We start from the raw sequence: 62487 nt of genomic DNA on the forward strand, positions 1-62487 counted from the left end.
GAAACACGATACCAAGAATCTCTTCCACAGCTCTCCTCTGAACTTCACCTTCGTCCAAATGATACACGTACTTCACACCTCTGCAACACGTTTCCTCGTCGTTCATCGCCTCGATTTCGCGATCGATGCCCGTCGAATACCGTCGATTGCATCCCGACAGGAGGAAAAGCGAAGTTGCCCAGCCGCGAAGCCTGCAATTTGCGAAACGTACGGAAGGGTTGAAGCACGATAATATCACGTAGTCACGATGATACCTTCGACAATCTCCGCACACGTATCTTACGTTGACCGCTATACACCTTTGATGCCTCTTTGTCCCTGTTATACGAAGCTAATTAATTTTCGTTCGATAAATCGAGTTTATCAACGGCCATGAATATTCCAATCGAACTCGTAAACTCGTGTTTTAAGTAATTAGGGGAAACTTTCTCCAAAGAAAACGTTTTATGCTTGGAGCAGAGATTATGCCCCCTCTCTTTTTTTTATCTCGGGATTATTTTAAGATCTTTGCTCGAACGATCCGAGGAGGAGATCGCGATGAAAACGTTGTAACGTAAGAAAAGCGGAAAATGGTAACTTGGAACTGCGCAGCATCGAGTCGATTACAACAGAGTTGGCTACAGTGTCGTGGCTTAAATGTCAGCTCCGCGACGTCTATTACCCCATCCACAATGCGAGCATCGCTAATTTATCTGTCGTTGCCGTGCCGAGTAAGTGTCCCGCAGGTTAGGTGTTGGTTAATCCCTGTGCCACCATTACCCTGTCAGATACGTGACGAAGGAAATGTGATGGCGGCCGCCTCCGATAGATTCTGACTTTCTATCGGGCCGCTAAAAAATCAGCCAGCCGGCTGATGAATCATTTCGCGGTGAATTATTTGCGCGACTTTCGCGAGCTCGCAATTAAGTCCGCCGGTAACAATGAGCCGTGGATAAATAGACAGCTGATCGCTAATTGAATCCTTTCTTTTTCGTCTCATAGAAATTTTCATCGCGGTTCGTTCCTTGGGTTTGAAGCGTCGTTGTTCGGTGAGAATCAATTTGTAACGCGTTATGCTTATTAATAACAATAATAATGCTTATTATATGGATGATTCGAAGCTTTAGAAAATTTATTGCATTACGGTTTTCCGTTATTTTTATAACTCAATAGCATTTGTTTCTATAAACGAAAAGATTCTTCTTCCATGCAAATTCATTAAATCGAAACGATAAAATCCCCAGAAGCAAAACCAAAGTGATTGTATTCTTACTTACACTCGTGGCAGTGATCGTTCACTCTAATTACCACTTCATCCTAAGCAATCCTACAGTGCCCATTAAGAGATCCCCTCGTCTTAGAGAGTCGATAATTAAACGCTAAAACCCAGACCACTCTGACCCACGATTTAACATGGAAGAAGGAGGTTCACGACATCGCATCGTATCGAAAGGAATCTTAGCAGAGAATCACAGCGAAAATCATGATTATTCAGGCATGATCCCCCTCTGATGCGATCGCTCGGTGACAGAAGCTTCTTGCTTTTCCCTTTTCCTCTTAGAACTGCTGTGATCTCTAGGAAAGGGTCGCGGAAACCCCCGTGGCGATCATTTTCGTTTCTTCTCACTCTTCTCTTTCCTCGTCCACGTCCTTTTCTCTGCCCGTCTGTTTCCCTATGCAGATTAATGGAGGGTATAAGACTTTAATTGCCGACATCATCGAGGGAAGCCGGCTGCGAGGAATCATCGTAACGAGCCGGTCGAGTATCGGAATTTCACCCACCATTCGTATCCTCTCGTAACCGTGTACAAGACTGGAGGACAAGGTATAAAACGTTTTTCCCGGCTAATTAATTACCACACACCGGCCATCTTAGAGAAGACTCTTAGAGAAAAGTCGCGTCAAACGTGAACGATCAACGTGACTAAGCGAAACTCTGCTCCTCCGACCAACTATCGAACTATAATACATTATTGTGTTGCGTCTCATCGAATACTACGTTGAATACTTTTCTCGTCTATGCATATATATTACGAGTCTGCATCCGCTATACGCGTGAAGTAACATCAAAGAGATTGTATGGTTTAAAACGAGTCGATAATCGAGAACGACAAAATTGCACTGGAGGATTCAGATTTCAGAAAGTCGAGTATACAAATTTATCGACTGTATGCACGTGTATTTGACCGAATCCTCGCTGAATAAGGGCGAACAACTAGCAGGACTGTAAGCGAAAAATCTAATCGGAAAAATTATTAAATACGCGTGTAGCGGGCTGATTCTTGACCAATCGTGTCTAAATTCTGCCTTCGTAAAATTTTTCTTGATAATTTACTTATAACAATTTATAGAAAGTTGTTTCTCTAGAATTTCTTTAAACTGAACATTCTAGATAAGTTAACGCGTATTGCCTCTAATATTCTAAATAATATTCAAATATTGTACAATTCTTGTAATAACCAGTGAATAGTTTCTGAACGTTTAAGAATCCTCATTCCGTTCTCTTTATCCACCAAGACGCCAAGCGTTCTTTTATACCTTCCACAGCACACGTATCGAAGATCAGATCGTAGGATCGCCCTGACACTAGGTCCAAGGTTACACTGGAGATATCCAGATGCGATATCTAAATTGGTCATCGATACAGACCGATCCACCGGGTCACCACCGTTCTTTTCACAGCTCTACCTTTTCATCGCGCTGCTTTTATTAAATTAGCGATGGCTATCGCCTACTCGTCACGGTCCAACGAATCGTCCTTTCGACCCGTTATCCCTCCTGAACATCTCGCGTGTGCAACCACGTTTAATTGTTTTTAACGAAAGATCCGAAGCGATCGGTTTAAAATCCTCGAGGTTTCCTCCACCGATCGCCAGCTTCTCTTGTATTTGATCCGCGCGTCGCGTCGCGTCGTGTCGCGGAATCTGAGAGAGAAGACTCGATGGCATCCCTGGTATCTCAGACACGCGTGGCATGCCGATAATTACCGATCGTAACCGCGGACACTGTTGTCAACGCGATTGAAGAACCGACACTATATCGTTTTTACAAGAACCGCGTGTTCGCGAAGTTTGTACGATAAAAGGGAAAAATAGTTGTTAGCGAAGAAATATCAGAGATACAAGAATGAACTGGAAAAAAAAACCATGGAATCATTTTCTAAGCGGTACTTACATATGTATGTAAAAATTCCTAATTTCAATTTCGTGAATTTATGTCATTTATGTCAAATAACAATAGTTATCAGCAGGTTCGATACCCCAGGTTGAAGAAGCGTATCATGTAGAAAAGATTCTCGGTATTCCTGTGGCTGATATGGGCGGGAGAATGCACGCAACTTCCCTTTCTAATTACGACATCATCGTCTCTAAATGCGCTGGTCTTAGAAAAAAAGATCAATTTAACTCGAATCCAAGACTATTATTATCCAACGGAATATTAATACAATAGCCAACAGCACGGGATTTCTTTAGCAACCATGCATCGATATCAAATTTATTCTATCCATCCACCCTCGACTAGAACGTTGAGCTTGTTGATTCGAAAAAATCAATCGTGAGTCGAATAAAATTAATAATGATAATAAGTATCAATTATCGTGCAATATGATGAATGTATTCTTAGAAAACAGGTCGATATAACATCGGTATACAATAGAATATTAATACAATAGTCAATAGGAATTTCTTCTGCCATTCGGCATCTACAAATTGACTGTAAATGGGATAAACCTCGCAACATCGATTGACGTCGCTGGCAAATTAATAATTAGAATGTAATAAAAATTTCTAAATACGCTAATTTCGACGTAATTTCGATTCAAAATTATTAATATATAGAATAGCGTACAATAAAATATTTATATAACACAAAATCTCTTTTTTTTTATCAAATATCCATCGATCGATTGTTCGTACATATCGATCGTGAATGAAACGAACTTCGCAGCCTGCGGATTAATGCCAAATTACTGCTGCTCGAAAAAAAGAAACCGATCTAAGAGTATTTTCGTTCAACCGTATACGATACAATAGCCAACAGCGTGGAATCTTTTGCCTATCCGATAGTCATCCATCGATTTTCGATTTATACTATCCATCCACCCTCGTCGAGAGGCGCGCGAGCAAATCGACCGTGAATGGGACAAAATTCACAGCGTCGATTAACGCGTAAATTAATGAATAACCGGTTGCCGTAGACACGAGAATGGCGGGTACGGATATTTCTTTTCAATAGCTGGGAATTCCATGACGTATCTGGCGAAGCACATCCGCCGTCGAAAGGGATAGAAAAAGATGAAGAAGGTGGAGGCTCGATTCTACTTCAAATACGAACCACGCCCATCCACCTCTACCCCTTTTTCTTTCTCTTACACAGGGTACCCGACCTCTGACCTCCAAGGGTAACTCGTGCTGTACGCGCTCACGCGTTCAAGATGCACGCAAGCGGTGGTACCACGCCGTTTCTCGGCGTGCAAAGAGGGAGAAAGAAGAAGATGGAATAAAGGAAGTAGGAAGAGAACGAAGGACAGAGAAGGAGAACGAATGCACAACGAGGAGAACCGTGGAAGAAAAGAGTTATAGGAGAGGAAGAAGAGCGAAGAAGGGATGTAAGAGGAAAACGAAGAGAACGAGAAAGGGACGGAACGATAAAACCGCGGGAACATAGAGTATACAGAAAGGAGAAGAGAGGTAATTGAAGAATAGCGGATTTGAGCGTATATTATAGGCGGACGGGGGAGCCTCGATTTTTTTTGTCATCGTAAATAAGTTACGCAGGAATCCCATAAGCCGTTAATGCGAGTGAACGTCCTCCCGGTGAAACTCATACGCCGTTCCAGGATGAACGTACGATGGCCGTTGTTGATGCGTGCGGAATAGGATGGTGTTGGACGTGGTGCAAATTCATTAGCGTTCATCCTGATCGAATTAATATCCTAGCAACGAGATTTAATATCTTATCGATAGACACGGAATCGCGAAAGCTCTTGAATGTTCAAGTGTAGAAACCTTTTATGGGTGTGATACGTCCGTTAGATGAAAGATTTTGAAATTCCACCAGCGTTAGCATCAGCGTTACGATATCATCATGATCGTATTGGTAAAGTTTAAAACAAATTTGATAATGTATATAGAAATTATAAGATACGTAAAACATTAATATGAATAGCCATCTCAAGCCTGTTAAGGATGGAACATGAATTAACTCGTCGCTCGATTGTCAGTTTGTTGAACGCATCAATCATTTCGTGTTGCAATTCAAATCTACGATATCTGTATACGTAAGAATTAAATTCATTCTAACTGCAATTGATTTATCTTTCTCAATTTCTAATTTCACAATTAGATAGAAGCTTTCGGACTAGGAAACAGCTCGGTTAACAAGTTAACACAAATGAAATTCTATCATAAATGAAATCTTATCTGCAGACGGGGATAGGACTTGAAGAATCTGATCTTTAAGAGATTTCTCCGCATCCGTACGAAACATAGAGGAGGAGAGGTGGTCTGGCTGAGAGATCCCGTTTGCTGTATGAGCTGTGACGTTATTTAACCTTCTCTGATCGTATTCGACAATAGAAGCTAGCCGTGTCAGAGATTATAAGAGACTGAAAAGCATATAAAGCTGCGGGTCGAAGTCCTTTCACATTTCGCAATGATTGAAAACTGGCGTAGGATAGGTCGCGCAAGGCGGCATTATTATGAATTTCCTTCGTGTCCGATAAAGCCAGAAAACCCTATCGATCTTCCTAGCTCGACCGGGACGGCGAGTTTTGTAACGAGATAAATGTCCTGGCCGCCACGATTGGGTGAGGATCGAACGGATCTCCCTACGGGAAATCAGCGTGACCCCGCGGGGTCAACCTGTGCGTTCAGAGATGAGACGCCGTAAAAGAAACGTACACGTGCTTACATCGCAACAGGAAATGCGAGAAATTTCGTACCGAAACATTTCTTCCATTTGATAGACATCTTCGATTCGAAGTGCTAAAGTTACAGATAGAAATTTCAATAACCCGTCGTTGATACTTTCACCCCTCCTATTTTTCGATGAAAAATCTCGATGAGCTCGTTTAAGAACCTTTCACATTCCTTCGACTGTGCAAAATTAGGAAATCAATGATTAGGTTTAACACGAAGGATTCAGTATGGAGATAAGTACGCGCATTAGAATCTTGGTTATTAAAAATCATGACTCAAACTGTTTAGGTAATTGGATCAAATTTTCATGCGAAAGGAGGTCATTCACAAAAGCTTTCGAATAAAAATGTACCAATTTCTTTCTATTTCCGTTCTTGTTTCTCGATCTTCCTTACAAGGGATCGTCTTTGAACGTTCCACTAATCGATGTTCCGAACAATTAATAAGTAACAAATCTTTAAAATTTTTTGCTGCTTCTGATTCAACTACAATGGCTACTTTCTTATCAGTTTTTACATTTCATTTTCATAGTCGTATCGAAGTAGGTACTACTAAACGATACAAAGTTTCATGTACCTGAACCTAATTAATTAGTATGTAAATTGTATAATAAATACAGTGAACCGTGCAATACGTACCTACGTATCAAAAACGCTTGTACTAGTATGATATATCGAAAGTATTAATAACGAACAAAAATAAAATCGAAGAAAAGAACCTAAGGGATCACGAAAGAATAAACGCGTCAGTGAAGAGTGACAGAGTTTCGCAGAAAAAGATACGAGGGGAGTACGAATCTCGGTGTAAGAAGCGTGGCTACGTTTATTACGGGTAAATCGTCGAGACCCTCGGAAGTACAGCCGTTAATCTCGGCACGTCCGACGTGGCCGTCGATGGGGCCATAGTCCGTGCACCATCTTGTCCCTTTCTTTCTCTCTCTGCCCGTGTCCAACGCCTTCCACTTCGCCGTGGACGTTCTTTCCCTTCTCGCGCGGTTTGCGTGGCGCTCGAGCACGGCGAAAATTAGCTTATTAAAATAACAATTATGGAGTCCCGTCCAGCCATTGTAGCTTGTGTCAGGGGTTAAGCGCCAGTCGTTGTAACTTAACGGGGAGGCGCGAGATGCAGATACCGGGACGGATAGGCTGTTCTACTCGATGGTTACGTTACGAGTGCTCTTCGTGGATATCTCGAACGTTTGGTGAATCTCGTTAGATCCTAGAAAATTCGTTCGGCGAGAAAATGACTTTAAAAGATTCGAATTTTAATTAGAAATTTTAGTTTTAAGAAATTCAGTCTTCTTAATATTATTTTAGCGTATAATCGTTTAGACTTTTTAATTTAAATATCGGACGAATGTAATTCTAGCTATAATAACGATATTGGAAACGGAAATGTATCGGAGCAAACATGGAAATTAATCCTTTTCAAAAAGGAAAAGAACGATCTTAGCCTTTGTCAACTAGAAATATCGATTTCATCGGTAGTTAATCATCCGCGAAATGGTACGACCAACAAACGTATGTTAGATAATTATAGAATCTGCAAAGTATTAATCATTGTTATGTTTATTTGCGATCATCGCAGTAACACGTCGTCGATTAGTTAAATATCTTTATGAATGTTGAAAGATTCTCTAGGAACATCCACGCGAATATAATACATTCTGTGCTTCGAGATAAATAAATGTATTAATAGAACATTAAATATGTACAGATATGTTGAGGAATATTCTCAAGCCGCTAATGAAAATTTTCTGTTGACTGTTGTAAGCTAACAAACGCCCACGAAGCATGATGTGTTAACAATTCGTTACAATAGCATTCATTGAACGATATACCGAACACTAGTGATTACTAATTGAAGAGGATATATCTGAGATAGTTCTTGGCTCGTGAAAGACAGGGTTGAGAAATCGGAGAAGAATTCTATTAGAAGTGGTTAGATGCGAAACGATGAAATATGCAGGCAACACGGTGGTTCTACAAAGGCTCGATCAATCACTGGTTGTCAATCGGAGAAATGAATGTTTGCTCGTACCCTCTGGTAATCATTCGGAGAGACACTGTTTCTTCGGTTATTAATTGTCACATCGGACGAAGAAAGAATCGCTGGGTATTAGGAAAGAGACCTCTTGTAAAGAAGTTATTAAGTTAATCTCCTGGTACAAGCTTTTAGCGATCGCGGTTCATCGAAAGGTCAGAGAACGCTATTTAACTCTGTCAGCGGTAATGTTGAGCCTAGGATATACCCCCTCGAAATGTGTCGACCACGAACCTAACCACGTCGACCACGTTTACTTAATGAGTACAAAAACGTAACTGGGATATCGTTAGACATCGCGTTGCGTTAATGGACTTTCTCGAGAACCGACCTAAGGTATTTAGAACAATAATGTCAAAATCAATTATTAGAATTGATAATTAACCTATTGACCGAGTCTGCTTCGCGTCTACTACGAAAGAAATTTCTCGCATCTTCGGGGAAATACTGTTTATGATTGGAAACACGTCTGCGAATGTGCATCCCCGTTCATTAGTGTTAGAGTACCTGTTAATCCCACGCAAAACGTAACAGAAGCGATTAATCAGTCGAACTTTGTATTCGTACAAGATAGCGATTTGAAAATTGCCAAAAATTTCATCAATGATGGAGTGAGAAAAATACAGTGGATTAGGTAAAATGTAACTGTCTTACTTCTAATTAACGACACTCTTAAATATTTGGAATTATTAAATTTTTAAACTTGAAACGAAATAATAATCTCAAGGGTTTTCACACGTTCCTAATAATTCTTTAGATTTATCCGATTTTGCGTAAATTTTCTAATAGGTACTTAGGTACCTGTGAACGATAGTACAAATGACAAATTTGTAGACGTAATCGCGTCATTCAATAACAAAAAAAAAAACGTACCAACATTTCTTCCGCTGGTCCTCCTTTTAGTTACGAACAGTAAGGTCTAGGTAAAACCTATAACGCCAACGCAGCGTTCGACATCCCAGAGACATGAATGCCCGCACAGGAACGACACGAGCGTTCCCATCTTTAGCACGTCGACCAAGCAAACGTGTTTCCGTGGTTAAAGAGGAATTTTCGCGCGGTGTATTATTCAAAGATGGTTTCGCGAGGAGGCACTCTTTAAAGGAGGTCGAAAGGTGTTAAAGGGCGCTAAGGAGGGCGTGTCAGCGTCCATTAAAAAACTTGGAGAATGCATCGGCTGGTGTTAAGCGGCAACGCAGCCATTCAACGGCGTAACCCTTGCTAATTTTCCGACATAAAGCTACCGGCGCGAAGGTTTAACATTGGAATAAATAAGTATATCCTGACAGTGGTGACCGTTTACGCGAAGGTGCGAAGTGGGGCTCGAATAACGTACGCCGCGCTACGACGCAAACTAACACGCGACCGACAACGCGCGCATATATAAATGATAATTCATTTTACGCCCGTTAGCACCTGGATGTATGAGCACCCTGTTCTCATCACGCGAAACCAACCCCTGAATCGCTACCTATCATTCTTCCCGCATCAGTCAAATAGAAGACGTTGTCGTTAAGCGCGATTCTCGAAGCGATTATATCTTGTTCGTTGAGTTAAAAAGGATCTGTTTGAAGAAGTAGTTTTTAGGTTGTACACGAAATGAAGTAATTCGTTGCTATGTATAGCTTCTAATCCCCAAAATATGTATATATATCAAAAAATGTAGTTTTTAACCCTTAATTATTGAACCGTGAGATATATAGCATCAACCCTTAATTTTTCCAAGAACTACTTGTCATATAAATTTCGCAGAAAATCTGCGTTTTTATTTATATACTTTGAACAAGAACCCTAAAAGAGTTTCTCTCCTCCGTGTTCCTTAAGTCTTATTTTTGACACGAACACACTGTACCTCGGGGTTTGCTGTTCGATTTCATGCACAAGAGCCCGAGAAGACCCACCGTATAAATTTCATTCATTTTTTCGTACGTCGCGAGCGATTCGGGCTCATTAAGTCGCGCACGCGACCGAGAATAAACGTCCGGGCGGGCGTGAAGCGAATTAATATAAATACGCGAGCGTAATTGGACCATCACATCCGGGCTATTTATCGGTGGACCGGCCTGTAATTTAAAAAGTCCCTTTTTAGCGGCGATTACGCGGTTCGCTCGCGTTTGCTCGACTTCCAACCGATCGAAAAACCATCCCTCGAGCAATTTCATTAAACACGACATTCATCGATACTTAAAAGGGAAAGTAAAACGGAGAATTACGTAAAATATTTTTTATTACATTCGAGAATGGAAATTCGTTGTAAAAAAAATGCGAAAATCAAGGATTATCGAAGATTGCGTAACTTTTAACCGATCAAGAATTGAAGTAACCATCTCTAAAGAATTTTATTAATTTCCGTATTCGCTAACAATTAAAAGGGACGCTATTATTCTGTGGAAGATTAAACTGGAGAATCATGTATAATAATCTTGCGCTAGATTCGCGAAAGCGATTTGATGGTGAAAAAGTTAAGTACGCGAATAATAATTGAGGATTTTTTTCCTTAATGCAGTAATTTCTTGTTTTCGTGTTAATCTCATTAATAAGCGGTACGAAAGAATTTGCCTACGTGACATTTTCGAGACTCTGTAGACCAGGGACGTTTAAACGTCATAAAGAAATTCACAAATAAGAATCGCGAAACGTCGTTGCAGCTCTTACCACGACAGTTTTCTCGTCGATGATTTTCCATAAACAATGTAGCGACGGAGGATGATACACCCTGATTTACTCCGCTGTTGCTTCTGTTATTACGTACATATAAGAGATAACTGTCCGCGAGCACGTGCATATTTCATGCAAAAAATCTATTAAATTGCATCCTGGAGTACCGACTGGTGACATAAAAACTTGCTTCGTGAGACATCATTAAGAGAAAGATCAGCTATAAAGATAATAAATATTTCTACCCTTAACGAAATTCATCCGCTATTTAACACGTTTTTCGCTTTCTTACGATCTTAAATGCATTCTCATTATAATATTACGGGCTACGATATCACGAGAGTAAGAGCTCTCATCGAAAATTATAAATAAACCAAAATATAAGCGTAATTTCGAAAATGAAAGCATAAACCGTGTAGTTTCGCGATATAAACTGTACGACTCTAAAAGATCAAAATTAATTAAGAACGTGCAATTACCTCTGGATATAAGATAGACGATGGGAAAAACCAAACATTGGGCATGTTCCGATATTTTTTCTTTTTTAAAAGATGGTATCTCTGACTTGGAATTTTCACGAATAACTTGCAACAGATATATAGCAATGAAACGCAACATGTAATCTGAAACACTTCGAGTCGCTCCGAATATGTACTTACATGCGTGTGATTGAACAGATACTCAACTTGTACGTTCAAAGACATTCAAAACCTATCAAATCTTTCCGAGGGTCTAAATTTTCAAGATTTATCGTAGCTTTAAAAATTGAAAATTCATCGAGATTGAAGATTTAAGACCCGCCAAAAATTTTTAAGAATTTTAAGTGTGAACTCGTGTTCGAAGTATATAATTCGAATTTTTACGATATTGGAAATTTCGAATCACTTTGTAACTGAGCTTCGAATGCCCACGTCTATGGGCAACGCGCATAAACCAACGTACTGCATCTTCAGCAAGAAAAGCCGTTATTAAACGGATATTAAAATTTCCCGTATCTAAGTCGTTCTGCCCTCGACGTGCCGGTTTAAGCAATGCTCTGGAAAGGAGTGTGAACTCGTGGTACACACGAAGAGAGTCAGAGAGAGTTGTGTATGGTGGACCGGGCGGCACTCTGCCAGCCACTTCCAGATATGATCGTCGTAAAATAAATTGCCGGCGTGTAAGGGCCGCGTGGGAGTAAATTACGAGAATAAATAAGGCGTAAACGACCACGGAGGGAACTTTGAACCTCTTTAAGCCTAGGAACCCGAGTGTGGGCGCCGAGGACTTTTAGATCCGAACGGACGGGGCATAGGTGTCACGGAGACAGGGCCGTAGCGAACACAACGTCGTCGACAGGTGAACTGGCTTTTCTCTTGCACCATTGAAAGCTTACACGTGTTCATACATGACGGCGTTCGAAAGAAACTTGATAGATATTGATGAATAGACCAACACCATTCGGAGTATCTTTTGAATAGACTGTGGATGTTAATTTTATATTTTCACGAGCGTAAGTAAAATTGTTTCAACTTCTGGATAGTATAGCGAGTAGTTTATTCTGAATATTCTGCTACACATAAACGGCCGCAGACTATTCCTGAATTTTTAGTCATTATTCTTCGTTAATTTTGAAATAGTACAGTAAGGTTTACAGGTAGGTTAAGGGAAGGTAGTTTTCGGCTATCTTTACTCCCTGATATCGCTCTAGCGTTTAAAGACCAAGATTATACAGTAACATATCTGGACTAGTTTAAAAATTGTTTCTTCTTCTTGAATCGTCTAAATGACGTAAACAAAATTACATCTTAATCCCATGCAAAAGGACTGCCAAAAGATCTAGTAACGTGCTGACCTCTCCTAGGCAAGGCATAATGAACGCGATGCGCCGTAAAAGTTTATGTAAAATCGTTACAAGTTGCTTATTTAACAGATAATAGTTTTCTCCGTAATCGGGCAAGCTGCGATACCATAGGTATAATTAATCGTCCTAGCCACGCGAATCTCGAACTCTTATCATTCGTGTCTAACAACAATGTGAAAGACAGAAAACACATTGCACTATGTATGCACCATTAAAGTCGAACTATGAAAAATAAGAAAAATCGAAAGCAGGAAAGTGTATCTGTGAGTAACATAAGAATAAAATTCATGGAAGGGTCTAAGCCGCTAATCTACGGTCCACGTCTAATCTACACCCCGTATAAACGATCGAGGCCGCTCCAAAAATTTCCTTTCATTTTGCCGCCACGAGAAAACAACGATCTAAAACTCCAGAGCAATCGTAACCGCTGATATTCTCCCTACTCTCTCGTCGAAACAGTTACTATCCGAACAGGTTTCTAACGATTCCATATTTCCATGTGATACAACAAATCTGGTTCCGAAAAGATCTTCCCTCCCCTTTCTTCGATCTGAATAAAAAAAAAGAACTACCGAAATTCCCTCTCTGAAACGAAATTCGATTCGATCGTCAGAAAGCGATCTTTAGAATAAGAGAAAAGAGAGAACTGTTTCGAAATGAACGAAAATATCTATCGAACGCGAGTGAATAGGCTGTTGGTCGAGAAAGGGGTTCGTCGGGGTCGAGCAGCCCGGCCCTGTCCCACCGATAAAACCTCGCTGATCCGCCGTTGATACTCGTTGCCCGTAATCTGAAGATCCTTCGCCGGGTACGCGAGAGGGAACGTCTGGAATCGGAATCGTGGCTCCATGAAAGCGGCATGGAGAGTAAGAGAGCGAGGGAGAGAGAGAGAGAGAGAGAGAGAGAGAGAGAAAGAGAGAGAAAGAGGGAAAGAGAAAAGGAGGGCGGCGATAAGAGGACGAAGCGAGAAAGGGAGTAGTAGGGGATCCTCCTTGGAGAGTCGTCCTCCGAGGTGTCGGCAAACAGGGCCGTTCGACGAGTGGTTCGACGCCGGTGGTCCAGCACGGTAATGCCTTAGTTTCCATGCAAACTGGCCGTACGCCTCCATACCTTACGCATAACCGGATATTAACATGGGAAGTGGCCGATGAGACTCTCCCTTGGCTCGTCGTTGTCCTCCTCTCTTGCCAGTCGCCACTTGCTCCTTCTCCCTCTCTCTTCCTCTTGCTTTCTTCGTTTCACCTTCGCGGATCTCTCCACGGATCCTTTCTCTGCTCGTTCTCGAGCGAGTGAGTAGGGTAGGAAGGTGGGAAAAATATATGGGAGATCGTGATCTCGATCGAGCCTATAAAACGTGTCCCCGACGATCGCAAAACTATCCACAGGATCGAGCAGCGGCCCTGGCGATCGCGGCAGCCTCGGATCTATTCTAAAGATAACGGCGATTATTCGTTCGATCGCGATTTAATCGATGGTTAGCCCGCGATCACTGCGGCGATCGATTAAAGCGGTCGGCTGACGCGCGAACGATCCTGCAAAACGGTTCAAAGACGTTCCTAGTTGCGTGAACAGGGCGTTTTTCTCGTAGCGTTCACGAAGTTCATGGCGTTCTCACGTGCCACAAATTCGAGTTACACTCGCGTTCCCTCGACGCGATAATCCGACGAAGGGGAATCTGGATTGCCACGTTGGTAGCCTCGAGTGGTGAACTCTGATATAAAAGCATCTACATCGCGGTGTGTGTAACGAGCGCGTGACTCGCCACGGATGCATCGTCGTTGCCTCGATTTCTTTCGCAAATTGCAGGCATATTGGATCGATACGTCGATCGAATCATCATTGAACTCAATTTGTTGGCAAGTTACGGCCTGCCCATCGGCTCGATCCCGATCCAGATACACGTTAGTGTTGCATCTCCTCGTCTTTACTTTGTTGTTGCATGCATTTCGACGCGTACGTGCAGGGAACACGGCTCGTTCTCAGTCGAGTATCAGAGACAAACGACGATCACGTAACAGCATCGCGTCATGGTTTTCGAGGGAACGCGGTAGTTAGCGTTGATTACACCTCCGAACGATCCTGCCGCCCCGATGATGCACGAGCCCGATGCTCGTCGCGGATGAACGCGAAGGGCGAGAAACGTTGTCGATATACTAAAACGATCTTGCGGTAACGGACAAGTGTATTAGCTTTTTACGCCAGTGAGACTGATTTACGTTGTTGCTCGTAGTAACTGTCTATTCCATTTTTCAAGTAGCAGATGATAGATATATATTTGTCATAACTCTGCTACACGATTTTTAAATTGTTAAAATGCAGGAGATCACAAATGAACCTTACACGAAAAATAATTATGATATATAGTTCTTAATTTGTTAAAATAACTGTAATATGCAATTCTGAAATTGTTTCCATCGCAGAATATCGAGAATCGACATTAACTGGGAAAAAAACAAGATCAAAATACTCTCCAATCCAATATTATCAAAATCCAATTTATATCAGCTTTTCGTTAGATCAGTTTTCTCTTATCTGTTCTCTTAATTCGAAGTAAGTATAAATCGATTAGATTCTTGTATCGCATCGTTTACTATTTCGAAAAAATGACCATCCTCTTACAAACATGTCGAACAATGTAAAGAATATTGTCAGAAATGTTACAATCATCCTGGAAGAGTAACGACCACGTCTGCATTAACATTCTACTAATAACTTACTCGCAACCAAGAAATCACGATAAGCAAAAAATGTAGTCGACTGTAAAACACTTGTTCGTAGAAGGGCATTTCCAACGAGCCATGCGAGGGATAAAGAAGGGAGTAACGATGATTGTCGAAGCTGTGTAGGTTTGCTTAGAGTATCTCGCGGTATTTTGCCCGCGAAATCCCGCGGCGATCGCGTGCATCGCGATGGAGCATATAACGCCGTGCAATAAAAACTTCAAGCGCTCCGGGTAATTAAACGTGCACACAAACCTTTCGGTCACGCCAGTTCTTACGCTCGGACCTTTATCCACCGATAATTCATCGATAAGTTCACCACTGAACAAAATGTTGTTTACGAGCATGCAAGTGGATCTATTGCGCATCCCATCCCTGTTCGTACTGGTCGTTCCTCGAACGATTTCTAATCCGTAGGTGGAAGGATGCCTAATGAAAACGTTGCCGGAGAAGCTTGTTTTCTAACGATCCGCTCAAACCGGTAGCGATACGCCACTCACGGAATTACCAGGGAGACGACATTTTACACGGCGATAGTCCTACTCTTCTAGAGATCAACCCACGTCGTGGAAGGACAGATTCTCATGGACTAGGGCTATTCGCCTTTCGAGGATCAACCATCTGGGATTCCATGATCTGTAACTAACGGCCACAGAAAACAGCTCTAGTTGCTTTACATAAACCTTTATAAAAGTTGTGTTGCTTACTAATTAAACACACGTGATTGAAAGATGAAAAGGGTATTAGTATCTCGAGCGCCGTTTACGCATTTAAATATGTACACTACGGACCAAAAATTTAGACTCACTTTCGTGATTATATCACTTATTGGAAATTAATATTATAACTGTCGATAGCGATTTCGTTTGTTTCGTCGGACTTTTGCCTAAAAAGTTTCGTACAGTACCAGAATTCTAATTCTTTTGTTAATCGAGTATCGGAACTACAAATATGAACATTTCGGCTGTTTCTATAGATTCCTGTCTATCAAGAATAAGTTCGCCAAGATACCGAGATTCTAATTCTATTAACTTAATTCTGTTAATTTAAGAATCGGTGTTACATATGTGATCAACGACATTTTCTATTTCGACAAATTTTTATCGAAACAAATTTCTTAAGATTTCAAAATTGTAAGCTGGCCTTTGCCCAACGCATCGATTACGGATTCAAAACTTTTGGCCGATAGTGTATACACCTCGAGAATTATAAAACCATCTACGTCACGAACAAGTTTCTCCCATTGCAAAAATAAAAATCTGCCGGTCGAATAAATTCTTCGAACCGGAAATAACCGCGAACGAAATTCAAGTTCCAGCGTAATCTCGTGAAAGATTCCCACGTTACCAATTCCGTGACAGCGTCACACGATTATCGTAATGGCCGGTTGATCGTCAGGGCGCGCGAGAAACCGATCCATCGATCGATCGACTTGAAGAGCGAGCGAGAGCACAACAAGGCAGACGCATTCCCGATGAACTTCGAAACAGAAAAGGCGATTGGTTCGTCCTGGTAATCTCTGATCTATAGACGTATCTATGGCCGTGAGACGGGAGCAGGAGCCGTGCCATAAACATAACCTATACACGGAGAAACGATTGTGACTGGAACACGAGGACACGGCGGTCTCGTGGCTCTCCTCCTGGGTACCGGGAGTTCAACAGGTTCCCTATCACTTTTCCCTATTGCTCGCACGGTGTGCGACAGTTATTAGTCAAGATTAGCCGCGGTGTACGTGGGAGCATCGGCCCTAACGGCGTGCCTGTATTTTGACAGGGCTCATCTCGAAATTAATCGGCACTCGTTCCGTGCCTGCGGGATTACGATTTGTCTGTATTATCCTCGTATAACCAACGGGCGTTGCGAGTATCCCTCTTGTATGAATCCTCGCCGAGGTCCCCTTCTCAACGTCGTTGCGCCTTTCTATCGGCTGCGACCGGGTCGTTTTACTCTTCCGAGAATTAAGATTTCTGCCAGAGAGCCGCCGCGCGTGAAATCCTTCTCCAACGTTTTCACCGTTAGAGCGCACGGTGTATTGAGTGTACACTGCTCGAGCCACATGAAACCACGAGTACACGCATCGGGAACGACCGTCTGCGACTTGGCTTGTATGATTAGGCGCGTTCGTGCTCGAACGCTCGATGGAACGTTCTCCATTATTCCAGCGTCAGAGGACGTTCCTCGTGGAAATTGACGAACGTGCGCCGAGAAGGCTCGGTACTAAGTAAGAGTTCGAGCTGGATGGGTCAAGCTTCGTTCGATGGAACTTGGACAGCTGGTTCGATCGTAGCATGCCCGTTTTTCGTGTTCCGCGCGAGTGAAGACGGTGAAGAGGCTGGTTCTATGTGTCGCGCTTCTTCGAACGCTAATTGCATTCGAAACGCCAGTTTCAGCTATCAACGGGATTTCATTGAAGTCACCTAGTCGAATGGAAGGGTAGTGAAAGGTTTCGGTTAGTCGTTGACGCGACCTGTCAGCGTGAGATCGGGCGTGATTGGAAACAAACGTTTCTGTGGTATCACGAAGGATCTCATACACCGTTATCTTTGTCGTCGTCGAACGATGAGTTTCAGATTGAGACAATATAATTCGTTCTATTCAAACGCTGGTTATACATGATTTTATTAAGTTGTGCCTGTGAGAATGTGGTTTCATGGTCTCGTATAAATGACTGTCAAATGACGCGCACGGGTGAATAGGAAATAGCAGATAGTTACAAAGTATAGCAACGCGTATGCCTTTTATTTTAGTTCCACAGCTGCAGTGTTATCCATATGTTGCATCCTGCCCGAGATGATTGCTCGTTCCAATTGAACACCTGGTATCTGCGTTTTAAGTGGCGCGCGTGCATGACCTCGCGTGTAAACCTTATCCTAAATCTAACGAGATTACTAAACCTGCTCGATAAAATTTATATTATTATGTATTTCGAATAATTGTCATTTAGGTTTTAGCAACTATCATTGTCAAATACTCTTTCATCGAAACACTTTCGATCAAATTTATCATCAATTTTCAAGGAGCACTGCTATATTTATTTTCATTCGCTGCAATAATTACACAGCGGTAACGAAACTTTAATCGTAAATATCTTTAAAAATCATTATTTAGTATCTAACCCTGTAATGGATTATTTTTACAAAACAAAATGACCAAACACGACCAACGTGTATTGGATCGTTTCATTTACCTATTCATCTTAGATCGATTAACTCTCGCGAGTCCAAGTATCCGGCAAACATTCCTCGACGACTCCAGGAAGCCGTTTAGTCGGCCGTTCGTCGAAATTCGATAACGACGTGACGCTGGCTGACAACCGCAGTCGGGTAGCCACGCGTAGAACCTAACAGCCTAGCGCATGCCTTTATCCGTGTATTGATGTATAACGAAAGAGGACGCGAATAACGCCGCCGGCATCGTGTACAACGTAGGAACCTGATTAACAGCTGGTTTTTCATCGCCACGAGTGTAGACCACCCCCGTGGACGTCGCATACGCGTATCGACGCGCTTATACATCCGGTACGTATCGCCACGTTCGCGCAAGGATTCATAACGTGAGGTAGATTATGGCCGTGTCGTGGCATAGTACCCGCATCGTATCTCATTCGTGTGTCATCGTTGTCGATGTCGCAGTAGCCGGTTGACGGAAGGCCCACGCGAAAATTAAAGGCTATTTCTGGCGTTGATGTTTAATTTTTATGTAAACTTCTCTGTAGTTAAATCGATCAAGATCGCGTTTCCTAAATTTGCTAATTTTATTACTCGGCTGTGTAATTTTTGTTTAACTTCTCATGAATGAATAATTTATGCGAAGGAGATAGCATAAATAATTATGAAATTTGAGGTGAATTTAAATTTCGACTTAATCAAGAAGGTTAATTAATGAATTCTTTTAATAAAACCTTCGGTTAGAAAATTGAAGAGTCGTACGAGGAAGGAAGAATATTGATAGAGCGTTACCAGGGAGATTGATTAATGGAATCGTGATTATCGAGCTTCCTTGAGAAAAGTCATGGAAATATATATATGCAATTAATAGATTAAGATAGTAGAAACATAGACCGGCAATTTAGAAATCAGTCGATGTTTCTGTTTAATCCATCAAACTCTACGATCTATCTTCGACTTAACCCGATATGTACATACAATCTTCTCGCGCTCGTTTAAAGTCATCAAACGCATTAATTATCTGTCGTACAACGAAAATAAATTGCTCGTAGGCTCTATCGAGAGCACGCTGCGTCCCTAACATTCGCAAACAATTCCATGATCGTAGATCTTTCTATTTCGCAAGTGTAAATTTCAAAAAACGATCTCTCATTGAATTTCTTTAGCGCAAATATAACTTGCATCAAGCCGCTGTGCGATAAAAATAAATAACAACGAATAGTTAACACAATTGAAAAAACGAAACCTGAGCAGAGATTTGTTTCATCCGTCAAAGTACTGATATCTTGTACGTTTTATATTATGTGTATTTTATACACTTTTGCATCGTTCAATTTCCCATATACGCATAAAAATTCATAGTCTGACAATCAACTACAACTTCGACATTGCAAGAGAATAACGTTGCGAATAAAATATTTATTTGCTCAAGGAAACGATTATTGTGTTCTGAAATCTTGACACGCTCAGAACTATTGATCGGTAGTGTACATCGACGATCATTTGTACGCATGATCCAAATGTATTGTAACGTCGAGGCTTTCCTATGAATAATGATAGCCCTCGCGGATCGATCCGTCATCGAGCGTAACGGGAAAATATTAAAACGTCCAAGTGAAAATGACAGATTCAGATCTGACAGCGCTAATTGCGTTCGAAGGGGTCTCTCGGGGTTCTGCGGCGGAACGCGAGCGGAAAGTGAGAGCTCAAACGAGCGAGGCGAGCAGCGATTTGCACGCACGACACGCCTATCGCAAATACGGATTAATGAACTGCATACGCCACGGCGGAGTATTGCGAGTGATCTAAGCCCGATAAAGGCGAGACTATATCTTCTGGGTAACGGCAATCCATAATGCACCAGGTGAGTAACCGCCGTGCCTGAACCTTAATTTATATCGTTCGCTTAGAGTATCCGACGTGCTTTCATCCGCCGATACTTCAGATCCTGCGAGTCGCCGCGTAAATTATTCTCTCGTCTTTGTTGCCACGCAACAATTCCTGCATATCCGAGATAAGGAAAATGAAATGTCGATCGACAATTTTAAAATGCAGTTTCATTAGATGTAGGGTGTTTATACGAGACGCGTGGAGAAATTATTACGCTGGTTGAAGTTCAAACGTAGTTTTATGTACATTGTAGTTAAGTAGTGATTGATTTATTTGATTGGAGGCAATCTTGAAATTAATCTTTGGTGAAGGGAGATAAATTTTCTGAATTTAGTGGTTGCTGGTTTTAGCAATTGTTAGTTGATATGGAAAATTCGAGACTTTATTTCAATCATATTTATTGCCATGATACGACACGTTTAATTTAGTCGAATAAAAAATTTCAATTAGACGAATAGAGAGTCTCTGACGAATATTAGAGTAGCCTGATCCTATATATAAGAGCGTAACTTACCACCCTTGTATCTCATTTGTTTCCCGGTCTTTTACGCCCCGTCTGAAGCCACTTCGCTGCCTGGGACATGTACCGGGTGAAAATTTGTAGCAAGCCTCTTTTTAAAACTATAATCGATCATTTCGAAACGATATTATTTACCATCAGTCTTAGAAAGAACATGCGAGTAATACTGATACACGATACTCTTACCGATTCTACTTAAACGAGGAGATGCATTACGCGTTTTATAATAGACGTTAGGATCTCTAATAACACTTCGTATTCGTAATGCATTCCTCGATGCAATTTCTTCCTCTGGAACTATAAATTTTCTATTTTGCTTGTTTTGCCTTCGAAATTAGGGTTCTTTGAACTCACTATAATCGTCCGATAAAAGTTTCTGGTGTATTGTGAATAAATAATTATTTGTGCATAAAAATATCTATAATTTCGATCAGGAAATACGCATTTACTAATCTTGTGAAAATTTATAATAGATAATAATAACAACAATAATAATTATACACGTTTATATTCTCTTCAGTCAATTTGCAACTTAAAAATTTCCAAAGATTACACTCGCACGGCAGCACCATAAACAATAAAAAATTAAAATTCCCACAGAAATCTACCAAAAAGTTTGTTACAGAAACCCTATCGAACATAGCGAGAAAAGGAATCAATTGGAAGAGATTTATTCACGATTATATGGAGCGCCATCGACTAAATCCGTGATGATGATTTTTCTCGTGCCAACTACCGCTGAACGGGTAGTTGACGGTAAGGAACGATGCCGTAAAACGCGTGACACCAAGAAGCGTGAAGGTACTGCACACGGTGACCGGATCGATCTGCGTTCCACCATCTTGCTGTCGAAGACCTTGGCGAATTAACGGAGTAACCAGTGGGACACCGGGTAGCGTTCGGACAGAGTAGGGTTACAACACGTACCCGTGGCCCGAGACCACCCACAGGTTGAATCGATCAGCAACTGATACCCTTGAAGAGCGAGCAAGAGGCCAGGGAAGAGATAAAGAAGAGGAGTTACAGGTGTACCAGGGCTGCTTATACGACCGCGGAACGCGCTCAATTCACGATAACAGCCGTTCGCGCCCGCGCTTCTTCGCCTTTCAGGACGAAACAGGGCGCGGAGGCATCTCGACGTCGATTTTATCGCGTCAGGATTGAACTACGGTCTTCGAACGCGAAATCTCGGTGAATTTCGCGTGAACTGTCGGTGAATGGTTCTCATTAGATGATATGGTTGGTGTAGATTAAGGGAACAGAGTATAGGGGAGATTATGGGATAGGGAAAGTAGAAATTAAAGGAATTATTTAATCATTTTATTATCATGGGGAAGCATCCAAATGCTGAATGCGTTTCAAATAGGATTTTTGTTGAGTAGAAATTATGTAAAATACAGGTAATAATTGCGATAACATCTACGTGTTTGTTACTTTATAAGGATGTAGCAATTTTAGTAAAGAGTGAAGGGATAATTACTTTGATATGGTAACTCTCGAAGAAATTCAAGTTTCATCTGCTTGTCACAAGTCTACTTTACTCTAAAAGTCATTAACTGCGACCAATTATACTTAACAATATCCTAATCTCTGCACTTGCAAAAGATACGAAAAGACCATTCAAAAGACCAAATCGAAGAACCAGTTCCAAGTACGAGGTAAGGAACTTATCGATAAAAATAACCAATCGGCACGCACGTAGGAGCTTACCAAAAAGCGAATCTGCGAAGCAGCATGCGAATGTCCGCGAAAGCCGAACGATATCGTAAATTCCGGCAATTATCCTTAATTAATAAGTATCCAGTTTAGTCGAGCGGTGGTGGACATATACGAAGGGGCAGACGCGCGCCCCAGCACGAATTTAATGCCGACTGTGGGAAATTTAGATGAGAAGCCCGAGTCCCTGAGTCCACGGACCGTAAAGCAAGCGGTTTATTGGTGAAGCGGCGAAACGCGCTATTCGACTGACACTTTCATTACCGTCTTTCTAATTGCCCGCCATTTAGGTAAACGTATACAAGCACCGTAATCCGGGATTCGTCGTTTGCACGGCCGCGTCACCGGATTTGGATCCTTCGAACGTCTGGCCTCGAGCAACCGCGACAACTTGAAGGCAAGCGAAACGAGCTTATCCTTGCTTCTGCCGATCTTTAATCTTCCGTGTGAACACATGGTTTTTGCGTTTGATGATAAGAAAATGATACGGGAATAGTCGGGTAGGTAGAGAGTTTGATAATCTAAAAAGAGAAGACGAAGAGAGAATAAGTGGTTGCGGAAGTATTTGAAGGATTAAGACGGTGTTGACGAATTGTCTTTACTTTCTTCGGTTTAGTAGGTGAATTATTTTTTGTCAGAAACCAGATTAATCGATTTTATCGAAGTTAATTGTTTGATTCGCCAGAAGTAATACATTAGTCGTACGTTTTGGTGCTGAAAGTAGGAAACTTTTGGAAAAGGGAACTGGTCAGCTTTGTCTTTGAATGGCTCAACTGCCTCGACTCAATTGCTCAATTAGTTCGTAAATCATTGCGTTATTTGCCATTTCTTCGCCTTCGGTTTGTCTTAAAATTAAAATTCCTAAAATAACCTATTTATAGTAGCTATCTTAACATCGACACACAGTAAGAACTGACCTGGAAAGCTTCCAAAAAATTACCGGAGAGGCCTGCTGAACTCGAGAAGTGAATCAGAGAAAAAACTAGAATTTGGTCACCGAAAAAGGAGGAAAAGAAATAATAAAAGGGACGCAGCTGCGGCGGTCGATCCGTTTAGCGCGATTAACACCGTCGTTCCAGGATAGCACCGCCCCACCTGTCCGATCTGCCGGCCGAACGACAAATATCCGTTTCCACGGAATCGGGTTCTGTGTTACCAGCAGTTTTCGTTTCATCTAAAATTCACGAGAGACAGACGCGACTAATGGCCGCTGCCCGTGCCCGTATCCGTGGACGCTTCAGCTCGGTCGTTTCGAAAGTGGAGAACTCCCGGTGAAGACCGTGCGGCTCATTGAAATTCAAATGTCAATCTCGAGTGTACGAGCATATATACTAACGAGACTGGCGAGGAGAAGAGACGGGACGAGGGGAGGAACGTGAATGCGGAGTGCTTTTCGTGTCGTGATGTCGAAAACGGTCGCCGGATCGCGCCCATGTTTGCTCTCGAATTCTGCCGGCCGAAGGATCTCAAGTTCCAAGGCTGCCTTCGGTCTTGTCAATGTTGTTTTATAACCACGCTCTCGGAAACCCGGTATGGTGCTCCTCTTTAAAATTCGAACAGGTTCACTTCCTTGAAATCCTTTACCGCTGACGTCGAACTAGAACGGTGCTTTCAAGCGTTTCAACATTTTCTGAAAATTTATTTCCCCTGACAATATATTTAGAATCGTTTTAGTTATTATCGGTGACGAACTTGGTTATCACTAATTATTTCTTTTATAAATCTACTCTTAAATTATATCTCAGTAGAATTTATTTTATACGATCAATTAAACTAGCGTTGATTAAAGCCACTTAGTCGAACGTTACCTTCTATTACGTACGTTTCAGTTACTGTTGCTCGTTAGATTCGTATAAATCGAGTACCTTTACTTTATCAATTTACTTTACTAGAACATGATTATAGTTCTAAATTAATATCTAAAAACCTCTAAGAAATGACGATCCACGAATAAAGAAATTACAAATAGAATATGGACATAAAAATGTTCTATGGAAATTACAACACATTCAACGTGAACATTAAAATTCACCCCGAAAAGTTCGAAAATTCTCATTCAACGTATATCTGGTTCAAACCGTCGACTTTGATTTGACCAGGTTTGAAGAAGCCTCGACCAGCTCGAAGTCACGTAAACGTTGCCGCAGCGTTCAGTATTTCACGCAGGTGGGTTGTCCAACGAATACAGATTTATGACACCGCGTTCATTGAAAAAAGGTGCCGTCTTCCTGCTCCTGGAAAGTATCGCGATCGAAGCTGTACTCAAGGTAGAGGATTCACCATGTGAACACATAATGATCGGCGAGCGGCGGAACGGAACGGTGCGGTGTGAGGCGGGCAGAGTCGCGCATAAACGAATAATAAAGCGGCCGGCGTAATATTTCAAGATGGCGCGCTACGTGCTCGGTAGATGGCACAGCTCGATATTATTTAGCGTCCTGGGGTCGCACCCACTTAACCCTATCCGGCGCGCGGAGCGAGCGCGCAAAAAGGGCGCCCACAAAGACAGAGAATAAGTTACCTTAGTCCGCGCGAAAGGACGTGCCATGGCATTCCCGCCGCGAGGACTACGGATCCTTAACGGCTTGGTACTGCGGCACGCGGGAGGGTCCTTATCGTGGATAACCCAACCGCTTTTATTAATGGTCGCGTTCCCTGGACGACACGTTTCCATCCGCATTTACCGTTCGATTAATATTTGATCGGGTTCGAGTAGTCTCAAATAGTCTCGGAGGATTTTAGATGGAACGATCCATTAGCTTCAATTTGAAGTAGATTGATCGAGACATGGATGTATAATTGCAAGGTTTATGACGCGTAAACCATGAACGAACCGTTGGAACTTTGGAAGCCGAAGATACCTTCTTCCAACTGTCATATTAATCTCAGCCGAATCCTGATCCATTTAATCGGCATAAAATTTCTCTTCACTCGAGATCACCGTCGCGAAACCATTTAAAACAGCTGTCCCGCTGCTGTCCGCGGAATAAAATTTTGATGTACGACGCGCAATTTCTCTCTTTTCGAGCACCGATTAAATTGACAGCTTAAATCGAAGCATCCTGCAACGCCTAATTCAACATACCGACGAATTAATCACAGGGCACTCGCTCCCTCTTCTTCGTATCCTCTTTCTTCTTTTTGTATCCATTCGATTACCAGAAAATCGACGTCGAGATAGAAAAGCAACGCGATCGAAAAGATGACTCAAGCGGCGTAATTGGATAACGAATTTCCTTCTTCACTCTGCGAACGTTCTTCCCACGGAATTGGATTCCGCTTCGATCCTCCGTTCCTCTTCAGCCACGCCGCGCATAATGAAGCGTCGAGGCACCGAAAAATACGCATTCTCGCCGCGCATCGTTTACCGCAGAATTCCCTTATCGTGGTTAGCCTCTCCTCCATTATAAATGACCACGATTCAGGCTACAAGAATCCACAGATAGCGTAGAGAATCTATTCGAACAATTCCTTCGAGTCTCGCCCGGATTCGAATACGTTCGAACACGATCGATAAGGGGCGAATCTTTTAATTAATCGACGAGGCCACGACCGAATTGACGTCCGTACGATTTCTTCACGGTAATTGACCGTGATACCCTCGAGGAAGAAAAAAAAAACGATGATATTTGTCAAGTGTCACGACAACGGCTAGCCTAGCGATGATGCGGCTTTTATTAATGATCGTACGTGCGATTTCTCGAAAGCGGGCTCGCGCCTACGCAGCAACTTTCGATCAGGAAAGTTTCGATGACACAGCTCGAACGGATCATCGAAACCTGGGATAATTATCACATTCTGTGATACTCGTTCGTGCTTTAATCTATGATTTTCAAAAAAATTCGAGTCGATTACTGCGTATTACGTTTTAGTGAATGTTCTATATATAGATAATGTTATGTAATTTTGCGAATATTTTACTCACTTTGGGCTATTTATGACTATGGCTATAAGTAACTCTATCTTATTATATTAGATTGCTGTGTAATAAATATCTCTCTTCGAAGAATCCTTGTGTCAGCGATTTTAAAATCATAAAATACGCAATAATTCTATCGTTCAGATGTCTTCAAACCATTATTCTCTTCGCTGATTAATAATATTCTCAAAGGAAGTAGTTATTTCTCTCAAAAATGTATCGACGCGCGTGACTTTTTCCTCTGTTAAAAATTGTCGTTACAAAATGAATTACGCTCGTTGACACCTGTCTTAAGAACGATATTTATTACGTAACAATCAAATAATATATAAGCGCCATCTCGGATGCAACTGTAAGACGAGAATTAACAGCGGAATTGTTAATAGTTTATGTATTCGTACGATAATTTCTGGTGCAAACTGGTGCCGCGTTTGTCTGAACGAAAGGCAACGTTTTTAGACTAGATTATTTTGACAAAAAATATCCTGAATATTTTATTATTCCGCTGAGCACGAATAAAAGCGATAAAACAAGAAGAATCGTGTGACCATCGATTATATGGCCGCCGTTAGTTCCACTGATTTTCATAGCGTGTAAGCATGAATAATGGGTTTACAAGGTATTTCGGTGAAACCAGTTCTTTTCATTAATTCTCGCGTATTATCGCGTTTTGACGTATTATTGCTACCCGATTCGCTCGTTTTTCGAAACCCTGGGTTTCGAAACTGAACGCATGCAATCACCGAACAACTGAATTCTTCTCCCAAAACAAAGCAACGGAGTGAATGTCAAATAAATAAAAGAAAAATGTAAGAACATTGTAAAAAGAGTGTATTAATCTATAATGAATCATTATCAACGATCCCTCAGTTCTAGAGTTCCGTTCGAAGCTAATGGTATGCGTACATAGTTTCATTCAGAATAAATGGAGTACTTGCACAACAGCCTACGGATCATTGTTACAACCTCCCGTGCTCCGAGGACACGCTTTATCAAAGATATTGGCAAGGCTAATGACTGGAAAGCCAGTTAGTACTTAGCCTCTATTCGTTATCCTGTCAAAACTAAATAACATTCTATCCGTTCTTCCCATCCGGTACGTATCAAACAACGTTAACAATTTCGACGATACTTTAAGCCCCAATTAAAATTCATAAAGTTACAATCCACTTCGATTCAATGAGAAGTCGCGAATTTTCTATTTTTATGGAAAGATATGATATTTTAGAAAATTTCGGTCAGCTATCTATTGATCGGTATCGCTTCACGCTTCTAAAATACTATATTGTCGATTCTACGAATATTTATTACAAGCTTTGATGAGCATGAAAAGGAGAAACCAATAATTGTCTATCGCCATGAAAGAATATCGCTTATTATACAATTTCGATCAAACGTCGACAAATCTTTATCGCTCTACGTAGTAAAAGAAAAGCATATACCGAACCGTACTCAGAACTCCAACTCATAAAGTCGAAAGTTCAAAACTTATTTTAATCCAGTCAAGAGTACGAAGCTATCTGTTCCAACGAAAAAGATACGAAGTTTATGTTACTGTCGAACTTTAAACGAACATCCACCACTCTGTCTCTTTATGCACCAAATCGCGTTAACAATTGTAACAATACCACATATATCTGTAAACGTGAAACTACACTCTCATAAACTTGAGAGTATAATACTAAAAAATAATCATTCTATCTCACAAACACAGCACAAACAACTGGACCTCAATAAAAATATAATTTTCCACGAAATTCATTCTCCAATCTCTCATTCTGTCGGTAACTTCGACTAAAGAAAAGGAGATAACGAGTAGCTTACTCCGAACCAGAAACCAGTTGCTTATTTTGAGATAAAACTGTACATGAAATCTTACCAAATTGCAATAAGACGCGTATCGATCTCAATAACTCCACACTCCAACATCTCCAAAACCACAAGTACACGATTACATATATTATCGATATTGCTATCAATGACTAGTCAGAGTAGAGTATCCGTGACAAGCTTACCACCATCTTATTTGGCGCACACCCTTTTGTTATGTCGCGTCGGCGATATTGGGTTCACGTCCACTCGAGTATCCTCTTACGACGATGCGTGTGCAACGCAGCCAATTAGCGAGACCGCAAGAGAGCGACTTCTCCCTTTCTCCGTGTCTTCCGCCTCCCCTACTCTCAGCCATACACTTAGGGTCAAACGCTCGTAAACGTCCAGGCGAACCGCTTCAAGCCTCGACCGAACGGAGTTCGAAAGGAGCCTCCGTTCGCGTCTGTGTCCGTCGCGTCTGTGAAAAACATATTATGAATTTCCCGACGACCAATCGCACGACCAGCGTGCCATGACCCCGGATTGTCAACCTTATGTTCCCCTGCCTTCTTCAGATACCCGCTGTCCTTCTCCGTTCCAAAGCTTTCCACGCGAGATTTTCTATATCGCCCTCTTCGTCGCGCACGCTAACGACCTCACTGGCCAAGCCCACAGGCCACAGGTGTAGTAAACCTCTTTACCTCACGCATTCGCGTGTAATGGCCCCTCTTACACCCGTGCCGCGCATCTGCCGACCTCGCCGCGTGTGCTACCTCGCCAGCCGTGATCCGCTTCTTCCTCATCGTCGTCGTTTGCATCGAGAGTTTGTCCAGATCTTTGGAAACTGTTGTAATTTAGCCATGCAAGAGTCTGTGTCTTTGCAAAGCACGTAAGATGGAAATTTTTAGGTTTGGGAACCGAATGCTTCGACGCATTTTGAAAAACTTTTATTATGATCTACGATGATATTGCACATGATAGAGAAGAGATGGAAGGGAACAGCAAAAGTATCAAATTCTCTGCAGTTTTAAAAAGAACGTGAAATGGATAACGTTGAATAAATACATATATGAAGCATCTCAAACGATAGAACGGATTAAAATGTAACTAAGTTGAAACACTTACGCGATAAAACATTTTGATAAAGTAAGTTAAAGTACTTACGTGGTATTTAGCAAGTAATATCCAAAGTTTAAATGACGAGTATTAAAGGAAGTATCGTCTTGACTGATCAGACAACGTTGCCTGTATCCTATGATACGGTATAAGCGATCTGAAAGGATCTCGAATAAAGAACAATAAGTAAGGGTTGCAGGCATACAGCTGCGTGTTCCTCGACACAATTACAGCTCGCCCATATGCCGCTCAAACTTCACGCATCTTGTCATGTACCGCTGCGGGTCCAATAAGAAAAAACGCAGTCAAGCCGTGAATCGGAATCGAGAATCATATATCTCGAGTGTTTCGACATAAAGCGATAAAAATTGTTCACGACGATTTATCAGAGCTGCTTTGTGTTATTTCCAAGAATACGCTGCCACTGTGACGCAACATTCTCTTTGATATTCCAACACGGATCGTGAAAAATTGCAGTTTATTTCTTTAACAGAAGCGCGATAATGACCAGTCGAAGGTGAGGAAGTTGTGAATAATTAGACGACACGTGAAATTGATAATACGCAGCTAAATACAAATCGAAATTGAATGGATAATTTGAATGTTCGATTCTTATGGTATACTTTCGTCTTTTCTACATTCAAACAAGAACTTTGTTATTTATGGCGATTCTGTTTGTCGAAATTTACACAACACGTCGAAAAATACGTGTCGATATGAGAGTGAATGAGTAAGAATATATGTCTGAACATTTTGATCGATTTGTAGGAACATTCCGAGAATTTTGTCGACGCAAACAAACGCTATTTACAATTTCCTATAAATTAGGCAAGTGTCTAGATATTCTAGAGTGGTGGGATACGTAACGCGAGATGCTATCATGACTGTAAATGTGAAAGAGAGAAAGGGACAAAATGGTTGATAAACGATCGATATGGTACGGGTGTGTAGAGCAAGAGAGATTTCTGTTTTCGAGGATGATTTTATCGAGATCTAGCCAGGGCGATTTTTTCTTTTTTCTAATTTCGACACTAATAACAGACGAATACACTCGTCCGAGGATTTCGAGACACGGGAGTATACGCGCGGCTCGAGACGCGTCGTAAATCTTCCCGGGATAATTTACGTGGGCGCGATGTACGGCGTCACAGGTGTCGTATGGCCTCGTAGGATCTGCATCCAGCGCGCAAATTAACGTAATATAGAAGGAATATCGCGAACGAGACACGTTCGAGCCGGGTATAACAAATGAAAACAGATTTCATAAAGGAGAGAGTAGAATTTCTATTCCCTGTAAATTATTTCACGATGGAAATCAAAGTACGCTTAATCCATCGTCAGCGTCGATTACCTCTTGCATCTTTTTTAAATTACATCGGTAAAATCGAATAAAGATTACCACTACTTTTAACTATACTAACAAAGAGAGTGCTGCATTTCGAGTATTTAGTTGAAGTTTTTTACAAATTTTATTTGAAATGAAAATGAATTTATTTGAATGCTACTTCGTTATTTTTACCTTCTAAATAACATAGGAAGAATAACTTCGTTTTAAGATCAAATCAGATAATTTTTTATTGTGGTTAACTCTGTCAAATAAAATAAAAAATGATTTCATTTAATGGATAAATAGCGAAGTAATTCGTTGATAAAAGTCATTTACTTATTCAAGTAAATTAATCTATAGTTATTTGAAAGTAACATCTAATCGAATGATTTCGCGGACTGTTATTGCGTTTAGAAAATTAATCTATTATGATGTTAGATAGTAAATATCTTTCGAAATTTTTCCAACAAAACTTTCACTGCGTAAAACTACAATATAAAGAACTAAGAAGTTCAACAAGTGCCACCATGCCGCAAAGGTGGTGTAAAACCATAAAATCTTACCAAACAGCAATACCATCTCTTCGACGATTACACAATCCGTTCCGTCTAAAAGCATCTTGCAAAAAAAGAAGAGAAAAAGAAAGAAAGAGGGAACCTCCGCTTGACAAATTTACGTAATCCAAGAATAGTCGAAGCGTTCTCGCGCGTACCCACACGTCATCGTGCGTTGGTAGCGCTTTTTTCGCCGCACACGTGGGGGCCAGAAGCTCCGGGAACCTGAATCGTCGGGCCAGAAACCACTAGAGCTGGTTCGACAGACATCGAGTGGCCTCACCTCACTCCGTCCCACCTAAGTCAACAACAGAAGATCCCAAGGCATTCGAACGTCCGGGGTTACGGGTACGAGTGCTCGTGAATACACGCAGGTGCACGCAGGTGAACACCGTCGTGGCCTGTCGATTATGTCGGCCCCCGTGAATTCTCGCCGTCGAACAAACCGAGGAAAGCTGTCACATACGGAAACCGTCTCGCTTATGCGCCTGTTGAAGTCTCCCGATCCACTCGTTCAAATCTCCAGCTATTCGTCGAATTGGATGGCTTAGTCGAAAGGAAAGCTTACTGGTTCGTTTAACATCGTTTTTCTCCTCACTGGGATTAGTTATTATTGACGTTCGAGTTCAGGGTAAGAAGAAAAGAGATACGTATTAAGATTTTTGGGAAAGTTCGTAGGGTTTCTGACAACTACATAGTATTAAGTTTCGTGCAAGTCCATTATTCCGTGGATATTTATGCAAATTTACATTTAGCGAATGCAACTAACAAAATGGAACCTAAGCAGGGATTTGTTTAATTTATTAAATATTAGAAAGAGTAACAAAGCGTTGAAAATTGCCAAACCTTTGCTGGAACATTCTACTTCATTGCATTCAGTAAAAAGTGTACTTTAACGCCATAAAATTAAAAAGGAACTTGCAGATACTTGAATGAACTCGTAATTGAATAAAACGAAGGTTTCCTAAATAACAGTCATGGAACTAAATATGTGAATGATAAAGCAACGGATGATAAAAATTCGCCGAAAAGTACATTGCCTTCGAATTTTTCTCTTTGCTTCGAATTTTTTCGACCAACCCAATAGTAGTAACGATAATTCTATCGTCGATAGATCGTGCTTATATACGAGTCTTTAATCAAGACTCGTATTAAAGAAGTACCTACGGCAAAATTAAATAAAAATTTATGTTAAACAGAATCGCCGAGGCATCCCATTAGAAACATGATACGAGATTTACGCGAATGGAAATCATACCTGTTCCAGTTCCCCGTTTCTTCGTAAATTATCGCAGTTTATGATATATTATACCGTGAAATTTCTTCGATTCCAGACCAACGTAATTAGCGATAAACGATCCGTGCAATGACATCATCTTAAGTCACCTATTCGTCACAGGACTCGCGAAACCGTGTCGAAGAAATCTTCTTAAATCCGTTTTATCTTTCCATCACTTTTATTTTTTCTCTACGTGTTTTCATGTCACGGTTAAGTCAAACGTTAGATCGCACAGTCCGCCTTACGATCGATATATACCAAGTGTGTTTATTACCAAGCGTTTTTAATGTGCGTTTATCATCTTCCATCCGCGCGACGTCCTCAGACGAGGGGAATCGCTGGAGAAGCTGTCCTCGCGAGGCATTTCGCGCGTTAGAACGGAATTATCCGAGAAAACATGTTTCTCGTAGTACATCAGCGCGCGTACAAATTTATTACTAAATAAATAACTCGGTGCGATAAAGTGCGCAGCGACTGGGCGCGCGTACGCTCCAAGCAAATCCGTCCGTGCGCGTTTTCGTGGCGACGCGACGGTACGGAATGCAGGAGACGCGCGAGACGAAAGTAATCGAATACCATCTCGAGTTCGTGGTATATATAAGTACGCGATTACGAACGGTCGCGTAAGGGAAACGAGGAGATATTTAATGAACGACGATCAAGGCGCTACGTATTGGTTATACAATATTCTTTATTTTACTTCGTATTTTTTCGTCGAACACTACCGAGTGTTTGTACGCCTATCGTCTAATCCTCATCACCCATTCCTTCCTCTAGCTTCGTGACTTTTTATTTTTCATCGACATCTGCAATTCACATTGTAGTCTCCATAACGAGTTACGATCTTCTAACGTGAAAATTAAAACAAAGACCGTTGTGTTTGACATTCCAGGAGAAAAGACGTGCACACCGACGTATTCGTGAGACTGACAGACTAACGAGTAATTAAAATCGCGTTAAATAAGGCTCGACATAAATAAAAGAAATCTCGATGCGGCTTAACGAAACACTGGCCATTCCCGAGCGTCGAGAGATAGAAACGGAGCTTTCGTGCGTCTCTCGAACACTCTCGCTTACTTCGCGGTTCTCCAGACGCGTTTACACGAAAGAACAAAAATATCGAACGCATCACACGCACAGACATAATATATAATACATACATGTGTCCGTACCTGCGTACGAACTCGTTACACGCGTACGTTAGCGCGGTTATTATTTAACGTTAAACTATCACGTGGTTTTTACTGGCACTCTCTCTCTCTCTCTCTCTCTCTCTCTCTCTCTCACTTACAAACACACACACACACACAGACGCACACGCACATACATATATATATTCTCCATCTCGTGCACTCGAACATGTATGAGAGCTGAAAGGCACCGGTTAAGGCACAATCGTCTGTCTCGTTGTAAGGATGTATCTAGCCGATCTTCGGCTACTTCGTCAACGAACACCTGGCGAAGCTGTAGCCGACCAAAGGGACCGTGTATGTCTGTCGGCTAATACCGAGGGCTTGAGCAATTTTACGTCGACCCGATCGCTGATCGTAAAGTCATTCGTGCAATGTAAGGCTGGTGACGTCCGCTCTTCCGTACTTCTCCTACCGTCGCTGTCCATCCGTTATTTCACCCTTTCCATCTTGTAGATTTCTCATACCAGATATCTCTCCTTTACATCCGCGCCAATATTTTCGCATTATTTCACTCGATTCTCTAATTTTTTACCAGTCCTTCAACGCCTTCTCCATCTTCGTTTCGTCTCGTCCTTATTCGACGAAAAGCGTTTTCCTTCCACGTTCTCCGCAAGATCTTTACTCTCCCCAAGATCTCCAGCAAACGTCGCGTAAGTCATCTCCTCATCCCCGCGAAAGGACAACAATATGAGTCTCTGTGCGCGAAAGAGGCTGGCAGCTCTCCGAGCAACGCCTTCGAGCGACGATTCAACACCAACCAGTCCAGTTCCTATCGAAAGCTGTCCGCGAGCTGGCCGAGCAGGGTCACGTCTTTCTAGTGAGATCGAGGGGCGGCCCCGTGTCCTGTAGCAGCTCGTTGTCCTCGCTGTCCGTCGACCTTTCCTCTTCCGTGCTACCACCAGTCGCATCCACCTCTTGCCCGTCCATCTTGCCAGCCTTCATACTCAAGTCGATCGGTTCTTCCTGCTCTGGACCCAAAGAACGCAGAAACGCTAGACTCTTATCGTATGCTTCTATTTGACTCCTTTGACAACCTCCGTCCACTTCTCTGCACTCGTCACGGGCACTTCGATTGTCATCGTCCCTTTTAGGCGACGGTGTCGACCTAGGACTCACGCTATCGCTCGAAGAACTCGTTAGGCTAGCTACCATTTGTGGTGTGCCAACCTGGTTCACATAGGGGACTATGAATCGTTGTTGGAACGGGAAAAATGGCGTGTTTAATAGCTGCATGTGTGTAAGAGCTGGATGAAAGAATGGCGATCCTCTCCACATGGGAAACCTGGACACTTCCGGCCTGAGTAATTCGTGAGGTGCCCTGACCAGGTCCATCGGCCTCAATAGAGGATCCTGGCTGGCTCTTGCTGGAATATCCGGTGCCCTTAATTGAGCAGGAATATCCTGTGGCCTCAGGTCGTCTCTTTTTGGAAACCTGTCCTGATGGTGCTGATGATGGTGGTGATGGTAACTATTCGCGGTGGTGGTTGTCGTCGTGACGATACCCACGACGCTAGTGGCACTCGTTGTACCAGGATTCTCGTTATTGTTGTTGTTATTGTTCGCCACGTCCAACGAGCCGAACGCCTTCTCGTACGCGGACTTTGGGTCTTTGATGAGGCGCGTTTGAGCCTGGTGCGACTGTTCCTGGAGGAGGCAGTGGATTTTGAACCAGTTGGAGCGGCGTCCGTAGCGGGAACCCGACTTCGACATACCCACCATCAGACACTTCCTCAACCGGCAAGCTTTACACGCAGTGCGATTCTTCTTGTTGATCACGCACACGCCACCGTTCTTGCATTCGGAGATGCTGCCCAGGTTGTTGTAGGTGCGCCCGAAGAACGACTGTGGAGAAGAGAAACGTTCGACGCGGGCTTGTTAAATGAATGGAGTTAATAATTTCAATTAAAGTCGATGGAAGCCCTTGGAAAAATTAAAGGGAAGGAAAATTATCGATTATATTAAGACACGATACAGACGAGCGTGATCGCGTGCGTTTTAGCAATCTGCTGGTTTATACGGGGAAATAGACGAGCTTGCGGTCCAGTGTATTTGTATAAAACCTCTCTGCTCGAAAGTTTTTAAACAGTTATTGTACTAGCTACAAAATCGAAAAAATTACATACACAATGAAGACACTAAGAATTTGATGGTTATCTCTACTAACGGAAGTACAGGCTATTACTACATCAATGATTTTGTTACGGCACTCGCGCAATTTAAAGTTCACAATCTATAGCAAATAGTAAAATTTTAGATCAAGTTGAAAGTAGAAGATGTCTAAGACTTTCGAGCCACTGTACATATGTGCATACATGATCGTAACACGTCTGACGATTTTATACATTGTTTGCTGTTCGATAATAACGCACGAGAAAAAATCGCTCGTTTACATCGTGTCTAAGAGTAACTTTCTATCCAAGTGACGTAACAAAATAAAACAATGCTGTTCGTAACTGAAAATACAACTAACGAGATTCGTAGATAGAATTATTTTGATCGACAAGAGAAAAACGCGTGCTCTATTTTTAAGATTATGTCGATAAAAGATGGCTCTATTACAACCCAAACAGATCTGCATTCTTTCCAGCAACGACCAATACGTGTAAAGAAATCACCGCAAAGAAATTACACGTTTTATACACAATCGATCAATTTGGTTACGAAAACACGAATTCGAACTTTCCACGAGAAACATGAAACCGGAGACCCGTGGGTCAACACGGTCGGTACAGTGCCCGGTAATTGTAACGTGAGGATGATGCACGCGTCTGCACGCTTAAGGCTACAATTTTATTTGCATTCGAATGTGTGTTCGAAATATATACATATATATACATATATATATATATGTATATATATATATATATGTATATATATATATATATATACATACATGTATGCACACACACACACACATACCTTGAGGAAGAAAAGAGATAAAGAAAAAATGGGTAGGAGAAAGACGAAGAGTAGGAGCGAAAGATGCGAGAATATAAACGGCCATTGAAATTTTTCCGTCGGTCTGATGATCTAAAGAGAGCAAAGGGGTTCGTGGATACTGACCTTGCAACCTTCGCACGTGAAGGCCCCGAAGTGAAAACCCGCGGCCGGCTCTCCGCAGACCCTGCAGAGCTGATTCATCTGCAACAAAAAGATGCGACATGTGGTTACGCTTCGGCTAAGAAACCGAAGACGCTTAGAATGCAGCGGTGATCATGCTGCAAGCACGCGCAATATGTGCCAATCATGGAAGCGTTTCTTGCTCGTCTCACGACGATCTCCGCCACGATGTAGACGAAGAGAAAGAAACGAACGATGAAGACAAGAAAAAAAGCAAAGAAAAATGAACGATAAAAGAATAGTAATTTCTTGGACGCAGGCAAACGATACCAGATAAGAAAGCATAGGCGATATCCATCGACGGTGCTCCTGCTGCTAACGCTATTTATTTCAGTGACGATCGCGGGACACCGTTTAGCGACGTTGGGATTTATCATTTCGATGTTCGATCAGCTCCTAGTCGATAGGACATTCGAGTATCCCGTGACGTTTTCACGTCCAACTGTTTCCACTAAACCTTTGACTACACCGTACACCGATTTAAGATTGAAACGCGTGTACCGAATGCCGTGTATCTTTGAGAAAAGTCTTGGATGATTCGCGCGTGATTTATCGCACGACCGAGAAAAGGATACGTGAATGATGGGATCGATTCGCGGCATGGCGATTCCGTTCGAATCGATCGTAACGTTATTTGATTGGCCGCCAATCACCAAGCAACTTGTTCATAAGAGTTGAGAATCGTTGAAATATGTACAGAGATGGAGAAAGAGATGTGTGCGTGTGTGTATGTGTGTGTGCATGTTCGAAAAGAGACGTAGTCACGATAAAAAGGGGACCTTTTCTTGCCTTCTCCCCGGAGGTTGCAAGAAGAACCGGGGATTCGGTTGCGAGACCATGTTCCTATTAAAACCTAGTTAGCCAGTCATTACGGACTGCATCGTGTAGAACGCAGAGGTTCGGTCGCGACGATCCAACGAGAAAGGATGACCGACACGGGAAAGGTAAAATCGTACGTGGACGGGAGAACGTGCATACGATTCGTAAATAACCATGTTGTTTCGTATAACGCTTCAATGGGAGGGTGTATCGAATTTGAATTTCATCTTTGTGATTGCGAATTGAGATGTTCATCGGTGATCGAATTTTTATTGAAAATATTTGAAATATCTGCGTACAGAATTTACTTCCACTTTATAAATCCTTACACGAGATACATCGATCAATTTCATCGAGAGTTTTTTGATTTATGTTGATATTACAATGTCGGCGTACGTAATGGATATGTGAAAAGTGCCTTTAATAAAGTCACGAAAAAGATAATATACGAAGATCGTCTAGCGTAAAGAAGCAGTAACAAAAATAAAATCGTACGTGGAAGAGAACGCGCGGAAGAATCGTGCCAGACCCGATTCCCGTATCGCAACGAAGGGTGTATCGATACCAGTTTGCGATTTCGTAACGAAAAGGCAAGCGTCCGTGTAAAGGGAGCGTACATCGAAATAACATTACATCAGCTCGCATGCGTACTTTCAAGAGAATCGAGAATCTCTCGGAATAGCGGGGATCAAAGGTTCACGATGAATGTTTCGAAATATTTTTAGAATTCGATTTTTCTTCGCGTTTTAATCGATACGCTGGTACACGTATCCGTTACACGGTGGTATCTCGCGTGAGATCGAGACGATTCGGAGGAGAAGCCTCGTTTGACGTTCTACTCGAAAGAATTTGATCCATCTTTTGCTTAGACACTGCGTGTCCGTGATAGTTCGAGCGTGGAATGTAATGTGGTAATCGGTTACGCGTGAAAAGGTGTCTTGACGAGCTGGACGAGATGATCGACAGCGAACAAGGATTAAAAAAAGTAATTAGAGGATTCGACGATGAGAGAAACTGACGTGTTGTTTACGATCCTCGCGTTTTCTTCGTGAAAGAGCAAACCAAGAGCCGGAGAGCTTTAAAGGCTAAGATAATAGCGTCGATCGTCTTTGCATGGAAAATCACAAATGGTTGTCGAAGTGTCATATGGTAGGTTTGATGGGAAGATACTTGGACTGTAAAAACGATCAGTGTTTGGTTAACGAAGGGAAACACAACTGACACGATAATGTTATGCCGTCTTTTAGGAATTGTTGGATCTGTTTTCCCACTATCTTTCAGCAAACAATTTTTAATGACGTCTTATTAATTCAACGATCTTTGACCAAACATATAAGGTCACTATCATCCCCTGATCGCAAGTGTCAGACTTACTCTGGCAGTGATACTTTGTATCTTTTTTTTTTTTTATTTGTCAAATTAAAATTCTCATTAAATAGAGATCATCTTCGTCATACTTAAGACAATTATATAACAATGCTAATCATCATCCATTAAATTATCTTCTGCATCCATAAAACGATACGATATAATGGCTCTGTTACTCATAATTATACCCTGATACGGGGAATACAACTAGCACAATACCGATATATATCATGCAACCTATGCCATCTTATATACAGCCAGCTATAAACCCGAAGAAAGAAACCCATCGAATCAACGAAATTCTCCTCAGACGATCTTCCGTCGCGCCAAAGGATGATCGTTCGTACCGTGGCGCGTATCAAAAATGATTTCCCGTTTCACCAAGTCCGCGTATCTGGGTGAGTCGGCGGCTGATGGCTTCTTGTGGGAACGGCCGGCTAAAGCGCATAGCCCGAGCCCAGGTAAAAAAGGTTAAACATCCAACAGATGACGCGGCTGTGTCACCTTGCTTCTAATCCCTGCACTCGCGCGGTACACTCCAACGGAACTAAATAATGTTCTTCGTGTCCCCTCGATGGACTCTCGCGCTGCCACTAGTCCCCCCATCTTCGCCATCCTTTCCGTTGTTCATGCCACGGCGCTTAACTATTCCAGTTACTATACGTAGTTTTTTTCAAGTAGAATTACCCTGTTATGAGACGTCTTGCAGAGCCCATGGCCCACAGATATGATATATTCTGGTAACTGGAATAGTTAAACGAGGGGATGTTAATGTACAGTATGTTCGCTCTTTTCGTTGTTCTCGATGCTTTCGAACTTTAAAATGTAATTACAACTAAGTTACAGAAAGTAGCACTTGAGTTTTACCAGAACCAAAAAACTGGATTCGAATTGCAAGAGAGAGAATTGTAACTCTGAAACTAGAGTTATCTAGACCCATGTTTATCGAAACTTCCTTTGCTCGTCTTAATCAGCACTACGCGTTGCTCGAGTTTGGCACCAACTTTTTGACGTGCCCTATATGTGTCTTCCTAAAAGTCATTCATTCTGTCATACGTTATACACGATACTTTCTCAATCCTTTCGTTATTATATCAAGAATTAGCGATCAATAGACCAACAACAAATTCGTTTCTTCTGTGCAAAATTCAAGATTAAATTACGGTGCTGAATCTTAGGTGATTCAACGCGCACTGGTGTTCGTCGAAACACATATCCACCGTTGTAACCATAGGCTAACGCATTCTACCAGATGTCTCTCGACCGCCATGATATTTCGACCTCTCTTGGTTCGACCGCTTAATCGCACACCCGCATCCTGCACGGGGACGTCTCATTAAGTAACGGCGCGAAGGTAATGCCGATGACGAATGACACTCGAGGAAGAAATGAAAGTAGCGTGCTAACCGGGGATATTTTTCCCCGCGTTACACGGCTGATGATTCGCCTTTACGCTGTGGCGCGCACGCACGCTTCACGCCACTTTTTTTCAAAAGGCCCACAGCAGCAAAAGGCGCTGCTGGGAAATGTAGGCCTGTCGGAACAACGGTGCCTTTATCCTCCTCAGCCTTTTTATCCTGGAGTCAAGCACTGGGATTGGGAGGCCATGAAGCGTAATTGCCCGGGATTTTTATTGGGTAATTGTTGCTGGAAGGGTTGAAGATGACGTGGATGACGGAGATGACGTAGATGATCTTTGAGACCAGAGAACTGTACGAAAATTAAGATCATTTTACGTTGGAGAATTTTATTGCGAAGTAGGAATGTCGATGGAATGAGAAAATTGCGAGGGTGTTATTTTATTTCGTTGCAATCAAGCTGCATTGCTTTCTTATGCAGGCATTAGCGACGATTCAAAAAACGAATACAAATGCGATACAAGATATAAATTTTATTACTTGGTCAAAGTTAATTAGATATACCCAAAAAAGTAAACTTCGTTTTTCTTTAGCTGTGAGAATAAAAATTATAATCGTCCGATAAACGACGTTAATTTGCGCGAATATTTACGACTTTTCGGAAAAATGTAATCCCTCCAGATTTATAAAATACTATCGCAAACACTTATATGAGAGACGATTTATGTCCTCTATGCAGGAAAATTGTAAAATAAGAGTACAGCGGAATGAGAAAGTTCTAAGGAAATCGAGATTATTTTATGTAGCAGAATCGTACAAAAGTCGTAAGGAGAATAAAGACGCCGTTGTAAGAAAGTATGGATGCACCGAGGTTTTGAAATGTTGGATAGGTTTTCCCTTTATAATTGAATGACGTTATGTGACTGTAAATCAAACTATTAGAGATAAAATGGGCATGTCGAACTGTGGAAAGACGGTAATTGTAAAAAAGTGTAAGACGAGTTCCTTTGTGTCTTTGAATAGTTGCGAACATTTTACATCTTCATTCATTGCGAAAAGGCAGTAAAATATAATACTCTACTAAAAGAGTCAGTAATATACTTACTGCCTTTAGCAAAACGTAGTAAACGTAAGAAACTGAAATTGATCGTTTAATAGATATTGCTTGTCTTCATAGTTGAGCTCCGATCATCTTTTGTAACTCCATGTTTGTATCTTATCGAAGATTCACTATCTCCGATCATTTTCACTCACGCACCACGATCGAGGAATTCGAAATAGCTGCTATATTAAATCATTCGTGCAATTACGTATGCTGCAAAATTTTACGAATCGTTCCGATAATAGAAAATAACAATATTAATTGATACAAATGAACTGCAATCTCCAATACGCTGTCTGTTCCGATCATTGCTTCCATTATAACTGGTTCTCATATCGGTTCTACAGAATCATTGCCCTGTTTGCTTCACATCGGCAGAACGAAACAGAAGCAGAATCAATTCCCGTACCAATTTACAATAAAGGTAATGTATCAGGTATGTTTTGTCATTTAATTTTAATGTCTCTAGACTTTGAAGTTACATTTTGTAAAAAATTATATACCTAGTAAATTACGGAAGCATTTAGAAACAAAACTGTTCTATACCAATACTCTTATCCATTGTATCATAGCATTTCACGTCATATCATTTTCCCGACTAATTTACATACAGAAAACGAGAAGAAGACGCGAGTCGAAGAAAGAGAGATTCGGAAAGGAAAAAGTGAAAAAGATAAAACTCACCACGTCGGTGTTGGCCGCTGCCGTGGCGATCGTCGACGTAGGCGTCCACCACCCCGCGGTGGCGGATGTCGTACTTGTAATGACACCAACACCCGTTGCTACAGGGATGGATCCGCTCCCAGCCAATCCTGCCGAGCTCGACAAATCGCCCACGTCCATTCGATGTTCTTTAATCTCTCGATGCAAACCGTTCACGCCGGTCCCTCGAGCCGTCTGTTCCGTGTTCGATGTCGCGACCCAACATTTTCGTGCGTGTCTTACAAGTGCCGACGCCGTTGAAAATTTCCTGGGCCACCGCGGATTCTCACGATCTCTCCTGGCAAACCAGGGACCACCGGGACCTCTGCCACCTTCCCTCCGCTTTCCCGTTTATTATCGTTTGAGAGATTCTTTCAAATTCTCTCTTTCGTTCGAGGTTAATTTTGTAGTGTGATTTGGTGTTTGCGCTGGTACGTGGAAAGAAACGTGATTTCTTGGGTCGATTCGATAGCCTCTACTGTAATTATAAATATGGAACGTGATATTTCGTGATTTAACTGAACACTTGGCTTACACACTGCTTAATTATATGCGTTGAATGGATTACGAATACTTTAGATATATGTATCTTCTATTTTTGTAAAACGATAGGTAATATTTATCGATTCTGATGGTTTTAACTGACACGTTACGCCGCTCTGTTTCCTTTCCGTATTTCCTATTGAGTATGAAGTCTGTATCGAGAAGATCGCCAGAAACAGAAACTTTCTGGCAGAAATAATTGGAAGAGCAAAGAGCTTGGTGTAGAAAATGTACAATCGGAAACACGATAATTAACTTCACAACGGTTACTTAATACTCTTGACTCGAAGACTGACGTGCGTAAATTTTTACTGTTATCCAATTAACCAACGATATCATTCCATTTTTTTTACGGATTTAAGCATCAAAATTATCGAAGAAGAAGAAATATTTCAACTCGCGCCGGAAAGTAGAAACTATATGTATATATGAAAAATAAAACGAAATAAATAAAGGAACAGCGAAGCGAGAATCTCGATAATACTCTGCCTATTCTTGATTCTCACGGTAATCACACAAAGTAAAAGACAAAGAGAAACTCAATGATATAGAGAATGTTCATTAAATTCCCCAAAAGGCTGAGTAAAGCATTTCTTCGTTCCTTTGAAAATGAAAGCAGATAGAATTGCACGGAGGAGGCGTGCTTCCGACGAAGCCAAAACCATTCGCGGTCGCCATTTCTTGCGCGAATCTCGTCGAGATAACATGTCGTGTTTACAGCGGTGTAACGCCATTACCATGTTAACGGAGCCCGCCTCGCAAGAGACGCATAAATACAAGCGCTAATTACGGCGCCGACCACGTATTAATTTCATCCGTGCGCGGGAACCGAACCCGTGTACGCCTGGTGAACCGCGACGCGTGTAAGCGTGCCCGTGCTTCCGATTAACGAGATTTCTTTTTTAATCCGTTCGAACGGAGACCAATACAGTCTTTGCAAACGTATTTTTGTCAAAAAAATATTCTACGGACAATGGTGATACTTCGTTAACATCGACAACAAATATTTTTATATCTCATTGTAAAACACCGGGAAGGCTATTATTATGACTATTGGTCAAAATCCTATTATCAGATACATAAATTTAAGTAGAAATCAACACGACATGTGCAAGAATTTACACATGTATACAATTTCACGTTTTCGCGTCGAAAGATCGTGATTAGCTTCGAGAAGAGATGTCACGGTAAACGAGTCACGCGTGTCTTTTAGGTGTTTGAAATTAGTGTGTTATTATTGTCTTTGAACGTTTTATGTTTTAATCTTGCTCTCGCATTAACAAACAATAAGATTTTTAATATTTGAATTCGAATATTCCATCGTACTAAAATCCATAGCCGGAAACGGCATGGATTCGACGATTCAACTATAAATGGGATCTTTATTTCCTTGTAGACAGCCTGTTCCTATATATACCAGAAATACATTACATCGCCGAAACATCGTACAATTTAAATTAAATATCCAAGAAACCGCTAGAAGATTGATTTCTAGCTATCGACGATTGACACGACTCGATCGAGGAAGCGCGAAGAAAATTCGAATGATGCATGGACCGGGAAGAAACGTTCCGTTTTCATTCTCTCTCTCTCTCTCTCTCTCTCTCTCACCTCTTTCTATCCACCTTATAGCCGATTCGGAAAATAGTCTCTGCACGATATCGAACCGATCGAACGAAGTAACGGGTAGACACGACGGGGACCGCGACGCGGCGATGCCGGTACATTTTATCGCGAGACGTCTTCCTTAAATAATGACAAATTAATTAAGGTGGTCGTATCGCGGCGCGGAAGACCGGTTTACATGGTGCGTATCGTCGCCTCTGCTCGACTCCTATAAATCCAACGTTTCTACGGGCCTTAACCGTTCTCGTTTACTGCTGGGAAATATAACGCGATGAAATGAATTTCCACGATCGTGAAACGCGCTTCGCGGAAAGGAAATTGTAATATTATTTCAATTTAACGACGAGACTCCATCGTGCAACGTTCAACGGCTTTGGCAAATGGCTTGTAATCAGCCGATCCCTTCCGCACGATAATTGATCCGATCGTTAAATTGTTGCGCGAAATTGACGATCCTTCACGGACAAAGTTCATTACCAATGGTGCATTTGCTTGTTCCATCTTTAAAGATCGTTCGAACGCGTATTGAAATCGTATTGAAACTCGAAGCGTAATTAAAGTTTTGACAACGTAATATCGACTAAAGTGAGAAACTCGTACCAAAAGAAATTGAAACGAAGAACGATAGGTAAGGTAGATATGCGAAAGAGAAAGGAAAGCTTCATCCATATACTTTGGTAAGAATCGTTCAGTTTCCCAAAAATTCATCGTTATCGATCAATAAAAATGAGATGGAGCAGAAGATAACGGAATGCGAAATTAACTTTAAAGCATTTAATTTCACTTATACTCGTCGCTGTGTCGTCTCGGCGGTATCTAGAAACTTTTCGCATCGAACGCGATCCGTTAAAAATATAATATACAGAACATAAACTGTAAAAAACTATAACGGCTTCTCTATAACGAACAAACTGAATTCCTTAGTTAATTAATGTTCGTGTGACTTTAATACGTCGGTGAACAAACGTGAAAATTCGCGTGTAATCCGAGCAAGCGTGTAATTCAAATTAACGAAAGAGGCATCCACTGAGAACTCGTTGTCGCAGAATTGTACGTAGCCATTGAATCATAAAAGGATGGGACAAGAAGCAAGTGAGAAAATAGCGAACACAAGCCACGTTGCACGATTTGCCAACGAATATTTTTCAGAGAACGATTCCCCGCGGGATCGGGCAAGAACAGAGAGGCTCTTGCAACGTTACCACGAGCGCAACAAGTTTGCAGTCCTTGAAATAATCGCTCTTTTACCCGCACAAGCGTTACCGCGTGTATGCAAACGTAATACATCGCGTCACTCTTTAGAAGACCGCCTGGCAAGCTGGATTAGCAGCATCGCACAATCCGTGTCCGAGAGGGACTAAAAACGACCAGGTCTCCGTCGACAGCGAAGCTATTCCGATTACTCAAGCTCACCGACACCGAACGTTTGTCGTAAAGAACACGGATTTCAAGTTCTTTTGCAGAAATATAAAGTTGAGATTATTTTGATACCTTCTTAGCGGCTATGACGAATGTTAAAGTTTGAATTTTTACATACTATATCACATATATTCGACTTAAAGAGAAATTAACGCTCGAAACGTTCCTGAAACATGTTCGCCAAATAATATTCGTACTTTTCTAACGATAGATTCTCAAGTTTGGTGTATTTTTATGTTTTAAAGAAGCTGGTAGAATTTATAGTAGGATTTATTCGCGGTTTTGACAACGACCAGACCTAGTAAAAGTTCGACAGATCTGTATACTTGAAACAAATTATTGGAATCGTATTACGTATTCCAGTTTAAGTCACGGACATTCAACGTTGATCCTGACGAATATGACTCAACTTTCTCTAAAAAATTATTCTCGATTTTGACGATAATCGATTCGCATCTGATCGTTATCGTTTATTAAAATCTCAGTATCTCGACGACTACCAAGGAGATATTCTACAAACTTAATTCGAAAGATTTAAAAACCAAACGTCGATCCCACAAACGAAACGTGCCTATATCTTACGAACGAGAAAAGAACGATCTCATCCAAAAACAGCTAGACGATCGACAGACAGACATACCTATATATATACATATATAAAAGTATAATACGCAAAGACCACCTAACCAAGATCGAAAAAGCGTTCACTAAACGTAGAATACGTTTCCAACGCGAGTAGAATACTTTCGTCCGACACAAACGGCGTGCGTTCACTACAGACGAACGGCTCGCGCAGTTTTTTTCGACTTTCCCAGGCTGTCACGCATCATTAATATCCTAATTGTGCGTCAATTTTTTTCACCCTGGCTGACCATCCTTCGAGGCATCGGTGTTCGTAATAATAATGATCGAAAGGTGAAACACTCGCGTCAAAAGTATCACCCATACACATCTCTGTCTCTTTCTTCTCTCCTCGTCCTTCTTTTTGCTACTCCTCCATCACGTTTCTTATCTTTTTCTATCGCTTCCTTTTTTTCGTTTCGTCTTTTTCGTTCGTCTTCGTTTTTTCTTTCTTTTTTTTCTATCGCAAGCATCACGATCACTGCCAGCCCGTGGCAGCCAATGAGTGACGAGCGGCTGCAACTTTAATGAACCGGTTGTGAGCGGCACGTCACACGGATATCATGGTACCGACTGCAGACAGTTGAAATTGTTATGCCTGGACGTCGTGACAAATTAATCGTCGACGCCGCCAAATCGACCGAGCAAGAGAAACAGAAAAAAAGAGAGAGAGGACCGAATTGATTTTTCGTACTAGCCAGAGGCTAGCTGGCTCGTTAAACTCGCGCGCCACGATTCCTGACCCACAGATCGATATTCGAGTCGATGCAGTAAGGTAGGGTCGTTTAAGTCACCGTTGGTCTTTGATATTATAACGATAGAATGAGAAAATATCGTACACTTCAGGTTCAGCAAGAGGGAATATCAAAGACGAGAAAACGATTCGAACATCTCTATGGTAAAGTTATTCGAGTCGGCATAAAGAACTGCTGCAAAAGTCATCGCGATAATAAAAATCAATATTCGTGGTAAAGATTTTCGCACCGAAATTTTTCACGTTACGAAGTCTGTACCTTTCTTCTCTTCCAATGAATACGATTTAACTATTGAAGTTGCCTTCCTGTCGTTGCGATAGAATTATCTTATCGATAAAAGGATACGCAACAAGATCTTGTCGAAAATGAACGAAGACAAAGAATCGTGGAACCGATTCTTAAGGAAACAAACCTCGTTGGACGCGTAAAAAACCCTATTGTCCTGAAATTTAACCGATCTCCTCTGTGTTCGGATTGTTCGAATTTGCAAACCGAATTTCCAATACGATGGAACTTGCTCTTGTTCGTAGAATCAAATCCGTCGAAGAAACAAACTCTGTGGAACAACGCTTTGTCATCGTACCAACAATTTGACGCAAAGCGACTGTCTGACCGTGGAACGTACGACTGGATGCGTATGAACGATATAAAGAAACACTATGAAATAGGTGAAAATGAAGAATTTCAGGATTAATTTCGAAGAAACAAACTGTGCCGAACGTACAGAAGACATCACTACTCTTACAGTTCACTGATTCGTACAGCTCGGGAGAAACTCTGATGTTTTTTTAAATTTACGCACGTCAAGATTCCATTTGCGCGTCAAGTAGAATCTTCCCTTCGCGGTCAGACGTTTTTGCCGGCGCACAGCGTGTCATAAAGCAATCACAATCACCACGGATCAGCCGATATCGATCTGCTATGTATACTCGACGACGTATTTTTTTCGTTCTAATCGCTGGAAAATACGTCGACAAGCTCTGGTTCACGGTGTTTTCGACGAGCTCGTTACACGTACCATCGGCTAACGGGACAACGAGTGGAGGGAGTTTCACTGGTGTAGTATTCTGTTGTCACGAGGCTTTGTTCTTGATTGGTTAACCATTCCTATGGTTGCCATGAAACTTGGTATCCCGGATCGAATACACACTCGCGATCACTAAATAAGATTCTCGTTGGCTCGATAAATCCTCCAAACGATAAATTCTCCGATCTGCCGAGCGAAGTAACGAAGACTAATGGACGAACGAAATTGTAACTCTCGAAGATGGTGGACGAGGCGCTCGTAGCTCGAGCGTTCCCGCGATTAGCCGGTGCCGCGAGGCGCACCTCGAGCGGCGTCTACTCGGAATTCGAAGCGAGACACTCGGAAGCGACGGAGGCAGCCGCCACAAACGGAAACGTGGAAAAAGGTCGATCGAAAGGAGGCGATTGAAAAAAAGATAGGAAAAAGATATAGGAGAATAAGATGGAAACGACGGAGAAGAGTGAGAAACACGCGGAGGTGATGTCGAGAGGTGCACGAAAAGAAGAATGGAAGGAGGGAAGAAGGAGGAAGCGTGGGACAAAACGGGACGAAGAAGAAGAGGACGGACGTCGTGGCTGGACCACCGGCCGGCTCGGGGCGTGCGCTCGTGTAGCACGTGGCCGCGAGACTGAATATCCCCTACCTTGGCCACCTTCGTCAGTCCGTTTGTCCGCCTCGTCCTTATCTTACCTAGTCGACCGAGAAAGACTACCGCGGCCTTCTCTCGTTCTCTCTCCTCCCACCATACGGCTGTACCTTCTCCTTCTCCATCCTCCTGCTTCTCTTCTTCTTCTTCCTCTTCCTTTGCCTGCTTCCATATATCTTCGCAGTCTCCTCTTCCTCTTCTTTCTGTCCCTTTTTATCCTTCCTCGTGTTCTTTACCCTTTTTCATTTTTTCTTCTACCGCTTATTCAGATTCTGTGCAGTTGTTCCCTTCTCGTCTTACGGTCTTTTTCTCCTCTTTGTCGTGTTTTGCGCCGCTCTCCTAATTCTTCCGCTCCTCGTTTTTCCTTCCACGCTTCTTCGCTGATCTTCGCAGTCTGTTTCTATCGTTTGCCGTTAACGTTGCTGCTCTCCTCCCGGCTCTGATCTCGCGAACTCGTCGATCTCTTCCAACGCAAAATCCATCTCCAACGCGCTAGAGAGGAGGCTCGCGTTAGATGCGTGCGCGCAGTTTCGCCGATTGGTTTAGTAGCTTTTCGCGCCGATCTGACGAGGGTACAAGGTTTAATCGAAATGTTATTACACAGAGGAAAGGAAATGGAGATTCTACGGAGATTTGGAAATTTTCGTGTTTTTGATTTTAGAGATGTTTAGCTTTTGTCTTAGAGACGAGAAGAAATTAGGGAAATTGCGGATCGATCGACAAACTTTTAACCGAAATATTGGAACAAATAGTACTACTAATTGTACGCGTTTTAGTTAATTCTTAATCTCATATAGAAAGCTAGGTGTAAAAGTAGGTGTTCGTATATTCCTTCCGAATCACTCATCGTCCACGCGAATTCTCTCTCATAGTATGCGTGTAATTATTAGTCGAAGCTTGTAAAACAAGAAAAGGAAGTATATAGAAAATACGTACGAAACGTAACTGAAGCTAAAAATTATAAACTTTGCACGTGGCGAGAACGTTTGCTAATCTCGTTTGTATAGGAAAGTCGACGGTCTATAAACCAACCGGACTACCTTTTCCCGGGGCTTCTCTAAGTATCGAGAGATAACCATCTATATTTAATGAGCCGTTCGTTCGACGACGTGATTTCCCCGTGCTTCGAGCACGAAGCACGTGCGGAAAAGCGTGCTCGCCATAAAACGCGCGCCGTTCTGCGTAACTATAACAGCTATTCCCCTCGTAAACGTAATCGAAGAAAGTACCGTCGCGCCACCTTCTACGCGATATTTTGTCGATTGAAATGATTTTTCTGATTCTACGTGTAAATCATTACTTACAAATACGATCATGATTAAATTTTCTCGAAGGAAGGCTAATTTATATAGCATTCTGATCAAGTAGTAATTTATCTTTAAATTTAGTCTAATAAAAAGAAATAAAAATCTATTTTCTATTCTTTCTTATTCTTTCGTATGCGAGGAAAATCTTTCATCTTTCTTCCTTTGCTTGTTCCTTTTCCTTTTTAATAAGAACGCACTGTTCGAACGATAAGTTACATTACTTGGTACACATTTTTCCAACGAGCAATATTTTATATAACGCAGAAACAATTGGCCATATCGTTCGAGGATTACTTGTATGAAAGTTAGAAAAGGTTCTAGTGTAACTTTGAATGTGCGCAACCCGAAATGGAGAAGGGAGACTTGGACGCTCGTACAAGAAAGACGCGTGGTGATTTTAATGCCAGGTTGGTAATGTTGCGCAACGATACCATAGAGTAAAAAGAATAATACTACGCAATAGGAAAATGACAATCTCAATTGTATCGCCAAAAGTTTCGATATTAAAAATTAACGCTAATAAGGAATTCCGTATACTTAGGCTGATCTTTCTAGGCATTAACTTCTTACATTCTGTGAAACGTACAACGATCTCAAACTTTCGATATAACGTTGTAGGTATTCGTGGAAACTAATCTTCCTTATAACGTTATACGATTCTAATCTCGATCCAATCCATTTGATACCTCTATCGTGCAATCATTCTACAAACGATAGCGGTCGTTAAGATTTGTTTATCTCGTTTCTTCAGCACGAAATAATTGCATCCGTGGAAAAACAGATTGTCCGGCGATCGAACAATAGTAATTAAAGTCCGAGCGATTCGCCGAGTAATCGGCACGTCGTGCGGCGGCGAAGTAAAAATCGTATTGATCTTTCTCTCCTTACGTAATCGCGATAATTATCGTCGTCGAACGCGAACAATCGCGTGTAATGCGCAGTTACGTCGAGTCTTCTTTAAAAACGGTGATCCGCCCGATAAAAATCTCGCGTCGTTGCAGAGCCCACTCCTTCGTGGAGAATCGATCGAGGAAGATCTGCGAATACGTATATTTCAATTACACGCATCCTTGATATTTCCCTGCCAGCTCATTTGAAACGAGACAAATGGTATATTATGGTATTACAGTTGAATGGAATAAACGAGGAGAAGGAAACGTCGTTCGAAGTGGGAGGCGCCCGATCAGCAACCAATAGAAAGAGCCGCCACCCACGAAGCTATAAAAATTAATTTATCACATGGATCGCCGCCTACGCCATTGCTCCGTTCGTGGACATCTAGTTTCGCAGCATCCCCCCAGATAGCGCTACCTGTCGGGTCTTCCCCGGTTAGAAACTCGTTTGAATCGTTTTCCCCCGTTCCAGCCGTATTTCGATATATATTGAAAACATTAATGTATATGAAATAGGTGAAAAAGGTTTACGATAACGATGAAACAATTAATATTTATAGGGATATGTAGATTTGTAATTGTTTTTTGTCTTAAAAATTGCATCGTAAATGCATATTTGTCACTTTATTCACAGCTTTTTGTCTTTTGTTTCACTGACGATATCGGTTGTTATTCCATAACAATACATATTTGGCTTTCAAATTTGACTGTAACGCTTAAGAAGTAATCGGGACTTCGTTATAGAGGGCACCACGAAACGGAGATACCATACAGCTAATTACCGTATGAGTTATCAGGATAGAGAACTAACTTACCAACCGTAGTAATAACATCGAAGAAGAATTTCCATATCGTTGCACGGATTACTCGATGCACAGATGAGGTACGAGAATAAACGTAACATTCGATGCTTTTTTGAGCCGCACGTATCGGAGATCAGTTGACCTCCTCCATTTACCATTTCGTCTGGCGCTCGACGTTATCGATTTAGTATTAGCGCAGACGACGGACAAAATAAATCTATCACCCAATGTAATTTTTTCATCCACGGTTAGAGGGTCTCTAGAACTCCTTTATCATTTTAGTGTCATTTCCAATGTTACCGATTTAGCGTACGATAAGATTACGGCGTTCGTAGTGATTGAAATTAGAACTAAATTTTAACACGAAATTACAAGCAGACTAGAGGGCAGATCATAATTGTAAACGAAGTATACACACAGTGGCGGTCAAGAGTAACAAACTATAAAAAATTCAATATTATCGCATTCTGAAAAACTTGTTAAGTATGTAATTAACGCGGATTTAATTATTTAAACTACAGTATCAGGTAAACATATTAAAATATAAATTATAAGCAAATTTTAAATCTTGCGAAAGAAGGTTCGGTAATCTACTTACGCACTTTTAAACTTTTACTTTGTAACGAAAGTTATTTTATTTCGTAACGAAAAGATAGAGACGTCCAGTGATACAGGTCCTTTTATACTCTGGTCTTCCCTGTAGAGGAGAGGCTAGCTTACGTGGTGACCCCTACTGATATCAGAGATGACAACACAAAGACTCGCATTCGCATATTTTTGATGTTAAATACGGAGCAGCGATAGATACAGAAGTTCTGAGTAATTATATCGGTAAAACAGCAAGACGTCGGTACACGAACGTCACAAATGTAACGTCTCTTCCATACTTCGTCGGTGATTACATCACCGACGAGTCGTCTGTAGTAATTCCTGTGCAGAGGGCGTAAGGAACGCTCTGACTCTTTGGCAAGTCGGTATTTCATAACCTAAGACACAAAGCTCCATTTAATGTCCATTTAACATTGTATCTTGATCTTAGTCAATGGTCTGAAAATTCACTTCTGGTTGCAGTTATCATACTTCGATAACATTGCCAAGTATCTTCGCTGTTAAAACAGTGATTTTATTATCCTAAAGTTTAGCAACAATCATCGGTAATTCTAGAGATGTCGCACGGAATTCAAGATCATAATTTGACCTTGGAAATCAGTCGTTCTCCTTCACCTACTTACCGTTAGCGTGGAATTAAATTTATTGAATGTGACATGTAAGCGAAATGATACTTCTTGATCTTTGCTAGTACTTGTGATCTAAGGAAAACTTCTCTGGAGAACTTCGATTTCATTGAGATATACATATATTTTAACTTTTGTAAGTCTTCTATATTTAAAAAGTCTATGATGAAGAAATGATGAAATCGGAATTATACATACATATGTAGTCTATTTTTAAGCTTTAACTTTTTTACAAGTATATAAATATAGTTACAATTATATAAATATGTATAGATATATACAGTTCTGAATCAAAAAATTATTTTAAATGTTTGTTTACCCCATTATTAGAGTAAAAGTGCGGGTAAAATGGCGCAACAATTGACTAAAAAAAAAAAAACAATTAAAAGATAAATAAAATCGTTGAAGTGAAACCTAATTGTATATTTATGTTCATGTTTGTTCATCGTCGTCGTGTGTTCTAGAACTAGGTTGCCACTTGTGTATGTGAATTTTTGGTTGATTATCGTCCCATTTTGTCTCGTGCGTTGAAACGTGTAACTTAATCGTACCGCGATTATTTTCACGATGTGGTTTTACTTCGATGTCTAATTTCGGCATACGCGGAGGATGGTGACCTAAAAAAATAGATCACGGTTAATTGCTCGATGATCGTTATCTGCCTTCTTCGCTAATTTCCTTCTTATTACTAACGAAATATGGCATTTAATAATTAATTAATAACGCAACGATCGAAGCATCGAGTTTGTACTCACAAGCTTAGTACGTGTTTGAAATAAAATCTTCGTGCGAGACGCGCAAGACTATTAATTACATTTCATTGCTACATAATTCGTATGATATTATACTTTTAAATGTAATCATTACGCCGAGAGATGAATATTATCGTAGTTGTACATGACTAATAGTATCGATGCGATCTGCGGCACGATGGTCAATTAACATCGCTAATATGTAATGTTTTTATATGAGATAACAGATATTAGAAATGATATTGTTCGTACCATTGTTTTTATTATTGTTAGGGCGAATGTTACTCCACATTGGTCGATTTTGGTTTTGTCCTGGAAAGCGAATAGTCGTTCCTTGAGAGGGACGAACAGCGCCTATGCTCGACGTGGCGGAAGAATGCGCGAAACCAACGGAAGATGCGGCAGAAGAAGTTGCATGTCCGTTTTGGGTACTGCCCGACGAAGTAGCAGCTGCACTGTCGAAACCAAACACTTGACTGTTGACATTCCCTACATTACCATATATAGGATAATATTGACTGGCAGCTTCGGATACAGCACCAGCGATTCCCGTCAATCCTGCGGAGAACGACACCGACTGACTTTGTGAAACGCCCCTGGCAACAAATATATACATCGTTACAGTAAAATTATCTTATGGATTGTGTTGTGAAATGGATTGCTAGATAATTCGTTCGATGATTCGACTCGTATTTAACAATGACAATTTTTCTCTATCTACGTTCTGTACAATTTAGCTATATTGTACAAGATTTGAAGAAATTATTTATTTTTTTTATTATAAAATGACTTATTTTATTATCTATAGTTTGTGTAATGTGTTCTATAGAGTATGTATCTGTTATTATCCTAATAACATCCTGTAGAATGTCTTTTTAGCTTGATGGAACAATAGATGTACAATGATATACAGGGTAGTTGGTAACTGGTGGTACAAACGGAAAGGGGGTGATTCTAAGCGAAAAAAGAAGTCGAAAATATAGAATAAAAATTTAAAAATTTAAAAATTTAAAATTTAAAAATTTGAAAATTTAAAAATTTAAAATTTAAAAATTTGAAAATTTAAAAATTTAAAATTTAAAAATTTGAAAATTTAAAAATTTAAAATTTAAAAATTTAAAAATTTAAAAATTTAAAAATTTAAAAATTTAAAAATTTAAAATTTAAAAATTTAAAAATTTTAAAAATTTAAAATACCGAGCGAAAATTCAAAGTCGATTTTCTCGAAAACAAAGCCTCGAACGGAAAATTTTTATTCTATATTTTCGACTTCATTTTTCGCGTAGAATCACCTCCTTTCCGCTTGTACCACCAGTTACCAACCGCCCTGTATAAATTACTTTATTTAGAGTTTCCAATAATGTACAACGTTGGATTTGTGGATAGTTAATCAATTCATCGTTACGTGTTACAGAACAGTTCGACAGTTATTTAATATTTTAACACGAATCGTTTGCCGCGTTGTTTAGTTTTAGAGACTATCTCTGATACGTGACTGATCGCGAGAACGTACCCACTGGCCGCCGACAATGGATGATCGAAGCTGTTGCTTTCAGAGTAGCTAACGCCTTCAGGGACTAGTTGAAAACCCAAAGAATGTGCATTGTTTCCCGCGTTTACGTTGATATTCGTCGTGATTGGAATAGACAACGATCGTCCGCTTTTTACATCGGATGTCTTGATGAGTTGCTCCGGTATGAGCTCCGGTGGTGTGTTCCATCGTCGTTCGTCTTCCTCTGTGAGAAGGACACGATCATCTATGGAATGAGACACGTCCCTCCATGACACGTTTAAAGGAAGAAAATCTTCCATAGCTACGTTTTTATAATTTAACGTGGTTGGCTCCCGTCTTATACGAAACGTCGCAAGCAGCAGATTGCAACTAAGAACCGCGTAATAATTTGAAGCGTTAAGAGCAAAAGCAAGTACGTAATTTTAGCTGTCTCAGACTAATGCGAGCACAAAACATTTAGTACAACAATTGATTTTATTCCATTAAAAAAGAAAAAAGGAAGAATCCTCTCACCTTTAAGCGATCGATATAAATCATTGGAATAAGTTAATAAAGGTTGATGAGATAAAAAATTAACACTAAGAATTAAAATTCAGAAAAATGTGGCTTAGCTTTTTTTACTCTCGATATTTCATTTTCTAGTCGATTTTCAATACAAAAAAAATATATTAGATGTGTTTTATATTCTATAAGAATACTTTAAATTCAGTACATGTTACCAGCCTTCGGTTTCCTTGCAACATTAATCAAACTAATGATCTAAGTTTTTAAATAATCGCGGGATAATAACTATTTGCATAAAAACAGTGAATCGCAGACACACACGAATGAAATGTAAGTGAAAATGTTTAAAGATAAGAACGCACCACACGATACATATTTTTAGGCTGAGAAAGTATTTTTACCTGCCCACGCCACTAACAACACAAAACACAACGGCACAACGTAAAAGATGCTCCTGGCCATCTCTGAAAACGTTCTGACTTGCGTGCGATTGTTCTCCGCCCTTTTTCAATAAGTATGAGCGACCTTAAAATCCTTGTTGGTATTCATCGTGCGTCCACCCACGTAATACTCTTCGACGAATAGAGTTACAATCACGCAATGACTCGTACGCACGTAAAGAAACGGGATTATCGAGAAATAATCGTTAATTTGGAACAATGTAATTTTCGAAATACTACGACTCGCGAAATACATACATAATCGCGCGCTTGATATGAAAACTTTATTTGCTTCTGAGTATAGAAATTATTATCCACCGACCAAATATATTTACGATGTTTCGTCGTATATTTGAAACGTTTTAAAAAACCGCGATCTAAAAATGTAAAACATTATCGAAGAAGTCTATGTACTCGTTGTCTACGTAAATATTGTGCATATTTTTACTATTAATATAATCTTATCGAGACTTCAAACGCTTAATGGAAAAAGAAAGTAGAATCCTCTTAACGCGTTCTTTCGCATTTATTCAAATTTGCTTAGAATATGGTTGATGTAAAAATTAATCGTAAAAAATTCTTCCGCGTCTTAATTGCAAATTACCGTCCTCGTCGTTTTGCATTCGGAACGTTCCATTGTTATTGATCGAAAATTTTATTTACGGACGACGCTCAGATAATTAAGAATTATCATGAATCTTAATATCACTTTTTCTCGTTAGCTTGCTCAATCGTTTGCACTATGTTTTCATTGGTGACGTTTTCGGATTTCCCGAGCTTCTGACTCTCCTCCACCGGTTGATCGATTTGGGGTTTACCGAATTCGTTCGCTACTCGTTCGAATTTTCCAGTTTTCGGGTTTTTCAGCCGGCCCTACGATTCTATTGTTCTCGTTCGTGGTTTTTGCAACTCCTTTTCATTCGTAGATGCGCTATATCGTGCATTCGATCGATTTTCGACGACGTTAACGTTTTCTTTTCATTCACCTTCGTCTCATCGTACGGTCTCTTCATCGATGTACGTCGAGGGCGTAACCGTGTTCGGACTGTCGTCTTTTGTTGTCGTTGACTCGCCTTCGTCTGCTCTTTTTTCGTATTTTCTACAATGTCTCCTGCTTTCTCGTCCACGATATCACTGTCTATCGACTTCGCCTTTTCCTGCTCCGCACTTTCGGCACCCTCCTGGCTTTGGTCCTTGTTCGGAAGTTGCGTCGAGTAAAATGGAGACGTGTTTACCGTGTTTGGAAAATTAATTATATTACAATGCGATTCAAATATCATTTTCCCATAGGGATTACGTCGAAATTTTGGTTTGTTGGTCAAACAAGAATCTTTTAAATCAAATTTAAAATATGGTAAATAATATTCCTATGTTTTTATCTTATCTCTCTCTTTAGCTAACTCTAAGATCTTTCAACAACGATGCGCCGATTATTATTAGGAATAACGTGTTCGTCATGGTATATTCACGAACCATTGAATGGTCGAACACATCATAGAAATCGTAGAAATATACGGTAAATCATAAGATAATCGATAACACATCTAATAATTAAACGATGAAAACGTATTTCTCGGTTTTAGTCGAGTGTACGAATGATTCACATTGTCCGTTCTGTAGGTGCATATGTTATTCATCGTTATCTGTGATTGCGCCGTATGCATTCTTAGATAATAATAATTACATAATAATAATAATAACTAAACGCATAGAATGCGTTAAGAAGGTTCTAATAGAAGGTTCTAAAGTCATTTAAACTAATATACGACTAATGTGAATTATAACGTAGCAACAATTTTATGTTTGAAATGCATTTTTAATTGCGCATATTTTTTTTCATGGAATTCCCTACAAATTAACGCTTTACGATAGAGTCGTATAGTTAACAAGAAAAACAATCAACAACAAGCTGTACATTGTAACAATATCTATTTTAGATCGCTTATTAAATATTGATAAATTTTACCTTTGGCATTTTCATATCGCAACATCATTATCGTCAGCACTAAAGTAACTAATTTTAACATGATTGTTCGTCGATATGGTAACTGCACTCGCAAAAACCAAACTCTTACCGAAGATCTTTGTTTGTCAATGCTGCATTTACGTAGTTTAAGCCGAATAACGTAAAACCATTAACCATCTGAGCTAACGAGAATTTCCAGCAGATCTTATCCACAACGATGTAGGCCATTTTCCAGGGGTAAATTCTATTAACTTGAGCCACCGCGGCGTCGTGAAAGTTTTCAGATAGTATAACGATAAGCCTCAACGGAAAGAATGCAGTCCCATTTTCCGCTTTTATCTTGTTTCATCCAATTAACATATTTATAAAGACTATATGTATCGCAAAATACGGTAGAGTATGATACAACGAACGATTCAACGAATATCCTTACGAATAAAATCAGAATGATACAATAGGCAAAGATGCTACAGCGAACGGTAAAATCACGAGTCAAGCATAGCGAAAAAATTAATTAATTCGGACAAGAATACAACGTATAAAAACAAAACGAAGTCTTTTATATGCCTCATTTTTCACTCGAGTTTCTCTACTTGAATCAAGCTTTACGCTTACTTCGGTTCTTGGAACAAATTATCCAATTATCACTAAATGCGTTTAGCTACATATTTCGATATGTTAGAAAGAACTAATGCTATAATCAATAAGGATCTAAAACTATCTAATCTATCGCTTAACCTAATCTGGAATCCCTATTGTAATTAAAAATTATAAGCATATTTACGATACTGTTGCACTGTGTAACATCGTGGTCGTCGTGGTGCGAAATGCAAAACATTATACCTTACAAGATCTAAAATTAAAAAGTCAATTATACATTACGAAGGAGATATACTTTACCGAACACTTCATCGAAGTTTTTCTTTATTACTAAAAATAATTAAATCTCTTTTATAATAAAAAAGCAATTAAAAATAAGAATAAGTATATAATATTTGTGCACGTTCTGGTATAAAACGTCACAGCTTGGATTTATACATGTACTTAGAGATCAATGACTAAAATAATATGGTCATGGGCATTACCAATTCGATATGAAAGTAATATTTCGCTAGAAAGAAGTTCCATCTTAAACGGAGAGTCTGCAAACGCAAATAAAGCATACTAAGCGTGTCAACAGCGACCAAAGCATACGACCAAAATTTCCAATGGCTTTTAGCAATTTTATAAAATTACGGAGTATTTGTGATTGTAACAGTGGAACGATATGAACGATCAGAAAGCAGCCCCTTCGAGGCGATACATTGGATCAGAGACAAAAGAACGTACCGCGTATGCGTTATCGGTCGCAACGGATCGTAATCGTTGTTGTATAAGCGGCGTGAAACAATAAGCAAATAGACGGACGTTACGCGTGATTCATCAAGCAGGGGCCAGAAGCAGGTTATACGTGTCTCGACTGTCTTGACATTGAACTCCAGAGGCAGATGAGTACCTTGCCTTCGAGCACAATAGACGCCTCTGTAAAAGGGAACGAGCCTGCTGTCCAAAGCGCCTCTAGATTAATGCGCAGAAGGTAATCAACTTTCGCGATTGGGTATTCCCCGGCGGCGTCACTCTGTACAATCGTACAGAGCCAAGAAATTTATCTAGCAATAAAATGTTCAAGAATTTACGTAAACAGCCTATATCCTATTTGATATCACTGTGTAGCAGACAATGTGAATTTTATGGGAAATTTAATAAATGTAAGTCTAACGAATGTAAAACGCTCAATTACATAGATGGCGATACCTCGAAGTACGTAATAACGAGTACCTTATCTATTACTGTGTCGTTGTATTGCTCGATTATTAGTATATCGCTTGATTAATATATGTATTAATATGTTAATTAATCGTTATATTATTTATTACGGTATTAATTATTATTTATGCCTATAACCACGTGTCTTACTATACATATATATAATGATTATGCATTTCATTACAGATTCTGTCTAGGACATGACCTTGTGTAGCATTCGAATATAATTGGAATATTTAATATGTAGATCCATTAGCATAGTCCTACATTAATCTTATTTTGAATGATATGTCTTATACATACATACGTATAAGTTTTTAAATAAATATAGGGAAGATATTACTTATTTCTTATTAAAGAATTAAATATGTATAAGTAATTAATGCATAAAACGTAATTACACGGCTATATGTAAATTTTTATACATAAACATGCGATTTAAAATTAGTCGATCTTAAATAAATACTTTCTTTTCTTTCTTATATGTTTTTTTTATAAAAATACATCATCTACTTTCGTTTATTTTACGAAACCTGTTTCTTTCTTATTTGTACGCAGAAATTTACGAAATGTTCGTAAGTTATTATACAGAAATGATATATTTATAATTATCAGGTATTCGTTTGTAAAATCCTTTACCTTTGCGCGGCTTTTAATTTTCAAGTTATTGTTAAAATTCTTTTATGAAGAAAGAAACTAGGAATTTAAATGTCCGTGATACGTATATTGTATGAAACTTCTGCGTTGATACGAAAAATATTTTAAAATTGATATGCAAATATTTTTAATTTGTCAAATCGAGATTCTTTTCGAAAATCTCAACCCATAAAAATCTATATTTTAAAATACGAATTACATACGATTAAAGCTCCAATCATTATTATGTCGTCGTACTGTGAAAAATTATATGTAACAAACATTATATATGTATGACAGAATTAAATAACGATAAAAAAATTGTAATACTAAATCAAGTTGTTCCCGTTTTTAATTCATGAAATTTTTCATATAAAAAGAACGAAGAAGTTCTTTATCGATACCTCGTGTATCACAAACCGATTAATCTCAATTGTCACACTTGCAATCGCATCTGAATAAATACTTATTCATTTTTATTATTGATTGAATGTTGTATGAAATATTTTCTCGAAGTATTTTCACTCTTTCTCGAACAGTTTTAAGATGAGGTCATACTTCCTTCGGAATGTTTTTATCGATTATCAGGTCCGATCGAATATACTATTTTTTACAGTGACTAAGATAATAATTCCTTTTGAATCATAAAATCCTAGTAGCGATTTGCGACACAATCCTTCATAATATTTTTCTTCTCGCAAATGGACCGCATCTCGCTAACAATTGTTTCTACGAAAGTTGTACGGAAGGTATCAATTTGTTACATGCTATCTAATAATCGATAAACCACAAGATTATCGATTGCATTTAATTGGTATATTTGTTTATTCAGTTTTATGAGCAATTTTCTTCCCTTACGAAAAAATGGTAGACGTAATCTCGGTTATCTTTGATCGATTGTTAGATCGCGTAGAACAGGATGTAAGAACGATTACGATTCGATGTATCGATTATTATTTATGCACGTTGTAAGTCGTAGTTTTTCATTGTCGAAAACGAATCGAAGACTAATTCGTAACTTAAATCACGTTAACGGTTTATTCCGATTAATAAATCGAGAGATTTATGCGTTTAATTCTTTTAATGTCTTATACTATAATTTGAAGCCTTACGAACAAAGATGTGAAAAGTATAAAAGAATTATAAAAGTAAAAAAGTTTAATTTAGTTCGGTTTAGATTTTCTTCTATAAAATATGAGAAACTTATATTTTAGGATATCATTTTTTATTTCCTAAGAATCATTTTATCGTTAAATCGTCACGACCATTATTTGTGAATAGAGCAAATATTGCGTTCACGTCTCGTAGTTGGTTAATCTTGTTTAAACGTAATTCCAAATGTTCTTAATACAATAAGAAAGTAGTGTAAATAGGAACGTTATTGATTTTAAATACCGTTGATCAATTCTAACGAACATAAATATTAATATTAAACGATAGTTGATCAATTGCCACGAAAACTAATTTCAATTGCAAAAAATAGGTTTAAAATTATTAGCGAAATAATTTGCTTAAGTCAACGTTATATAAACGTATCTTAGAAAAAAATTATTTAAACGTTTCATCAACTATGAAAACAAGTCGAATGTCTTAAAAAAAGTTCTAATATCTTCGGCATATATAATTTTTTATTCGTTAATAATAATAATATTTTTATTTGTTATTTTCTCCTTACACTTTACTTGAATACGACGAATTGGCTTCGGTATGAATGAATTATCGATATGGAATTTAATTTGAAAAGATAAAAGATGAACATAGTACGAATGAAACATTATCTCTAGCAAGAAGAAACAAGCTGTCGATTATTCGTCGCGGAATCTTTTCGATAATAACATTTGGATTGCACGGTTGAATAATAATATT

General features: G+C 40.3%; 2 protein-coding genes across 4 annotated transcripts; both read right to left on the bottom strand.

Annotated features, from left to right (window-relative positions):
• Positions 1-33138: 33138 nt before the first annotated feature.
• LOC126867207 (nuclear hormone receptor family member nhr-25-like) lies at positions 33139-50096 on the bottom strand. The gene is made up of 4 exons (XM_050621462.1): positions 48112-50096; positions 42112-42607; positions 36724-36801; positions 33139-35502 (listed from the first exon to the last, which is right to left on the bottom strand). The coding sequence occupies exons 2-4, from the start codon at positions 42268-42270 to the stop codon at positions 34465-34467; spliced, it is 1275 nt and encodes a 424-aa protein (XP_050477419.1). The 5' UTR covers positions 42271-42607; positions 48112-50096; the 3' UTR covers positions 33139-34464.
• Positions 50097-53192: 3096 nt separating this feature from the next.
• Positions 53193-56334, bottom strand: LOC126867203 (uncharacterized). 3 transcript variants are annotated; one of them, XM_050621461.1, is made up of 5 exons: positions 56175-56334; positions 55270-55513; positions 54297-54352; positions 54009-54206; positions 53193-53621 (listed from the first exon to the last, which is right to left on the bottom strand). In XM_050621461.1, exons 1-5 carry the CDS (start codon positions 56233-56235, stop codon positions 53437-53439), a joined length of 744 nt encoding a protein of 247 aa, XP_050477418.1. In that variant the 5' UTR covers positions 56236-56334; the 3' UTR covers positions 53193-53436. The 3 variants fall into 3 exon arrangements, with proteins under 3 accessions (XP_050477418.1, XP_050477416.1, XP_050477417.1); XM_050621459.1 differs by having other exon boundaries at positions 54009-54352; XM_050621460.1 differs by having other exon boundaries at positions 54009-54352; positions 55270-55492; positions 56175-56330.
• Between the last annotated feature and the right edge of the window lie 6153 nt (positions 56335-62487).

This window comes from Bombus huntii, chromosome 6 (assembly GCF_024542735.1).
Source record: "Bombus huntii isolate Logan2020A chromosome 6, iyBomHunt1.1, whole genome shotgun sequence".
In the NCBI taxonomy this organism is placed as follows: domain Eukaryota; kingdom Metazoa; phylum Arthropoda; class Insecta; order Hymenoptera; family Apidae; genus Bombus; species Bombus huntii.

What these genes read in the sequence shown, in the direction of transcription:
- LOC126867207 (XM_050621462.1), bottom strand. Translation starts at nt 42,270, where the DNA reads ATGGACGTGGGCGATTTGTCGAGCTCGGCAGGATTGGCTGGGAGCGGA. An exon ending in CAGCGGCCAACACCGACGTG is followed by an intron (nt 36,802 to 42,111) that starts GTGAGTTTTATC and finishes TTTTTGTTGCAG; the next exon opens with ATGAATCAGCTCTGCAGGGT. An exon ending in TCACGTGCGAAGGTTGCAAG is followed by an intron (nt 35,503 to 36,723) that starts GTCAGTATCCAC and finishes TCTTCTCCACAG; the next exon opens with TCGTTCTTCGGGCGCACCTA.
- LOC126867203 (XM_050621459.1), bottom strand. Translation starts at nt 56,235, where the DNA reads ATGGCCAGGAGCATCTTTTACGTTGTGCCGTTGTGTTTTGTGTTGTTA. An exon ending in GTTGTTAGTGGCGTGGGCAG is followed by an intron (nt 55,514 to 56,174) that starts GTAAAAATACTT and finishes CTCATTCCATAG; the next exon opens with ATGATCGTGTCCTTCTCACA. An exon ending in TAACAATAATAAAAACAATG is followed by an intron (nt 53,622 to 54,008) that starts GTACGAACAATA and finishes CTATTTTTTTAG; the next exon opens with GTCACCATCCTCCGCGTATG.